The sequence below is a fragment of the Symphalangus syndactylus genome, chromosome 23, assembly GCF_028878055.3.
Source record: "Symphalangus syndactylus isolate Jambi chromosome 23, NHGRI_mSymSyn1-v2.1_pri, whole genome shotgun sequence".
NCBI classification, from domain to species: Eukaryota; Metazoa; Chordata; class Mammalia; order Primates; family Hylobatidae; genus Symphalangus; species Symphalangus syndactylus.
The window spans coordinates 67,792,728-67,848,269 of NC_072445.2; the positions used below are offsets into that span (position 1 = coordinate 67,792,728).

Genomic DNA, 55,542 nt, shown 5'->3' on the forward strand with positions numbered 1-55,542 from the left:
GGCCCTTGTTCTGCCATTCAATATGTGGTCATAGTTGGACAGTTTCTATGAAGAAAGGGAATCCTTAAAGAAGAGACTAAGACATTAATTAATCCAGTAACTCACCAGCGATGTCTTTCCTTGTGGCCCTTGGCGCAAAGTCCATGGCATGTAAATCAGACAGGCCGACTGTGCAGCCCTGCCTGCTCAGTTCACCCACACGCATGTTCTTCAAGGATGCACATAGATGATGTGCACAAGGATGCACATAGATGATGACCACTTTCTTACCTAAGTCACGAGCAGCGAAAGAACCTCATGGGGAGAAATTCCTCTTAGTCATAATTTAAGGAAGAAGAAAACAATTAGCAAATGCATCACCATAGTCAAAGCTAAAAAATAAGACTTTTAGTACACACTCTTAAAACGGTAATCATTTTACACTATTTTAAGGGATAATTTATAAGGTTTACTTTCTTCTAATTTTATAATACACAGTCTTGGAAAATAAGATGGAATAAATCTATGCCCTCTCCAAATGAAATAACTACACTTTATGAAAAGTCTGATATAATGTGGCTATTCTAGGTGAGAGGTTTAGCCTTGTCCTTCTGAGAACAGTAATAGTTCGTGCTGCATGTGGAATTCACCAGGGCACTGACTTTTGCTCTTAGCCATGGTCCTACCCTGACAAATATCAATCTGATCATAAGAATGTTTAGGTTTTCTTCTCCTCCAAGCACAAGGGAATTTGATACCTAACACAAAGCAGAAAGAATGGCCAAAGATCCCGGGAGCCTGAGACCCATCCTCTTTGGGTGGTGATACAGGTAATGGGGAGAAATCTGGCAGTGGCAATGTCTCACAGCTTCAATTATGTGGGCACCTCACCCACCCCTAGTGTGGCGCGTTCTCATTTCAGAAATCCCTATAAGACTTCTCGTCTTTCTGGAAGACAAATGGGCAAACAGCTTCTGTGCCAGAGAGAGTTGCATGAAAGGCAAAACGCTGAAGTGTGAGCCAGGGCAACTGTGATTATAATGATACAGTCTGGATTTGGAACCGTCTGTTCAGGCCCTTCAAAAGAAAAAAATATTGTACATAATGCTAAAATCATTGGTTTCAGTTCATCCTACCAAGAACAGGAGTTGAGAATTGTTAAGGTTTTTAATCCTGATCCCCAAAGTCCATGTTTCATGTCTTCTAAAAGTAGCTTAATTTTTTTTTCCTGAGAATTTAATTTTTGGCTCCAATCTGAATATGGCAAAAAGGAGGAGCCCCTGATAGACTGGCCAGGAACAATCTCTCTAGGAGCCAGCATCAGTGGGGCAGGTCTGTGAGGTTGTCCCAGGGCTCTGCTGCCACCTGCAGCCTGTGCAGCTCAAAGGCATATTCGTGACAGCCAGCCTGACATCAAGTGCACCTGGTGTCCTCTGCTGCACAGGAGTGGGAATCAAATCCTGGGAGATCGAGGCTGCAGTGAGCCATGATTGCGCCACTGCACTCCAGCCTGAGCGACAGAGTGAAACCCTGCCTCAAAACAAAAACGAAAACAAAATCCAGTTAATCTCATCGGTCCCTAAATGCCCTTAATAGCCGCCCTTCCACCCTTAATAGCACAAGAATGCTGAGTGTTCTCTTTCAAACCTTGAGAGGTGAGCTAATAGCAAAGTCTGATTTATTCACTAGCACGGGTGCTTTGACCCTGCCATTCTGGGGTCACTGTTGAGTTTACATCCTGCACGGGCTCATGGACATATGTCCACTAGGGTGGACATGCCCTTGAGTGTTCAGGGCTCACACTCCTGAGGAGACCCCCGCGTGGACTCTAAAGGTGCCACTCTTTCAGGTCCATTGACTCAGCTATTATCCCCAAAGCAACCTGCCCTGCCTCGGTGGTAGGCCTCAAGAGGTTTTGGCGTTGGCGGGGGAATGAGTGGTGTTTTGTTTTGAGACAGGTTCTTGTTCTGTCACCCAGGCTGGAATGCAGTAGTAGTGTGATCATGGCTCACAGCAGCCTCAACCTTCCAGGCTCAAGTGATCCTCCCACCTCAGCCTCTTGAGTAGCTGGGACCACAGGTGTGCACTACTGTGTATGCTCAGCTAACTTAAAAAAAAATATTTTGTAGAGATAGGGTCTCGCTATGGTGCCCAGGCTGGTTTCCAACTCCTGGGTTCAAGCAATTCCCCTACCTCAGCCTCCCAAAGTGGTAGGATTACAAGTGTGAGCCACTGTGCCTGGCCAAGAGGATTTTTAACATAATATGCATCCAGATTTATTTTATTATTATTACTCTTTCTTATCACAAACTATTTCACATGTATAAAAGTAAACTTTATAGAAATTGACTTATACATGACAGTGAAATGAATACTTGGGTACTCACCATTTAGCTGAAGACACAGATTAAAAATACCTTCAAAGACCTGTGTGCCCCCTGCCATCACATTGCTATTCTGAATATTTAATTATGCTTTTCCACATGAATTTGGCAGGTGATTTTTTATTTGGTATGTTTTTATACTTGGATTGAGTGATATCTATAACCTGTATTTTTCACTCAACTTTATAATTATGAAATATACACATCTTGATGTGTGGACCTGTAGTTAATTATTTGTTAATTGGGTAGTATAGTGAGATGTGTAAATGCTCAATTTTACAGTCAATTTTTGAACAATGTACTAATGGACACCAGCCACCAGCAGACTGTGAATTCACCTGTTGACCCACAGACTCGCTAACTCCTGGTATTGCCTACATTGCTGGGTGCAGTGATTTTTTTATAACTATGAGATCAATTTTATTCAAAATTTTTTTAGACGGAGTTGCGCTCTTGTTGCCCAGGCTGGAGTGCAATGGCGTGATCTCAGCTCACCGAAACCTCTGCCTCCTAGGTTCAAGTAATTCTCCTGCCTCAGTCTCCCGAGTAGCTGGGATTACAGGCATGCGCCACCACGCCCAGCTAATTTTGTATTTTTAGTAGAGATGGGGTTTCTCCATTTTGGTCAGGCTGGTCTCGAACTCCCAACCTCAGGTGATCCACCCGCCTTAGCCTCCCAAAGTGATGGGATTACAGGCGTAAGCCATGTGCCTGGCCAATATTTATTATTTTAATGGCATCTGTTTGACTACCACTTACTAAGAGATGTGTCCTGAAATCTCCCACTCTGATAGTGGATTTTTCAATTTCTTTTCATAATTCAGTGTTTGCTTTATATACTTCAAAGCTGTTTATTAGATACATACCAAGTTTAGAATCGGTGTAACTTCATATTGAATTGATATGTTCATTATTACACAGAGACCTTCTTTATTCCTAATCATGATTTTTGCTCTAATGTCTATTTTTGTTTGATATTAATACAATGATCCTACCTGCTTTGGGTATGCATGGTATATCTTTTTCCGTCCTTTTACCCTTAACTTTCTGTGTTGATGGCTTAGATATCTCTTGTAAACTGAAGGTAGCTAAATTTAAGCTTTTTATCTAGCTAGACTCTTTTAACTGACATTTTTGTCTATTTACCTTTTTTATGATTACAGGTATATTAGGATTTTCCACCATTGTATTTTGCACCTTCAATTTGTCCTCCTTTTACTGTTGATTTTTTTCCTCCATTCTTATCTTATTTTGGATGATAGCATGTTTTCTTATTCCATTTTTCCCCTCTACTAATTTGACCTCAATTTCTTTTAAATACTTATCCTAGAAACTTGAATATACATATTATCACTTAAAAATCTAAATCACTAGCTTTATCCCCCTCCCTGAAAAAAGAACTGACTTTTTATTTGGATTATACCCTCTATGTATTATTTTTGCCCAGGATTATAATTTTATCTGCTTTTTAACCCTATAGGTTAGGCTATATTATTATTTACTTTTGAGACAGTGTTTCACTCTGTCACCCAGGCTGGAGTACAGTGCAGTCATAGCTCACCACAGCCTTTAACTCCTGGGCTCAAGGGATCCTCCCACCTCACCCTTCCGAGTAGATGGAAATACAGGCGAGCACTGTCACACGCAGCTAATTATTTTTATGTTTTGTAGAGATGAAGTCCTGCTGTGTTGCCCCGACTGGTCTCAAACTTCTGTTCTCAAGCCATCCTCCCACTTTGGCTTTCCAAAATGCTGGGATTATAGGTGTAAGCCACCGTGCCCGGCCGCTAATCTACTGTTTAATTTACTCTTTTCCGTGTTTATATATTTAATTCTAGATGTTCCTTTGTGTTTCGAATCTGGTCACTTTTCAATCTCTTTACTTCTTTGAACACTTTTATACATGATTATTTCGTTATGTATCCCATAATGCCAATATTTGAAGATTGTAGGTGATTAAATCTATTGCTTAGTGTTTTTATTTCCAGTCATAATGTTGTTTCCTCATGTGTCTGGTAATTTTGGAGAGCACATTACACTCATCTTAAAGGGAATCCTATTAGGCATGACGTTTTTCTCCAGAGAGAATTCATATTTACTTAAATTATACAATCTTGAAGGTTGGTATCACTTAACTTCAGATTTTGCCGACTTGTGGATGGGGGCAGAATAAATTCCAAATCCAGACCTTATGGAGTTAAGAGGAGTTTATTTTTCTACCCAGAAGTGAACAGAGAGGCTTAACGTACCTAAATCAGTGTAAGGGTAAACGTTATTTTTATAACCACCTTGGAGCCCCTCTATGAAGTCTTGATTCAGCTGCCCACATGGTGTGTCTGGAATTCCTGGGTTCTTAGTCTCACTGATTGCAAGTATGAAACTGCAGACCCTTAGCAGCCAATGTTACAGCTCTTAAGGTAGCACGTTTGGAGCTTATTCCCTCTGATGTTCAGAAGTGTTCGGAGTGTCTTCTTTTTGGTGGACTCGTGGTCTTGCTGGCTCAGACAGGTGTGAAGCTACAAGCCTTCAGCAGTGAGTGTTACAGCTGATAAAGGCAATGTGGACTCAAAGAGTGAGCAGCAGGAAGACTTCTTATAAAAACACCGAAAGCACACAAAATCTACAACGTGGAAAACACCCTGAGCAGGGTTGCTGCTACTGGTGCGGGCAGCCTGCTTTTATTCTCTTATCTGGCCCCACCCTCATCCTGCTGATTGGTAGAGCCGAGTGGTCTGTTTTGACAGGGCGCTGATTGGTGCGTTTACAATCCCTGGACTAGACATAAAGGTTCTCCAAGGCCCCACCAGAGCAGCCAGACACAGAGTGTCGATTGGTGCACTCACAAACCCTGAGCTAGACACAGGGTGCTGATTGGTGTATTTACAATCCCTGAGCTAGACATAAAGGTTTTCCACGTCCTCACCAGACTCAGGAGCCCAGCTGGCTTCACCCAGTGGATCCTGCTCTGGGGTTGCAGTGGAGCTGCCTGTCAGTCCCACGCCGCGCACCCGCACTCCTCAGCTCTTCCGTGGTCGATGGGACTGGGCACCGTGGAGCAGGGGGTGGTGCTCGTCGGAGAGGCTCAGGCCACACAGGAGCCCACGGAGGGGGTGGGAGGCTCAGGCACGGCGGGCTGCAGTTCTGGGCCCTGCCCCGCGGGAAGGCAGCTAAGGCCCGGTGAGAAACCGAGCGCAGCGCCGGTGGGCTGGCACTGCTGGGGGACCCAGTACACCCTCTGCAGCCGCTGGCCCGGGTGCTAAGCTCCTCATTGCCGGGGGCCGGCAGGGCCGGCCGGCTGCTCCGAGTGCAGGGCCCCACCAAGCCCACGCCCACCCGGAACTCCAGCTGGCCCGCAAGCGCCGCGCGCAGCCCTGGTTCCCGCTGGCGCCTCTCCCTCCACACCTCCCTGCAAGCTGAGGGAGCCGGCTCCCGCCTTGGCCAGCCCAGAAAGGGGCTCCCACAGTGCAGCGGTGGGCTGAAGGGCTCCTCAAGTGCCACCAAAGTGGGAGCCCAGGCAGAGGAGGTGCCGAGAGCGAACGAGGGCTGTGAGGACTGCCAGCATGCTGTCACCTCTCAATGGCACAGCCCTCAGGCCTGGTCTTGCTCGGTTATTAGTATTTGATGCCGACGCAGCCTAAGGTTCTACACTTGCTTACCAATCTGCTGTCAGCAACTTGTTTATTGTTGTGGTGGTGACGGTGGTGGTGGTGGGGTGAGGGGTTGGGGATATGCTTGGGCATTTTCATTCATTTTTTATGATCTTAGTAACACATTTAAAAGTATATTTGCTGTGATTTACTTGCATCTAGAAGTGTTGCTGCAGGAGAGCTCTTCAGATGTCTTGTCTGCCACAGAACAGGAAGTGAAAGTCTCTGCATGGTTTTTGACTTCACCCACACACGACACAAAAGAATCTCTGACCCACAAAACATGAGACCCTTGTTGAGCCGGGGACCCCGTCTTAGGTTTCTGCTGTACTCACTGTGAACTCCCCAGGACTGTCTTTAAGGGTCGCTTCTTAAAAATGGCCTTTGTTTAGTACTGCTTCAATTCCCGGAAGGGTTCCTTCCCGCAGTGGAGCAGAGCACAAGCTTTGGAAAAGGACGCCTGGGTTTTAGTTTCCGTGCTGCCTCTTGTAGGGGTGGAGCCTGGTCAAGTGACTTGAGCTCTGTAAGTTTCGGTTCACCATCTGTAACATGAAGATAACAAAACCTTCTTACAGATTGTCAGCTCAGGCTGCGAGACATCAACAGAGGACATACCTTCCATCCATAATTCAAGAGTTCAGATGACACACACCTGGATTCTGGCCAGCTTTACCCTCAATACATTCTCATCAAACACATCACTGGCTGCATCGACGTTCCAGCACATCAGCCCACTTTACGGGAAGAAAGAAATGGGGAGAGATGAGCAGAAATCAGACTTCTCAGCAGACACAACCCGAGGCAGGGTCAGCACCTGGGCCGTCGGGATCCCAGACAGGATTTCAAGCTCCTCCTGGGATCCTAGGGGGAAGGTTTCTCATGACAGGACTGAGGACACGCTGGCACCTTGCGTATCAGGTGGGGCAGCTATGGAAGCCAGACTCCCTTTCTTTCATAGATGGGGAAACTGAGGCCCGAAGAGGTGGAGGAGCTTGTTCAGGGGTACTCAGCTGCTGGCAGAGCTGGGCCTGGATGCAGGACTGACTGCATCAGCCTCTTCTGCCTCTGTCACTTCCCCACAAGGGAAGATTCTTCCTCACCTTTTCCTCCTCCTTCTTTGTGTATACACTTAACCTGCTTCGTGAGGAGATATGCTACTTTAAATTTTGTTATAATTTTTATATACTTCTATGAATGTTTTTAGATTATGGTCATCAGATTCCAAAATTAATTTATGTTTTGTTTTCACTGGAGTACTGCCTATTCCCATGTAGATAGTCACCATGCTTGCAGCATTATTTAGGATTCTTTGATTGTAACTGCTGTACACTCAACTCACAGCACTAAACAAAAAAGGCAACACCCTGCCTCACATAACTGAAGAGCTGAAGAGGAAAAGCTCCAGTTCAGGCAGGGGTGGATGCAGGTGTTCACAGCGTGTCACTAGGAAGTTGTCTCTCTGTGTGGCTTGGCCGCACCGTCCTCTGCCTGGGCTGCATTTGTAGGTCAACGCTCTCTATGTGTTGGCCCCTGACCCACTTACTTCGTCACAGCTCCAAGTCCAGAAGCAAGAAAGGTCTCTCTTTCCTGATAGGTCCAATGAACCCGAGTTCAGTCTCACTCCCTGGGGTGGTTACGGCTAGGCCACGGAACACCGTGATCAGTCAGGGCTGTGAACGGCCACTCCTGGGGTCGGAGGAGGGGCCACCCTTATGAACACCACATAGCTTGGTTGAAAGGGCATGGTTCCCCCACCACACACAAGAAAACAAGGTATTGCAATCAGAAAAAATGGGAATAGATATGGGACAGGCAAAGATGACTCCTCACAGCATCTGCCATGCAGCGGCTCAGAGTGCTTTGTCACTACCCCAATCACAGGCACTTTGGCTGCTTCCAGAGAGGAGCCAGACACCCTGGGTTCAAACCACATCTGCCCCTCTACAGCTGTGACCCTTGGGCAAATGTCTTTTTTTTTTTTTTTTTTTTTGAGATGGAGTCTCACTCTGTGGCCAGGCTGGAGTGCAACGGCATGATCTCACCTCACTGCAACCTCCACCTCCCGGGTTCAAGCGATTCTCCTGCCTCAGCCTCCCAAGTAGCTGGGACTATAGGCATGCACCACCACACCCGGCCGATTTTTGTATTTTTTAGTAGAGACGGCGTTTCACCATGTTGGCCAGGCTGGTCTTGAACTCCTGACCTCAGGTGATCCTCCCACCTCAGCCTCCTTTCAAAGTGCTAGGATTACAGGATGGAATAACACTTTCCTTTAAGGGCCAACAAAATCACTTGAGCATGCATCCATCAGAGGGAGGGCGGCTTAGGAGAGGTTCCCACACGGTGCCCACTGCTGAACTGTACGTTAGCTAGCTTTTTCCTGCCTCCCCATCTTATCGCCATTTTCTGGGGCTCGGTTTTTCCCTCTTGAGAAAGAAATAGGCCTGTGCTTATTTCCCTCTCCCCTGGGACAAGGCACCAGCCACTCTCCTGAGCTGCCGGGAACTTCTCCAAAATTCCTGGTGCTTTCTTACGTTGAGCAACATGAGTCTGTTTCCTCTTTTTACCAGCCTCCACCCACGCGAGGCTCTGAGACAAACTACACAACCAAAGAAGTCTTTCTGAATCCACAAAGCCCTGTTTGTCTAAGAAAAAGGTCACGGGGCCCAATCACACACACCTGGCTGCAGTCATTTCCAATTTTCTTTTTTTTTTTTTAAATGGCAATTCCTGCTGCCCTGCTGATACTGAATTTATTTTTCATTTTAAGTTTTTCAGCAATAAGATAAAAACCGGCCGGGCGCAGTGGCTCATGCCTGTAATCCCAGCACTTTGGGAAGCCAAGGCGGGCGGATCACCTGAGGTCGGGAGTTTGAGTTCAGCCTGACCAACATGGAGAAACCCTGTCTCTACTAAAAATACAAAATTAGCTGGGCATGGTGGCGCATGCCTGTAATCCCAGCTACTCAGGAGGCTGAGGAAGGAGAATCGCTTGAACCAGGGAGGTGGAAGTAGCGGTGAGCCGAGATCGCGCCATTGCACACTCCAGCCTGGGCAACAAGAGTGAAACTCCGTCTCAAAAAAAGAAACTTAAAAACCGGCAGAAAATGTATCAGGGTGCCCGATACTATGGGAGTTGAGATCTAGGCTAGAGCCCAGCCCTCGAATTGCTAACAGTTTTGCTTGGGAACCAGAATTAATGTCTTCAGCATACTCAGGCCAAGGTGACAGCACCGGTTCTCAGAGAGGTTGGATTTCAGCAACTTCCCATCCCCTCAACCCACACAGGAAGGGACAGGCCCCTCGGCAGTTAGAGAACGCACCTTCCCATACTTCAGAGTTGCCGGAGGGAGGGTGGAGGACCCCCTGCCTCACGGTGATCTGAGGTCCAGCAACCCTAGGGACCTCAGCTTGAGGCTCTGAAGGGCTGTGACACAGCCTCTTTGCCTGCCAGCCCTGCCCCGGATGCAGCCTGCAGAGCAAGGGTGGAGGAGGGGAGCTATGTGGCCAAAACACTGAGTCATTGAGGAGCAGGAGGGAGCCGCCCCTTCCTGGCATGTCTCCTGAGGCTGGCTGTCCTTCCCCAGCCTGTTGAGCCTACAGTCCCAATCAAGAGCCAGCCCGGTTTCTGCAAGCACAGGAGCAGAAGAGAAACCAGTGAAGATTTCCCCGCTGCATATCAGATCAACGATGGCTGCTCGGTGATGGCGCTGCTCTGCTGCAAATACACGGCTGCAACACTGAGAAACTGCCACCAAGAAAAACCCCAAACCCACTGATCCCACAAAGAGGGGAGAAAAAGGAAGGCTTCATGCTGAAGAAGGAGAAATACAAATGTGTATGTGCCGGTTTGCCTCTGGTCATTACCGTGGAGGCATTCACACGCCTGTCCATTTGGCATTATTATGAGCGATCCCCAGACAGAAGAACTTAAGGTCAAGTTTTACAAAGATAACCAAGGACATCTTAAAGGAGACAGGCTTTGGGATCATTGGAAGAGGGAAGCTGTGGATCTTGCATTCATGCGTTTGGATGAAGATGACATTAGAAACTGCGCTTTGCAGGTTAAGGTGGCCAAGTATCAACGGAATGGGAAATATGAGGCTTCAGGAAGGAAGCGCGTGAACCACAGGAAAGCTCCGTCTCTACAGCAGAAGCGGCCACGCCGCAGCCCATCCAAACGCCACGACACGAGTGAGTTGTCCTCATCGAACACATTTCATCCTGTGGATTTTGAGGATGGCCAGAGAAGACCTTCAAGGAGAGTCAAGTTTGGACCAACTCGGAGGCTCATTCTCTTTGACAGACACCCAGCTGGTGAACCTGTGTCCTGGAGGAATGCAGGAGCAGCTGCTCATTGTATTCAAACCTTTGATGGAAGGTGGTTTGAATGATATGATTAAGCAGACTCCAAGGCTGAGAGGACGGGCGGCTTCCTTCAGTGTCCCTGAGGCCAACACCCTCAGTGCTCCGATTCCACAGAGGGGGACTTTGGGTGGTGCTGGGGGCGTTGAGGAAGAAAGGCCCCTGGGCACAGGCAGCAGTGCTGTCCTCAGTAGTGATGACAAGGAGGAGGAGGAGAAGGGAAAAGAGGAGGATATGATGACAAAGATGATATTTAATCCCTTAAACTTGCTTTTAGGGAAGTCCCTCCATCTGCGTGTGCCTGTGTGTCAGGGTAATTACTAGTAGTGTTACGTGAACACACGCACAGTGGTACAATGCCATCAGACTAAATTTTTAAAAAGTTTTAAATTTTAATTGTAACTGGCAATTAATGATTTTTAAATTATTTTTATTTATTTGTTTTTTGAGACAGGTCTCATTCCGTCACCCAAGGCTAGAGTGCAGTGGTGTGATCTCAGCTCACTGCAACCTCTGCCTCCCAGCTCGAGCGATTCTCTCACCTCAGCCTCCCAAGTACCTGGGACTGCAGGTGTGCGCCACCACACCTGGCTAATTTTTATTTTTTTTATAGGGTTGGGGTTTCGCCATGTGGCCCAGGCTGGCCTCAAACTCCTAAACTCAAGCAATCTGCCTGTCTTAGCCTCCAAAAGTGCTGGGATTACAGGTCAGAGCCATCACGCCTGGCTATTTTTAAAAAGAGTCTTGCTCTGTCATCCAGGCTGGAGTGCAGTGACAGTCATGGCTCACTGCAGCCTTGAACTCCTGGACTCACGTGACCCTCTTGCTTCAGCCTCCTAAGTAGCTGGAATTACAGGTGCATGCCACCATGCCTTGCTAATGTATGTTTTTAAATTTTTTGTAGAGATGGGTCTCACTATGTTGCCCAAGCTGGTCTTGAACTCCCGGCCTCAAGCAATTGTCCCATCTCAGCCTCCCAAATTGCTGGGATTACAGGCATGACCCACGGTGCCCAGCCATTAATTTTTTTTTTTTTTTTTTTTTTTTACAGAGTCTCGCTCTGTCACCCAGGCTGGAGTGCAGTGGCGCAATCTCGGCTCACTGCAAGCTCCTCTTCCCGGGTTCACACCATTCTCCTGCCTCAGTCTCCCAAGTAGCTGGGACTACAGGCGCCCGCCACCATGCCTGGCTAAATGTTTGTATTTTTAGTAGAGACAGGGTTTCACCGTGTTAGCCCGGGTGGTCTCGATCCACCACCTCAGCCTCCCAGAATGCTGGGATTACAGGCATGAGCTACAGCACCCGGCCTCAGACAACATGACTTTATTACTGGAAACCAACTAAGAAAAAATTATGATTAGGGGGAGAAAACAGCAAATGGTCAGGGTAAAAAATCAATATTCAGCAATCAATAGCTTTCACCAATCCAAAGAACTTTTAGAAGATATAATTGAAGACAAAATCCTATTTATAATAGCAAACAACAACAAAAGCAAGGAATGAACTTAGTCAATGTGCACTGCCTGTAGGAGATGACCTCTTGATCCGCCCACCTTGGCCTCCCAAAGTGCTGGGATTACAGGAGTGAGTGAGCCACCTCGCCCAGCTGAGCCAATGATTTTAAAACACTTTAAATAAATACATTTTGTAATGTTTCACTTAACAAAAGAGATACATTCTGAGAAATGTATCATTAGGTGATTTCATAATTAGTTGATTTCCTTGTCCCGCAAACATCATAGAATGCACTTACACAAACCCAGATGGTACAGCCAACTACACACCCAGGCTTTATGGTAGAGCCTATTGCCCTTGGCTATAAACCTGTAGAGATGTTACTGTACTGAATACTGTAGGCAACTGTAACACAATGATAGGTATTTGTGTATCTAAACATGGAAAAGTTACAGTAAAATTACAGTATTAGTCCAGGTGCAGGCGGCTCATGCCTGTAATCTCAGCACTTGGGGAAGCTGAGGTGGGTGGACTCCTTGAGACCAGGAGTTCAAGACCAGCTTGGGCAACATAATCAGATCCTGTCTCTACCAAGAATTAAAATAATTAGCCAGGCGTGGCAGCATGTGCCTGTAGTCCTAGTTACTAGGGATGCTGAGGCAGGAGGATCACTTGAGCCCAGTGAGCTATGATCATGCCACTGCACCCAGCTGGGGCACCAGAGTGAGACCTCATCTATAAAAATAATAAAATAAATCTTAAATAAATTTTAATAAATGAAACATGGCATTATAATCTTAGGGGACCACTATCGTACATGCAGTCCATCACTGACTGAAACATCATGCAACACACAACTATATATGTTAATTGGCTGTTCAATTAAAACTTCATAGTCCTAATGTAAATTTAAAAAACAAGACAAAGAAGAAAATTAAGAAACAGGCCCAAACATAGCAATAAAACAATAGCTATGAATAGATTCAACTTTTCTATGAAAATATAGAAACTCTCATGTTTAGTCATAAAATGAAAAAACTAGCAAATCCAGCTCTATGCTCAGAGAATTACCAGAAAATAAAATTACATGAAGCTTGAATATAGGAAGATGGAAAGATATTAGACAAATATTAAAGAAAATCTAGGCCAGGTGTGGTGGCTCACACCTGTAATCCCAGCACTTTGGGAGGCCAAGGTGGGAGGATTACTTGAGGCAAGGGGTTTGAGACCAGCCTGGGCAACATAGTGAAACTCTGTCTCTTTAAAAAAGAAAGAAAAGAAAAGAAAGAAAGAAAAGAAAATCTCAGCGAATGATGGTCAGAATAGAATTCAACCTAACAAGTTCATTATTAAAACATTTGATCTGGCTGTATACAATTCTGAAGACACTCATTCATGTACTTCATTAAATATTTCTAGTTTGCTAAAAATAGAATTACCCTTCAACCCAGCAATCCCATTACTGGCTATCTACCAAAAGGAAAAAAGAAATCATTCTATGAAAAGATGCCTGCACTTGTATGTTCATCACAGCACTATTTACAGTAGCAAAGACATGGAATCAACCCAGGTGCCCATCAACAGTGGACTGGATAAAGAAAGTGTTGTACACAGACGCCATGGAATACTACGCAGCCATAAAAAAAACATGAAATCCTGTCCTTTGCAGTAACGTGGATGCAGCTGGAGGTCATTATCCTAAGTGAATCAACACAGAAACAAAACCAAATTCCCCATGTTCTAACTTATAAGTGGGAACTAAACGTTGGGTACACGGGTGAAAAGATGGGATCAAAAGACGTTGGGAATCCAAAAGCGGGAAGGAAGGGAAGGAAGGGAAGAAAGGGAGTGTTGAAAACTATCTATTGGGAACTATGCTCACTATTTGGGTGATGGGATCAATAGAGGCCCAAACCCCAGTGCCACACAATATTCCCCTGAAACAGTACTGCCCATGTGCTCCTTAAAGCTAAAATTAAAAACAAACAAAAAACAGAAAGAAAGAAGTATCCCAGGTAGCTAGGTTGTAATTTTATTTCATCACAGAACCATCTTCTCTTTGCCTGCGCCTGGGTCTCCTAGTGTGCTGCTCACGTGATGCCCACGTGCCACAGAGTTATTGCCCAAAGTGCCAGTGGGCCGTGCAGGGGATGGGTTCTTCCTTCCAGATGGTCTGCAGCCTCTGGGACCACGCAGCCACCATCCCCTTTCTTTCTTCTTCGGATGCAATTTCAGGAGCAAAGCTGATCTGAGGGGCAAGGACTTTAAATCCACAGAAGTGTAATGTGCCATGCTAAAGCCACAGGGGAAGAAGAGAACTCATTAGAAACTACACCTGTTACATACTATTCGGTTAAATGATTTAAGGGGGGAAATGATGTGAAACAAACCTTCAAAAAATCATGAAACAACCTTAATGTTTCAGGCAACTGAAAGCTAAACTTCCCTATGGCTTTAGGACGCAAGAGTGGTGAGAACTTGGGGCAGCTGCAATTTCCAAGCTCTATTTTTATAACTGCAATTAACCTACAATCTTTGCAACTGATTCAGACACCAAACATTATAGTTCTGCTTGATTGGGCAAATTATGGTATATTCACACTATAGATTATTCCAGAATGAGGTTATTTTAGCTATAATGTGTACCATGGAAGTTTGTTCAAGATATCTGTTAAATGAAAACAACAACAAATTTTAAGCAGTATTTATGATACACCATTTATGTAAAAAAGCAGTAAATGTAATAAACCTATAATAAAAATTATGTATGTGAGAAAATATATAGGCCCTAAGAAAATAAATCAAACTATTTAAAGTGATTCTTTCTGAGGTGGGGGGGATTAAAGGGACTTTCTCTTTTTTATTTCATATTGTCTCATTTTTTTTGCCATAATATGTACTTCTGCAAACTGAAAAAAAATATTTTTTTAAAAGCAAGAAGAATTGAACTTGGCTAATGACACATAAGAGACCAGTTGGCCTGTGAAGAAGCAAGGTCAGGCTTGTAAATTATTATTTCCTTCAGTAGACTATCAGTAACTGGAATCACATACTTTCTCCTTTCAAAGAGGACCACTTTTTTTCTAAAAATATCACACTCAACCCTCTGCATTACTTCCTTTAAAACCTACACCCACACCCAGGCCTGCCCTGTCAGGTGGGGAGTAAGAGGCCCACACACCACTTTCCACATTTTTTTCCTCGGGCAACATGATTTTATTTATTTGTTTGTTTGTTTTTGAGGTGGTTTCTCACTCTGTTGCCCAGGCTAGAGTGCAGTGGTGCAATCCTGGCTCACTGCAACCTCCATCTCTCAGGTTCAAGCGATTCTGCTGCCTCAGCCTCCCAAGTAGCTGGGATTACAGGCGCCCACCACCATACTCGGCTAATTTTTGTATTTTTAGTAGAGATGGGGTTTCGCCATGTTGGCCAGGCTGGTCTTGAACTCCTGAACTTCGGTGATCTACCACCTCGGCCTCCCAGAGTGCTGGGATTACAGGTGTGAACCACTGCACCCAGCCTCAGACAACATGAATTCATTACTGGAAACCAACTAAGAAAAAATTATGATTAGGAGGAGAAAACAGCAAATGGTCAGGGTAAAAAACCAATATTCAGCAATCAATAGCTTTCACCAATCCAAAGAACTTTTAGAAGATACAATTGAAGACAAAATCCTATTTATAATAGCAAACAACAACAAAAGCAAGGAATGAACTTAGCCAATGTGCACTGCCTGTGGGAGGAAAAATCTTTGTGTTTTGAAAGGATGTAATAGGATTAATTTCTCTGATATATGAAGAGTGCTGACAAATAGAAAATTAAAAAATACCAACAACCCAATAGGACATGGGCAAGGCACATGCACCTAGAGAGAGTTCACAGAAAAGGGTGACGCGTGCATTTGCTCAGCAAACTCCTTACCCCTCAAGAACGAGCTCTCCTCCTGTCTCGACAAAGCTCCCTTAAACAATCTGGAAGAACAGTTGACCCTTAGGTTTCTGGGTTCCCTGGAGCCGCTGACCTGGTGTCTGCTCCCCACTCCCTCCCTCTGCCACCCCTCACCAGGGGTTCCTTCCTGGGACACCCCAGCATGTTGGAACTGCTCTGCCCACCACCTTCCCTTTGGCAGGTGGCCATTACTCGGTCACCTTTCAGGCCCCAGGGACACTCATGCAGGCACTAAGGGGTTCCCTGGAGGAGCAGGCCTGGGAGGGGTCTGCGTACTGGGAGATGGGTGTGGGCTGGCTCCATAAGCCCCCTGTCCGTGTGGGGGTTGGCAGGGCCAGCAGAGACCAGCATGCGGCCATCAGAATGCAGGGCCCGGGGTGCCACCTGCCAGGGTCCAAGGGCAGTACTGCCCTCACCAAGCACTGCCAGAGTCACGTGGGTGGCCTCCACATGCACGGATCACAACACACGCAGGGCCACCTTGGGGCCACTCTGCTGACCAGGCTACGCAGGTTTGGCTTAGCTTCCGCCCAAACCATATCAAAAGGTATAATTAGGGCATGTTTTCCCTATTGGTCAAGCTTTTCAAATCTGTCAAGCGAAGCATTTAAAAGGCGCAAAATGTTATAATTTTCTTGTATCCAGGGGAGTCAAAATGGTGTGGGGCATCACGCTTCCATCCCATCTCATCTCACCCCTCGGGGAGCTGAGGGCATGTATGTGTGTGCATGTGTGTGTGTACGCATGTGTGCATGTGTGTGTCTGTGTGTGCATGTGCCAACAAGCAAGGGAGCCACTCGCAGCTGGTCTACCTGGAGTGGCCACAGGAAGTATCGAAAATCTCCATTGACTCCTGTCTTCGTGTGCATCTCGGCCGTGCCTCCCGTGGTTACGGAAAGGAGCGCTAGTTTACCCTGCAAGGGAGAAAGCAGATGCATTTGTGTGGACTCCATAAGAGGACAAAAATGTTGCCGAGCCTCCAGCACACGGGCTCAGCACAGCCAGCAGGGAACATGCGTGTGGACACCCTCCAGGGATGGACAAATGCAACACTCCCATCCATAGGTGACAACAACATCCCAAGAGGAAGAGACAGTCCAAGTGAATGGACCAAGTGGACACAGAAGCTCTAACATGCCCAGGTTGCTGGTGGAAACTTGGTTTCCATGACGCCATGTGTGATGGATACGGCCAAGGCACTGACCATAGGACAAGGTTCCCAGCACACAGGGCCGCTCAGTAAGTGGTAGCACCATTCACGGTCCAAGACACATCTTGGTTACTCAGTATGTTTCCCTTACATGCATTTATTTTCTGAAGCTTTTAGAATATAAAAATAATTCCTTTTTTTTTTTTCTTTTTTCTTTCTTTTTTTTTGAGACAGAGTCTCGCTTTGTCGCCCAGGCCGGAGTGCAATGGTGCGATTTTGGCTCACTGCAACCTCCACCTCCCAGGTGCAAGCAAGTCTCCTGCCTCGGCTTCCCAAGTAGCTGGGACTACACCATGCCCGGCTAATTTTTGTATTTTTAGTAGAGACAGGATTTCACCATGTTGGCCAGGCTGGTCTTGAACTCTTGGCCTCAAGTGATCCACCCTCCTCGGCCTCCCAAATTGCTGGGATTACAGGCATGAGCCACTGCACCCGGCCTTAAAAATCACTGTTTTAGTAAGAATTCATAGCTACCACGTGTTGCACATCTACCAGGTTCCATGCCCTCCTCATCCTGCCATGTGGGTGTCACATGATCTTGTCTCACAGCAGGCACATGATGCTCAAGGGGGTGAACTTGTGCCAGGCCAGGGCTGGACTCTGCACTAAGGAGATACTCTCTCTGGAGCCAGAGCCAGCCGCCGGGTTGCCCACATAAGGTTGCCCAGGTCCCCTGTCACCTGACACCTGGCCCACTCCCTTGTTTGCCATGTGTGTAGTATGCTGTGGATGTGTCTGCAGCCCCACTAGACAAATGCTCCATGATTTCAGAAATGATGCTGTGTCCACCCATGTGCAGCACATGGTGTTTTGTACATAGCAGGTGCTCAATCAATATTTGCTAAGAAAAGGAAGCAAACTAGAAATATAACTTGATAGAAGATGCATCCTCTGTCCCCTCACTCCAACTATCCATAGTGATCCTTATCCAAGAGCACATACCTGGAGCAAACCGGAATCGTAGAATCCTGGGATGTCAAAGGCAAAGCCCTGGCACAGCACCCTATCCATCCAGCCCTTCAGGATGGCCGGCACGCTGAACCAGTACAGCGGGAACTGTGGGCGGCAACACCAAAGAGAAACTGAGGCTGCGGCTCGCCTCAGGTTTCCCAGTTTAGTCTATCTGGCGATTTTGAATGAAGCCCACAGCCCTCCTCTTCCCTGGCAGCTGGGCAGGTGAGGGTAACCCTTATGGTCAGCTCTGAAAGGTGCAGTGTGGGTGTCAGATGGGGACGGAGTTGACAATGGTCCTTGTTGCTGTTACAGGTAGCTCTGCATCCCCCAGTGATGACAGCCCCTGATGCTGGCCCTGGGCAGGCAGGGAGGGGACGAGGAGCTGTGCATGGCACTAGCTTTGGAGCAGCAGTCTGTGACCAAGCCAGTCAAAAGGAAGGGTATGGAAAAGCATGCGCCTTCCCCTGCCTGGGGTGTGTTGTTAGCATCTGGAAGTCAGACTGAGTTAGATGCTGAGCAGCTATGGATTTTGACACCAACTAAAGTCATATGTTTGTATTCCTTAGACCAGCATGAAGATCTCCCTATCCCATAGATGACTTAACATTACATCCAGTGTTACTGCCTGGGAAGGGAAATAAACATAGGCAATCATCTGTTACCAAAGGTGGAAGCCAATGTCTCATGTGCTTCCAATATAAAACAAACTCAGGACTTGGCATTGAAACCCAAGCTCCACAACCTGCTGCTGTGTGACATTGGCAAGTTACTTGACCTCTCTGTGCCTCCTTTTTCCTGATTCATCAAATAGGGCTACTAATAGTTCACAGCTCACAGCATCCTGGTGAGGATTTGAGGACACACCACAGTGCCCAAAACAGAATCAATGCTCAGTGAGTGGTGGGCTCTGATATTAGTAGTGTAGTAGTGATGAATGAAATTTTTATTAATCTTGAATAAAAAAATAACTTACAATGCAGACCCTCTGGACAAACTATCAGAAAAAAAGGGAAGGCAGGGAAATGGAGTGAAATGAAGTGAAACAAAAGAAAGGCCATTATAGAAAGGCCAGGTCTTAGCCTACCCAGCCACCGGGTTCTGGGAGTGGAGTGGGTGCGAGGAGGAAAGCGGGCTCCACGTGGCCGGCCGACTCGAGGGGGGACAGGAGAAGCAGAGAGCTCAGCGTGGTTCTGCTGGGACCACGTGCCCCAGGATGCAGGCCCGTCGCACTGGCATGGTATTAAGGCATAGATGGTAAACTGCATGGTCACCTAGGCCTGAGGACTATGAGTCCAACCACCTGGAATTAGGACAAAGGACGTCCTGCACTTCGGTCAGATTAGCAGCTCAAGGTCACTGAGTAAAGAAAGGGCTGGTGTCAGGAAGGGGTGTGCAGAGGCAAGCCTGGGCAGGGATGAGGCAGCCCTCTTCCCGCACATGCAGGTTGCTGTTATGAAGGCTTGGGAACCTCATCATTCTGGACAGGTGGTTTTGTCTGGAAAGTGGTCACATGCTCCTCATCCCCTGCCTCGCACCCACGTGGTGGGCTCATGCGAACAGTGCTCTCGTTCTCCCACCCACTCCCCGTCCTCAAGCAGGGTTGGAAAACAGAAATGATCTGAACCAATCAGATCCCTTGCTTGGAACTTCTGGATCTAGGGGATCCAGTCCCTGGGATGCAGTGAGAGAGAACCGAGCCAAGAGGCAGAAAGGAGCAGATGGGAATCCGAGGACGAGAGCAGCTACACAGCTCTGTCCTTGTGATCCAGGAGGCCCAAGTGACCAGAGCCCTTATAATAGATTCCCCTTTCTTTCTAGTTGGACAGGAATTTCTGTCAACCCAACAATTCCCTCAGAGCTCATGTGTGTACTCTGCTGCCAGGTTTACACAGTCACAGCCATGCCTGCACATCTTCCTTGCAGTGGCAGGAAGTGGCCGGATGAGTCAGCACTCCTGGAGGCCATTTTGCGGGGCCAGTTCACTCTGCAGTGGCATCACCTCCTTGTGAACAAATATAGGAAGGTGGCTGGGTTGAGGATGAAGCAACCACTGAGAGGGTAGAAACCAGAGATTTTCCTCTTAATGATTAGGATATTTAAGGCAGGATATTTAAGGAGATGCATTTGGCCTGATTTACCCTGATAAACATTTATGCAGAGAAATGTGGTTCTCAAGCAGCCCCAGAATGTCTCAGGGCAGGAACGGGAAGAGAAAGGAAGCAACAAGACTGGCAGGTTTCAGATGATTCTTGGACCATTGCGCTAATGGAAAGATCCTTCATTCCTATTTACATGGCAGTCGGGATTTGGAGTGAGTGATATTGGCTACGTGGATATCTTTACCCAATTAGGTAAAGTGTTTAAAGTAGTGTTACATCTAAGTAAAGTGTTTAAAGTAGTGTTGTAACTAGGTGAAGTCTTGTAACTAGGTGTTGTAACCAGGTTACAGTATTTGCTCAGTAAGTGTGCAACTGTGCTAAAAACATTGATGCCACTTCCAGAAGCAGCACAAAACTCAATATTCAGAAAGAGTTTGTACATAAGATGAATCTGATTCAATACATTAATTAGAGAAAAACAAACCTGAAATATCACTAGGTCAGCCTCCCGAACCTTTTTCTGCTCATCAGTGATGTCACTAGCCAGAGACCTTTGCTTGTAGGCTTCGTAGGTTTCCACTCCATAATTGAAGACCTCAGGATTAGAAAGCGCACCTGTGGGGGAAGAGGCCAAATATTCTCACTCCTAGGTGGGCATCCACAGCCCGTCCCAACCATCCCAGTAGCACTGTGTATACTGGACTCCTAAGAGCAAGTCAAAGACATTTGCTGCAACCTGACCAGAAGCTGCACCCTGGGTCCAAGGTAGGGAAAGAGAAGCAGTCTGGGAGGGCCGCTGATTGTGCACTTCCTACCTAGCAGGTGCCATGCTCCACACACATCACCTTTCTTCCTAACTGGTGAAACTGGTGTATTTCCCAATTTACCAGAGAGCAAACTGACACCCAAGAGAGGCTGGATGTCTTGTTCAATGCCAAAGAGGTCTAAAAAAATAAACTTTACACTTTAATTTCATGCTCACCTCCACATTTTTGAGTATCTGTGTCTTGATTTACATATTTTATATTGCTTATCTCTAGCTCTTAACAGGTCACCGTAGTGATTATTGTTTTTGATAGATTTGTCTGTTAGACTTAATACTAGTAATGAGTGGATTGTACACAATTATAGTATTAGAGTGTTCTGTGTACTTACTTTTACCAGTGGGTTTTTACATCTTCAAATGTTTTCTTTTTGCACATTAGTGCTTTTCTTCCTTATTGAATTCCCTTTAGCATTTCTTATAAGGTGGGTCTGGTGGTGGTGCATTCTCTCAGCTTTTCTTTGTTTGGGAAAGACTTTCTCTCTCTTTCAGAGTTGAAGGCTAGATTTGCTGGGTACAGTATTCTTGGTTGACAGTTTGGTTCTTTCAGCACTTTGCAAATGTCCCACTCCCTCCTGGCCTATATGTTTTCTGTTGAGAAGTCTGTTGCCAGATGAACTGGAGCTCCGTTACATGTTATTTGCTTTTAGGATCCTCTTTTTGTTCTTGACCTTTGAGAGTTTAATAATTATATGCCTTGGGGTAGTCCTATTTGAGTCAAATCTGTTTATTCTATGACCTTCCTCTACCAGGATATTTATCTCTTTCTCAAGTTTTGGAAAATTTTCTGTTATTATTTCTTTGAATAAGCTTGCTATGCCTTGCTCTTGCTCAGCTCCCTCTTAAGCACCAATCATTCTTGGATTTGGTCTTTTGAGGTAATTTTCTATATTTTATAGGAAATCTCCATACCTTTTTCTTTTTTCTTCTCTGTGTATTTTCAAATCACCTGTCTTTGAGCTCACTGATTTTTTCTTCTGCTTCAACCATTCTGCTGTTGGGAACCTCTAATGAATTTTTCAGCACATGTATTTCCAGTTCCAAGATTTGTTTGATTTTTTAAAAATTATTTCAATCTCTTTGTTAAATTTAGCTGATAAATTTCTGAATTGCTTTTCTGTGTCATCTTGAGGATTACTGCATTTCCTTAAAGGTGCCATTTTGAATTCTTGGTCACAGAGCCCTGAATTCTTGCTCAGAGAGCCCAAACAGCGTCATCTCATTAGGTTCAGTCACTGGTTCCTTGCTTTGTCTGTGTGGAGAGGTCATGGTTCCCTGTTTATTGTTGTTTCTTGTGGATGACATCTATTTATTTCAGTCTTCTATCTCTGACTTGTTTTCATTTTTATTACATATATTTGCTTAGAAAGTCTTTGCAACTTTCTTATTAAAGTTCTTTTTTTTTTTCCTCTACTAAGTCACCACCTCCTTTTTGGCACTAGATGGTGGTTTATGCCCAGGTTTGCCTCAGCTCTAGTAACTGTTCAAAGTGATGCCCATCCTGAATATGAGAGGTTCCAAAGGGGACAGCATGGTAGTGTGGGAAGGCTGGCTAGCCGCTCATGCCCAGCAAACCTGCTGAATGTACCTCCTACAGTGTGGTGCTGCTGAACAGCCACTCTGGTTTGGCATCTCCTTTGGCTAATTTACAGATCAGAGTTTCCAGGGCTGGGGACAATACTCCCATCTCCCTCCTTTGTCTCTGGCTGTTGTCAGGGATATTTCTCCCTTTAGGCACTCCTGATGCTTCCCGTGGGTTGAGGCAGGAACAGGTCTCCTTCCTGCCTGTTTCTGGGAACCCCAGAAAATTGAGAAGCTGATTGTCCACCTTGATCTCTTTTTCCAGTGTAGAACCTCTGACTTGGGAGGAAATTTCCCACACAGTTGGTGCTGGGTAGTTTGTGAGGAGGGGTGTCGTGGGTATGATAGTCCAATCTCTTACCGTCTCCTTGGAGTTTTTTCACTTACGTGTGGTCTTGGGAACTATTTCATCTTCATATTTGACTTCTGGGATATTGCTGATGATAATCTCAGTGCTATCTGTTTTTGGAAAGTGAAGCTAGCTTGCTTCTATAATGCCATTTTGTAGCTGGAAGTCAACATTTTTTAAAGTAAAAAACATAAAAATGGTTTTTACAAATACAGCATTTATCCCATGACTCACCAGTGATATCCTTCCTTGTGGCCCTCGGTTCAAAGTTCATGGCGTACAAATCAGACACCGTGACGGTGCAGCCCTGCCTGCCCAGTTCATCTACAGCCACATTCTTCAAGGATCCGTTGAAAGACCTGGGTTCCTCGTGTGCATAGACAATGAGTACTTTCTTCCCTAAATCAGGATAAGAAACAGTTCCTCTTGAAGAACAACCTCTCTCTGTTAAATTCAATACAGACTAAGATGAAAATTGAATGTTTAGGTGCATCATAGTAATTGAAGCTAAGAAATATCAAATTTTCTTTTCTTCCTCTCTCTCCTTTTTTTTAAATTTTTTTAAGACAGTCTCACTCTATCACCCAGGCTGGAATGCAGTGGCATGATCTCAGCTCACTGCAACCTCCGCCTCCCAGGTTCAAGCAATTCTCATGCCTCAGTCTCCTGAGTAGCAGGGACTACAGGTGTGTGCCACTACACCCAGCTAATTTTTTGTATTTTTAGTACAGAGGGGGTTTTGCCATGTTGGCCAGGCTGGTCTTGAACTCCTGGCCTCAAGTGATCCAGCTGCCTTGGCCTCCCAAAGTGCTGGGATTACAGGCATGAGCCACCGCACTTGGCCAGAAACACCAAACTTTTTCTTTTCTTTTTTTTTTTGAAACAGAGTTTCGCTCTTGTTGCCCAGGCTGGAGTGCAATGGCACGATCTCAGCTCACTGCAACCTCTGCCACCCAGGTTCAAGCAATTCTCCTACCTCAGCCTCCTGAGTAGCTGGGATTACAGGCATGAGTCACCACGCCTGGATAATTTTTTGTATTTTTAGTAGAGACAGGGTTTTTCCATGTTGGTCAGGCTAGTCTCGAACTCCTGACCTCAGGTGATCTGCCTGCCTCGGCCTCCCAAAGTGCTGGGATTACAGGCATAAGCCACCACACCTGGCCCCAGAAATACCAAACTTTCTAGTGGCAGTTTTAAAGTAATGGACATCTTAAAAATCCAGTTATTCATAGCTCAACATCACAATACAATGGGTCAAATTATATCTCCTCAAAAATACCATCACTAAATCTCTTAAAAGACCAACTTAATTTGGTTATCCTCCATAAGAAGGTTTAGACCAGCTCCCTAACACCAAAATAAAGAACTGCTGGAATTAATCTTCCATGCTAACCCAACATTTGCAGATATCAGCTACAGGCACCTTTCAGTGTGGCACAGTTCTGCTTCCATCTCCCCCGGTCCATCAAAATCTGACACTTAAACAAAACATGAGGAATCAGACCCACTGGTGTCGTGGGAAGGCAGGACCACATGGAGCCCATCTTTCAGTGGTGATGCTGATAACAAAGAGGACTCTAGGAAGAGTCAGGCCTCCCCGGCACTAGGTGTATCGCTCACAGCAGGGGCTTCTGGAGCAGTATTTTCCTCTTGGAAAGAGTCTCCAGGATTATATAATGACTTCCTCTGGGAGGCACCCTGGTGATTTGCTTAATTAAATTTACCCTGGTAACCTTTAAGAAGATGTTAAACTCTTGATTTAAATTTTTCATAATGAGACTCTAAGGAGAAAATACACATATCAGTTTGAAGCAACGGGTTTCAGGGCATTGAGCTGACTACAAAGGTTGAATTCCATAAGTTAGATTAATGGTTAACATTTTAATTTTGCTTTCTCAGACTGTTATTTCAATAAAGGGACTATACTTAGGGGCTTAACAGGAGAATAGATGTAAATGACCTACACCAGTGGTTCTCAACTGGGGCAGTGTTGTGCCTGCCAGGGGACATTTCTCAACGCCTGGAGACATTTTGGTTTGTCACAGCTAGTGGGGGAGGAGTGCTACTGGCATCTGGTGGGCAGAGGCCAGGGATGGTGCTAAACATGGTGCACAGGATAACCCCCCAAAACATAGGATTATCTGGCCCAAAATGTCAGTAGTGCCAAGGTCGAAAATCCTAATCTACACTATAATGTATAGAATACGGTGAATCTGTGTGTTCTAACGTGAAAGGCTCTCCATGTTATATCGTTAGGTGAAATAAAAAAGTTGCAAGATTGCATGTTCATGTATACATGCATGATAAGCAGTTGCAAAAGTAAAGATAGAATTTTTACCCAAGGTGCCTCCTGGGGTTCATTCACTTGAGCCCCTGCTATGGCCCAGGGAGAATTGCAGGGCCTGGAGGCACAGCAAAGACAGGATAGGCAGGGCCCCACTTTTGAGGAACTTACATTCTGGAGGGAGTCGAAAGGAACAATAAAACAAGTGAGAAAATAGAAAACAAAATAATTCCAGATAGTTTATACACTTCCACGTGGCTTGGATTTTTTACAACAATGTATTCAATTTCTGATTAAGAGTCTAACTCCTACCTGGAAGGTCAATGTGGGAGGGTCACTTGAGCTCAGGAGTTTGAGACCAGCCTGGGCAATACAACAAAATCCCATCTCAAAAAAAAAAAAAAAAAAGTCTTACTCCACAATAGTGAATCATTACCTGCCATGGCATAAGGTGGATTTCTTCTCTCTGATTTGGTGGGTGGCTGGGACTTTCATGCGCAGTCTCTCTTCAGTGAGTCCAGCAATCTGGAAGACAAAATGAACCCAGGGGAGGTGGGGAGAGGCACAGGTGAGGTCGGCTGTACCACATCTAGGCGTCACTGCTGCTTTCTGACAGACACGCAAACACATCAGAGAAAGACCTCTCAAGAGAGGCCAGGAATCTTCTGGAGATTTAGGCCTCAGAGGACAAGCCATGCGGGATGTCAAAACCCATACTTTTTTCCTTTTTTGAGAGGACTCAGAACCTTCCATCCAGGCAGTCATACAGCAAAGGACCCAGGAAATGAGCCACGGTAGGAAGCAGGAGTTGAGCCTCCTTGGCCTTCCTGCCTTCCCCAGTTTTCCCTGTCAGATCGAGCAGAAGGCTGGGGGATCAGTGAACCGCCACACCACCAATGGGTGCCTGCACTCCTCGGCTGGTGCCAGACACTGGTGGGCCAGCACTGGCAACTGTCGGCCCTTCCCCTCACTTGAAAATAATGGGAGTTGGCTTAGACACAGGCTCTAACCAGAAGTCTCAGAGATTCTCCAGGGATGCCGCAGAGGCCAGAGGAGACCCCCACGTCAGACAGACTTGGTGCAATTTCCAGCTCAGCCCATTGTAGCTGTGGGCCCTGCAGCACATCCCTCCACCCCTCTGTGCCTCAACCTCCTCATCAGCAAAGTCACAGCATGGCCCAGAAGAGTGAGAGAGAGACAGTTGCTATGTGCAGTGGCTGGCACAATGGAGCTCTGGAAAAATGTGAGTTCTCCCCAGGGGAGCCTTTGGCCTCACCCCCTCCCAGCCATCTCTGAAATTCTGGCTTCCTTCTGGGAGAGACAAGGAGACTCCAACAAACCCCCTCTCCCTACCGTAACAAAACAGCTCAGATAAAACTTAACAACAAAAAAGCGAACAACTCAATGCAAAAATGGGCAGAGGGCTTGCACAGGCTTTCCTCCAAAGATGTATGAATGGTCAGTAAGTCATGAAAAGATGCTTAGCATCACTAATCCTCAGGGAAATGCAAATCAAAACCACAATGAGATCCCATATCACACCCATTAGAATGGCTACTACCACCAAAAAAACAAAGTAACACACGTAGGTGAGGATGTGGAGAAGTTTGAACCCTGTGCACTGCTGGGGAAAGGTCGAGTGCTGCCGCTGCTGTAGAGGTGCTGTGCCCCCAAAAATTACAATTAGTAAATGAGAATTAACATATGACTCAGTAATTCCATTTGTTACTCTGAACCCAAAAAACTGAAAGCAGGGTCTTGAAAACCACTTGCCCACCCATGTTCAAAGCAGCATTTTCCAGAACAGCTAAAACATGGAAGCAACCCAAGTGTCTATCAGTACATGCATGAAAACAGCCAGAAACCTCTACCCTTAAGAGTGGCTAAAATGAGGTCAGGCACCGTGGCTCACACCTGTAATCCCAGCACTTTGGGAGGCTGAGGCAGGTGGATTACCTGAGGTCAGGAGTTCGAGACCAGCCTGGCCAACATGGCAAAACCCCATCTCTACTAAAAATACAAAAATTAGCCGGGCATGGTGGTGTGCACCTGTAATCCCAGCTACTCGGGAGGCTGAGACAGCGAGACTCTGTCCAAAGAAACAAAAAACAAACAAAAAAAGTGGTTAAAATGGCCAATTTTATGTGAGATGTTCTGTACCACAGTAGGAAAAAATGGGATAAAAAAACAATGCAGAGAGTGTGACTAGGGCTTAGTGTGAAGACACGCATCGCGCATGTTGTGTCCAAACGACAATGTGAACCTATCAGTGTGTCTTTATGGCAAAACAAAAAGCACAGAGACACACAAAAGTGGTGCTTATCCCCACCAGGACTGGAATCTTGAGCAGGGCCTGAACGAGCATCTTCCAGGGCCCACTCCTTATCTCCAGCTGTCCAGGAGCTCAGGCACAGGGCTGGGGTCTGCAGAATACTGCAAGAAGTGAGGTGGGTGCTGAGGAGTGGGCTCCACCCAGGCCAGGTGCCCTGTGGATGGAAAGGAAAAGAGGCTACATCATTGTGGCTGAAGCTGAGTTGGGGGCAGGCATGGGACTTAACAGAGTGGGGCACTGTCACCCTCCAAGAGGAGGCAGGCAGCTCTGATCACTCCAAACACCGAAAGGTGACTTCAAATCCTTCCCCATTCCCTTGACTTCACTGGACAGCTGGGCACCTGCATCTTTGGTGACTGAATATCGCCACTCTGGTTCCCTAAGGACAGACCCTGAATTGATTCCAGGAATCCACGCGTCCTGGTAAGCACTACATTTCCTAGGCTGCCTTGCAGTTGAGATGGCCAGTGAGGTGTCAGCAGAAGTCACAGGCGGGGCTTCCAAGAAATACCCTCAAGAAGCTAACTCAGCTGGGGCTGGGAGGTGTGGGAGCTAGTTCCCTCTGGCTTTGTCGCTGGCTGTCTTCCCAGCTGGACTGTGGGATGATGCTAGGGCTCAGTCAGCCTTCTTGTCATCCTGGGGATGGAGGCTATGCACCAAGGGCAGGGAGCAGAAATACCAAAGGAACCTGGATTCCTGGGGCTCTCATGGGGCTGCAAGACGGTGGTGGATTGGCAACAGCAGATATTTGTGTTTATGTATTTTCCATGCAGAAACATCTACAATGGCACTGAGTCTGTAGCGAGGGCCATGCACTGCCAGGCTGAAACTGCATAAGGCCTCCAGGCACAGGCTTTGTGTCCAAGTACCTTGCTGTGTTAAAGGCACATCGCAGCACCAGAGAATGTGGGAGAGGTCACATTCATCCATTCAAAGCACAGGGAGGTTCCTATTCTGACACCAGCAACACTTACAGGGGTGAACCTAAAGCTGGGCAGTGAGGAAGGAAAGGAAAAAGAAAGTTTATGAATACAGGTAGGATTGTTTGAACCGGTAAGTTGCACTATAAATCACAATAAAAGATAGTCTGTATACCACTAAAACAGAATGGTTGGCCTCCATGAGGATGAGGCCTTTGGGTCTCCAGGCATTTGCCAGCTCTCCTAGCCTAGGGGCAGGGGCACCTGCACAGCCCTCTGCTTTTCCTAGAATTATCGGCAGTGAGCATATGTCAGGGAGAGACACGGTTCTCTTAGCACTGAGGCTGAAATCCTGGATGTTCTTGGGAGGGCAGTGATTATGAAGAACAAGTTACTTGTCTAGTCCCTGGAGGTCACTCCTCAAAGCCTCCTGATGAGGTAAGTTTACAGGATCCATGCTCCCTGAGCCAGCGGTGACACCCACACTTGGCAGTGAGAAGTAGGGCTGTAACTTACAGGGTAAGCCAAAATGGCGGGTCGGAAAAGGGATTTATCTTAAAGGAAAAAGAGAGGAGAGTGAGTGACTTCATCATTAGCCCTGGTAGACAGTCACTGCCTGGAGGTGACTTTGTAGAAAGCAAACTTTGGCTGTCACAGTGCATTAGGAGGCCTGGGAAATCCCAGGGAAGCGGAAGTCTGGTCGGTGAGGCCCAGCACTTTGAGAGGCTGAGGCAGGAGATCACTTGAGCCTAGGAATTTGAGACCAGCTTGGGCAACATAGTGAGATCCCATCTCTACCAAAGATTTTTTAAAATTAGCCAGGTGTGGTGGTGCATGCCTGTAGTCCCAGCTACTCAGCGGGCTGAGATTAGAGGATTGCTCCACTCTGGACTGGGTGACAGAGTGAGACTCTGTTTCAAGAAAAAAGGGAAAGTAAAAGAAAAAAAGAAAGCCTTTTTGGGCTGAACTGTGGTTCCAAAAAAAAGAGTTGGGTGGTGGTAGATGCAGTCAGGGAGGTGGGAGTGGTCTGACCCGACCCCTCCTAGGGTAGGGGTGAGCATTTTATTCTAAGCCTGACAGAAAGCCCTTGGAGCCTCTTAAGCTAGAGAGTAATATGGAATGATGGCCACTTGTGGTGGCTCACACTTGTAATCCCAGCATTTTGGGGGGCCGAGGTGGGATCACCTGAGGTCAGGAGTTTGAAACCAGCCTGGTCAATGTGGCAAAACCCTCTCTCTACTAAACAATACAAAAATTAGCCGGGTATGGTGGCACGTGCCTGTAGTCCCAGCTACTTGGGAGGCTGAGGCAGGAGAATCACTTGAACCTGGGAGGTGGAGGTTGCAGTGAGTCAAGATTGTGCCATTGCACTCCAGCCTGGGCAACAGAGCAAGACTCTGTCTCAAAAAAGAAAAAAAAAATAGAGTGACATGAAATGATTTGACTTTGTAAATGTTGCCAGTGTTTCTGCAGACTGGGGGAACACCTTATCCTGATTAACAAAGTGATTGCCCGAAGACATGTTGTTTGTATGAAATGCTTCATTTTCACTCCTCTAGACAGGGCATCCATTCTTCAGCTCACCACTCCCTTTTGTATTCCTTGGCCCAGTTTACATGTTTACATCATATGCCTGGTGGCATGTGAGTTTGTGACTTCTGTCTCCATCCCCCTAGCAGTTAAGAATAAGAATCTGAGGTCCAAGAGCTGAGTGACTGACTCAGCTCTATTTGAGTGACTCAGCTCTATTTTCTATACTATTTGAAACAGTGGGGAAAGACTCCAACCCAGGCTCTTGACTTGCAGTGCGTCACCGTTCACTTCACCCCAGACACTTCCCTTGGCACCCCATCCACAGCAGTGACAGTTCTCTCCCTTGTTAGAAACTATGCACCTGCCCAGGCCTACAGGAAAAAAGAGCCATATGGTTATTAAACTGTATATACCAGGTCAAATGGGATCTGATATTTTTGACGTGTACATTATTTAATTTTAAGAAGTTATTTTGTAATGTTTTCACTTTATTTCCTGTGCCTCTTTCCATGTGGACAGTCCCCCTGCTGGGCATTCTAACAGACAATATTTCACAGTATATTCAGTGTGTATTCGTGCTGCAGCTAAACCATTGCCTGCATACCCTTTTGTGCCCATTTTCCTATTTGTGGGACCTTAGGTCATTTCCATTTTTTTCCCAAAACTATAAACCGCACAGCTAGAAGTGTATATTATTTAATAATTGTTCCTTTTCATGTATTTCTTTGGCTGTGATCTTCGGAGATTAAAGGTTAAACTGATTTATTTTTTTTCAGAGATTAAAGGTTAAAGAAACTGATTTTTGACCGGGCACAGTTGTTCATGCCTGTAATCTCAGCACTCTGGGAGGCCGAGGCAGACGGATCACCTGAGGTCAGGAGTTTGAGACCAGCCTGGCTAATATGGTGAAACCCCATTTCTACTAAAAATACCAAAAATCAGCTGGGCGTAGTGGCACGCACCTGTAATCCCAGCTACCCGAGAGGCTGAAGCAGGAGAATAGCTTGAACCCGGGAGGCGGAGGTTGCAGTGAGCTGAGATTGTGCCATGGCACTCCAGCTTGGGCAACAAGAGCGAAACTCCATCTCAAAAAAAAAAAAAAAAAGAAAAGAAAAAAAAAGGAAAGAAAAATGAGTTCAAGACCAGCCTGGCCAACATGGTGAAACCCCCGCCTGTACTAAAAATACAAAAATTAGCCGGGCATGGTGGCAGGTGCCTGTAATCCCAGCTACTCGGGCGGGGGGGGGGGGGGGGGGGGGGGCTGAAGAGGGAGAATTGCTTGAACCTGGAAGGCAGACGTTGCAGTGAGCTGAGATTGCCCCACTGCACTCCAGCCTGGGCGACAGAGTGAGACTCTTCTAAAAAAAAAAAAAAAAAGAAAGAAAAAAGAAAAAGAGGGCTTGGAGCAGTGGCTCACGCCTGCAATCCCAGTACTTTGGGAGGCCCAGGCGGGCAGATCACGAGGTCAGGAGTTTGAGACCAGCCTGACCAACATGAAAACCGTCTCTATTAAAAATACAAAAAATTAGCCAGGCGTGGTGGTGCGCCCCTGTAATCCCAGGTACTCGGGAGGCTGAGGCAGAAGAATTGCTTGAACCTGGGAGGCGGAGGTTGCAGTGAGCCGAAATCGTGCCACTGCACTCCAGCCTGGGCCTGGGCAACAGAGTGAGATTCCGTCTCAAAAAAAAAAAAAAAAAAAAAAAAAAAAAAAAGCTGATTTTTTTCCCCAGAGAGATTATAGGTTAGAGAAGCTGATTTTTTTTTTTTTTTTTTTTTTTCACACTGCCACAATGTCCTTGACAAAGGGCAGCGGAAACCAGTGGTTCAGCCGCGCCTTCAGGGCAGCGCTGGGCAGCGCACGGGCCTAAACCCCGGTACCCCCTTTACGGACTGACCTTGGGCCCGCTGATTCCTACCTGTAATATGACTATGATACCAGCACCGCTGCATAGGGTTGAGGGCAGATTCCACCAGACGATTCGACACCGGGGCCCTGCGTGTGGGCGCGTCCCGTGAGAGCCAAGCACGATCCTATGTACAGAATGGTCCCTGGCCCGGGCGCGACGACCCACAGGGCCATATGGCCGGCCAACTGAAATCCCAGGGAGCGTTCTGGCCCTCCAGTCCGGGAACTGTCCTTCCCAAGTCCCCCGGTCCCCGACCGGGGATCACTCACCTTCCGACCAGCGCACGCCTCAGTAGGAGCCGCACGGCTGGGACCCGCGTCTCCCCAAGGACCGCTCTAGGAGTTGCGCCAGGTTCCAGCCGCACAGGGCCGCGCACTCTCAGACGCCTGGAGGGCGGGAGCGCTGCGACTGCGCCCCCGGGGATCAGGGACCGGCGCCAACCTAAGCAGCCCAGAACCTGCCCCGCGCCGCGGGCCTACAGGCCTCTTTCCGCAGCACGCCTGCCACACCGAGGCCACGCCCACTCACCCGCCCCGCCCATGAGCCCCGCCCACATCCACCCCGGCTATGCGGCGCCTCCCGGCGCCTCTCTCCGCGCCCGCCCACGCCCAGGCCCCGCCTCCACACTGCGTCCCGCCCCACCCACACCTCGCCTCGGCCCCCTAAGCTCCGCCCACTCCCCGCCCCTGAGGTCCGCCTGGGGCCTCGCCCTGCGATCTAGGACTGGGGAGGACCGTGCTGGTTTCCTGGGAGGTGGAAACTGGATTGACAGAAATCCAGCGCGGGGAGGCTGTGCCGAGAGGAGGGACGCCCCTGCCCTGCGTCTCCCGCTCCCCATCCCTGGCAGGTATCCCGGTTACAGAATGAGGGTCCGAGGTGCAACAGAAAGAATGAGCCACTGATACACTCATCAGCTTGCTCGGATCTCCCGGGGAGTTACGCTGGTGAGAGAAACCAGTTCCAAAGGTCACTCACCGACGGCGCCGCTGGTGTACTGGTATTATGCAAGATGCCCCCGCAAAGGTCACGCACGGATGGTTCATTTATCCAAAGAACAGAGGAGAGAAATGCAGGACTCATTAGCAGTGCCCAGGAGATAGGGAGGCGGGTGGGTGTGGCTATAAAAACGCCACCCAGGGGGTGCCTGTGAAGGAAATCTGCGTCCCGCGGAAAGCAACACGGGGTTGGGATACCGGACTGTCCTTTGTGAGATGCCACCAACGGGGGAAACTGGATGGCTCCACAGAAAAAGTTCGTTTAAAGGAAAATGGTTTAAGGCCAAGGAAATACCTAGAAAACGGAAAGTCTTGAAACCAGAGCCGGTGGGGAGTTATGGGGGGCGGTGCTGGTGAACAGTTTGGGCCGACTGTCTCTTTTTCCAGGGCTTGCTGGCTTCTGCCACCTCATTTGGCAGTCACCTGCCACTGTGACCTCCCCAAGTCCCTTCTCCAAACTCTATATCTTGATTTCTGGTGTCCCGGGATGGCCCCACTCCAACAATAGAGCAGAAGGAAGGAAGGTTTCCCCTGTGTTTAGAACGTTCCTAACGAAAATAACTGCAACTCTTGATTGCACCTCCTGAGGGTCGTTGGGACTTTCCCTCTCAGATACTTACTGGTTCATTCATTCGTTCATTTTGCTTTAACTCACAGTGGCCCTCCCCATCCTAAGGTATACTGCTGGGATTGTTCTATGTGCTGATGATGTTCTCCTTGTCTTCAGAGGTGAGAATGTGCCCTCCCTCTGAGATGCCCTCTTGCCGCTGAGCTCCCCAGCAGGGAACAGGCTGCCTTGTCTTGTGAGTCCAGATCCTGGGAGCAGCTTTCATTTAGGAATGGAGCAGCAGGTCCTGGGAGCATTGGCGCCTGCGCGCCCATCTTGCGCGTCTGTGATGCAACATCACCACCTTGTGGCAGCGAGGAGCTATCACAACGTGGACTGAGCAAGTTGCTCCCTGCTTGGGGTTGGAAGCTGGACTGGCCTAGTTCCCTGGGTCTTTTGTAACCTGAATGGTGGTAGATTCCAGGACAGTTCAGTAGGAGCCCATCCTAAAAAGGAAAATAACAGAACTTCCTGATAATCTGGTGTTGGGGCTGAGCAATTACTGCAAACAAATGAGATGTGACCATAATTGCATCCTGAGTTTGAGGAGGAGGTCATGGTACTAAAACGAGATAAAATCAGCTCCAACGACAAACATCATCTCTGGGGGTTTCTAGATTCTCACTTTTCATTTAATACCCAGCCTTAGTGGAATGCAAGAGTCGGGGTCGGCATTCTGGGCAGGGAGGCAGGTGAGTCAGGTATATATTTCCTCTTCTCCCCAACGCCCCATGTTTCTATTTCTGAATAAAATGAACCATCATGGTGCTAAGGTAAGGCTAAACTAGCTGAGCCATCTCCTAAAGAGGTCATTGCTTTTGTTTTTATTTAATAAGATTTCTTTCCCTTCTGCTACCAGCATCCCTATTCCTTTGGAAAACTGCTTCTTCATAATAACATAAAGGTTTTTGGATTTTTTGTTTTCTTTTTTGGGTAGCAAAATCTGTATAACATGAAATTTGCTATTTTCACCATTTTAAGTGTACAATTCAGTGGCATTAATTACCTTCAGAGTGCTGTGCAACCATTACAACTATTTATTTTCAAAACGTTTTCTTTTTTTTTTTTTTTGAGACAGAGTCTCGCTCTGTCGCCCAGGCTGGAGTGCAGTGGCGCAATCTCAACTTACTGCAAGCTCCGCCTCCCAGGTTCACGCCATTCTCCTGCCTCAGCCTCTCCCAGTAGCTGGGACTACAGGCGCCCGCCACCACGCCCGGCTAATTTTTTTATTTTTAGTAGCGACGGGGTTTCACCGTGGTATTGATCTCCTGACCTCGTGATCCACCCGCCTCGGCCTCCTAAAGTGCTGGGATTACAAGCGTGAGCCATTTCAAAACGTTTTCATCATCCCAAATAGAAACACTTGGGTCGGGTGCCGTGGCTCACGCCTGTAATCCCAACACTTTCGGAGGCAGAGGCAGGAAGATCACCTGAGGTCAAAAGTTTGAGACCGGCTTGGCCAACATGGCAAAACCCCATCGCTACAAAAATTTGCCAGGTGGTGTACACCTGTAATCCCAGCTACTCAGGAGGCTGAGGCAGGAGAATTGCTTGAACCCAGGAGGCGGAGGCTGCAGTGAGCTGAGATCGTGCCACTGCACTCCAGCCTGGACAGCAGAGCAAGACCCTGTCTCAAACAAAAACAAAAACGAATAGAAACACTGCACTCATTGGATAATAAATCCCCATTCTCCCCTCCTTCCACTCCTGGTAGCCTCTAATCTACTTTCTGTCTCCATGAATTTGTCTATTGCATGTATTTCATATAAGTGGAATCCTACAAGATGTGGCCTTTTCACTAAGCTTTTTTTCCCTCAAAAACCTTGTGGCTGAGTTTCATCCATGTTGTAGCACGCATCAGAAATTCATTCCTTTTTATGGCCGAATAACAGAAAAATGTGTATACCGCCTGGCCAATGTGGGGAAACCCGGTCTTTACTAAAAACACAAAAATTAGCTGGGCGTGGTAGTGGGCACCTGTAATCCCAGCTACTCGGGAGGCCGAGGCAGGAGAATCGCTTGAACCCAGGAGGCAGAGGTTGCAGTGAGCTGAGATCGTGTCATTGCACTCAAGCCTGGGCAACAAGAGCAAGACTGTCTCAAAAAAAAAAAAAAAGAAAAGAAAGAAAAGAAAGAAGAAAGAAAGGAAGAAAGAAAGAAAGAAAGAAAGGGGGTGTATACCAGGCATTGTTTATCCACTCATCTGTTGTTTGACTATTGTGAATAATATTGCAATGATTATTGGTGTACAAGTATCTGTTTCAGTCCCTGTGTTCAATAATTTTGGTTATACACCTTGGAGTGGAATTGTTGGTATTACAACAATTCTATGGTCATTCTATGTTTAGCTTTCTGAGGAACAGCCAAACTGTTTTCCACAGCATCTACACCATTTCACATTTTCCAACAGTGTACACAGGTTCCAACTTCTCTTCATTCTCACGCACATTTGTTATGTTTCTTTTTTTTCCCTCTAAATTATAGCCATCCTAGCAAGTGTGAAGTGGTATCTCATTGTGGTTTTGATTTGCATTTCCCTAAGGACTAATGACTTTGAGCATCTTTTCATGTGCTTACTGGCCATTTGTATACCTTCCTTAGAGAAATGTCTATTCAAGTCCTTTGTTGACCATTTAATTGGGTTGTTTGTCTATTTGTTGTTGAGTTGTAGGTTTTTTGTTTGTTTGTTTGTTTGTTTTGAGACGGAGTTTCGCTCTTGTTGCCCAGGCTGGAGTGCAATGGCATGATCTCGGCTCACTGCAACCTCCGCCTCCTGGGTTCAAGTGATTCTCATGCCTCAGCCTCCTGAGTAGCTGGGATTACAGGAATACGCCACCACGCCTGGCTAATTTTGTATTTTTAGTTGAGACAGGGTTTCTCCATGTTGGTCAGGCTGGTCTCAAACTCCTGACCTTAGGTGATCCACCCACCTCAGCCTCCCAAAGTGCTGGGATTACAGGCGTGAGCCACCGCGCCCGGCCGAGTTGTAGGTGTTCTTTATATATTCTGGATGTTATCAGATATAGGATTTGCAAATATTTTCTCCCATTCTGTAGATTGTCTTTCACTTTCTTGAAAATGTCCTTTGATATTAAAGTTTCACATTTTTTATGAACTCCAATTTACCTATTTTTTTTGTTGTTTCTTCCTGGGCTTTTAGTGTCTTATCTAAGAACCCATTGCCAAACACAAGATCATGAAGATTTACTCTTACGTTTTCCTCTATATGGCTTCAGTTCTTATATTTAGGTTGTGAATTATTTTTCACATATGGTATGAAGTAGAGCCCAACTTTAGTCTTGCAGGTGGAAATCCATTTCTCTCACAGCATATCTTAAAGAAACTATTATTTCATCATTGAATGGACTTGGCACTCTTGTCAAAAATTCATTGGCCACAGATGTATGGATTTATTGAGGATCCCTTGTAAAGCTCTTCCAGCTTTTAAGATTCTCCCTTTGTCTTATACAGGCATATCTGCCTTATTCTGCTTCTCTTTATAGTACTTCCACAGACATTGCATTTTTCTTTTTACAAATTGAAGGTCTGTGGCAATCTTGTGTCAAGCAAGTCTATGTATATGTGATCAATATTATTATCAATTATTATATTGTGATTCCTCAGAAAGGTTACATAATCTATTGGCACCTCTAGCATGGGATGGTGACACATATAACAGATACTGACGCTCTATCCATCACTGAACTGTGTGTGGATTGATCAAAGCAATCTTTGAGTGAGTCTAGTTTCCCCTCTGGTAGGACCTACTTAGATGGAGATAAAATATTTTCTCACCACCTACATTAATCTAGATTTAGATATAGTTGTCCTCCTGTATTTGTGTGTTCCATATCTGCTGATTCAACCAAACTCCAATGAAATATATTTGAAAAAAAAAGCAATACAACAATAAAAAAATACAAATAAAAATACAGTGTAAACTATTTATATAGCATTTACATTGTATTAGGTACTATATGTAATCTAGAGATTATTTACAGTATATGGGAGGCTGTGCAAAGGTTATGTGTCAATACTATGCCATTTTATATCAGGGATTTGAGCTTCTGTGTATTTTGATATATGTGAGGGGTCCTGGTCCCAGTCCTCCATGAATACCCAGGATTGACTATATATTTTTGGATGTTAAACCACCTTGCAGACCTTGAAAAACAAGTTATCAAGTCAACAATCTTCAGGTGAAATGGTCCATATCAGTACCATCTTTCAAGTATTCGTTGTTTATCTGTCAGATTACTATTAAGGCTGACATAACTTTGATCAGACCATGTTTCTGAACAGTTCATATGCCTAAACCAAACATTAGTTTCTCCTTCTCGTGCAACACAGCCCATTTTTCTTTGCACATTGTCTGATTTTCATATGTGCTTGACACTCAATAATTTTAAGTTCCTATGGCTTTACTAGTATGTAGGAAAGATTTTCAACTGTATCATAGGACTTGTGAAAATGGAAAGAATGGAAAATGTAAGACGAAGTGTAGACACTAAAATCTTAGACTCAACACCCTTATAACATATGGCCTTCTTCTATGGAGTGTAGGTTCCTGTCTTAGTCTGTTTTGTGTTGCTATAAAGGAATACCTGAGGCTGAGTAATTTACAAAGATAAAAGGTTTATTTGGCTAATGACTCTGAATGGTTGGACAGTTCAAGGTTGGGCATCTGCATGTGGTGAGGGCCTCAGGCTGCCTCTACTCATGGTGGAAGGTGAAGGAGAACTGGAGTGTGCAGAGATTACATGGCAGGAGAGTAAGCAAGAGAGAAAGGAGGGAGGTCCAGGATCGTTTCTAACAACCAGCTCTGGAAGAACTCACTCACCCCTGAGGGAGGGCATTCATCTATTCTTAAGGATCTGGCCCTGCAACCTAAACACCACCCATGAAGCCCCACTCCAACACTGGGGATCACATTTCAACTTGAGGTCAGGCTTGGCGGTGCTTACCTGTAGTCCCAGCTACTCCAGAGGCTTAGGTGGCAGGATTGCTTGAGCCCGGGAGTTCAAGGCTATATCACAGCACTCCAGCCTGGGTAACAGAGCCAGGCCCTGTATCTATGAAAACAAGAAAAAAGATGAAACAAATTTCAACATGAGGTTTGGAAGGAACGAACATCTAAATCACGGTAGTTCCTGACCTGAAGCTATTGTCACATTATTGATGTATATAATTTAGAAATACGTCATTAACAGCCAATACTTAGATCTAGAAAACTAGTGGCCAAAGCAAGTGTTTTAAAACCAAAGTGGCATTTTAAAAAAAAATCAAACCTACTGGTTTTCTTAGTAAGTCTTGAAATAATGCACTATAGAGATCCTGTCTTATCTATACAGCTAGAGAGAATAACAAATTTTACTTCTATCAGTTAAATAAATTTTGTCTTAATATGACTTATTTATATTTATCTTTTTACATTTCAAAAACACTATGTTATTCATTGAATGACTTATAATTCTTGAGTTACCTGGTCACTGTATTATCATTGTCAGTTATTATATTTCACATGCATTACTTAGTAAAGAAAAATCTTTACCAAGGCCTGATTTCTCAGGCATATTGATATAATATATAGTTAAACGTGTTATTGATAGACAAGAAGTTTCTAGGGAATATTATGTTTGTTCAAAAATTACCACTGTAAAATTAAATCCTTCTTTTTGGCTATTTTTAAAAAACTTAGGCTGCCGGGCGCGGTGGCTCACGCTTGTAATCCCAGCACTTTGAGAGGCCGAGGCGGGCGGATCACGAGGTCAGGAGATCGAGAGCACGGTGAAACCCCGTCTCTACTAAAAATACAAAAAATTAGCCGGGCGTGGTGGCGGGCGCCTGTAGTCCCAGCTACTCGGAGAGGCTGAGGCAGGAGAATGGCGTGAACCCGGGAGGCGGAGCTTGCAGTGAGCCGAGATCGCGCCACTGCACTCCAGCCTGGGGGACAGAGCGAGACTCTGTCTCAAAAAAAAAAAAAAAAAAGAACTTAGGCTGATATTAATGAAAAAACTGAAACCCAAATGAAGCCTGGGGTGAACAGGAATGCACCAATGTTGGGATCTTAGTTTCCACAAATGTATCTGTTTTACTTTGAGACCTTTAAGATGCAGAGCACCCCTACAGTGATTAGGAGAGACACGGGCTAGTTTATTACTTACAGGTCCGGGGCACATGGCACACTTGGAGGCCACCTTCATGGAACTCAGGCAGAGAGACCAAGAGAGCAACCCATGGGTCTACCACTTTATTGGGTCCAGGGTGTTATCCAAACAGGCTTCCCATGGGGAGTTATTCGGTGGGTTTACAGCAAGCAGGCATGAGTTCCAGGAGGTGGCACAGTGACTGAGTGGTGGGCCCTGCGGCGCATCTGCATATTCTATGTGGGGTGTGAGGGTCAGTGTGGCCAATAGGTTCTATGCAGCTGTGCCATAGGGAAGTGGTCAACAGGAGGTAGTTGTATGAGGCAGATATCTGGATCCACCACATAAAAGAACTGGGAGGAGGTGGAGAATTGGCAGCTTTGTCCGGGGTGGCTGAGCCTTGATTTTGGTGTGGGGAAGTCCAATGTATATTCAAAATGGACACGGAGGCAACCTAACATAAGAATTCACAACACTACCATGGTGATATGTTACCATTAGGGGAAACTGGGTTGGGGTATATGGTAACTACCTGTATTATCCAACTTACCTGTGAATCTAAAGTTATTCCAAAGTAAAAAAAAAAAAAAAAAAATTGTATTACAAATAACTATTATAAATAAAAGTTTAATGACACTAAAATCCCTGCTTTAAAATATCTTGTGAGCTAGCAGAGTACCTTTCTAACTTTTTCTAACTTATATGTTATATATGCTGTTAACTATGAGATCTCCCTCAAAATCATGTTTTTCTAATTTCTTATAAAAATACTAATACGAAACTGCTTATTGGCTGCATCTCATCAGCTGTTATTCCTTTAGACTGATTGAATTAGTCTCAGTTGCTTTTCCAGATTCATCTAATAAAAAGAAAGATTGGATCTGACATGAACAGTGTATAAATTAGTACAAGAAAGTCTCTTTTCTGAATCAAATCTTGGTCCTACAGTTTAGGATTTTATTTATTTATTTAATTTATTTTGAGACAGGGTCTCATTCTGTTGCCCAGTCTGGAGAGCAGCGGCGCTATATCTCAGCTCACTGCAACCTCCGCGTCCCGGGTTGAAGCGATTCTGGTGCCTCAGCTTCCTGAGTAGCTGGGGCTACAGGTGAGCACCACCACACCCGGCTAAATTTTTTATTGTATTTTTAGTAGAGACAGGGTTTCATCATGTTGGCCAGGCTGGTCTCCAACTCCTGGCCTCAAGTGATCCACCAGCTTCAGCTTTCCAAAGTGCTGGGATTACAGGAGTGAGCCACCATGCCCAGCCTAGTTTAGGATTAAAAAATGGTTCTATGCCTTAATGCCAAAGATAGAACATTGTAATAATTATTATATTACAACTTACGTAATTATTTTAATTATGTCTTTAAGAAACATTTTGCCTCTGTCATATCTCACATTACAATGGAAAAAAATTCCTTATGTTTGTGTTCTAACAAATTAAAAGTTGTGTATCATTGTGAATTCAAAAGAGAAGCAAGTAATACGTGAAGTGGGATCATGGAAACCAAACCGGAATAAAGCAAGCCCAGCACAATACTATCCTGCAGGCTGACCAGTTAGAAGGTCTTAAACATAATATATTTGAAATAAACAGTTAAAGGAAAAAGATTAACCTAGCGTTGTAACCGAGCGAGTTATAGAGAAACGCCACACTCTGAGACAAATTCAGGGGTCCTTTATTAGCCGGCAACCGCAAGACGGCTGGCGCTCAAAATTCTCTTGGCCCCAAAGAAGGAGATAGATTTTCTTTTATACTTTTGTTTAGAAAGGGGAGCGGGGGAGTCTAGTTGAAACAATCTTACAGAAGTAAAGTAGGCAAAAAGTTAAAAGGATAAACGGTTACAGGAAAGTAAACAGTTCCAGGTGCAGAGGCTTTAAGTCTATCATAAGGTGATAGACGCAGGCTTTGGGCGTTATCAACAGGACACAAACGCAGGGGCTCTGGGTGCTATTAACCGGGCGAATTCCTGGGAACTGCGCATATAGCTTGCCACAGTATCTTATCAGTTAATTGCATTCTTGATGTGCTGGGAGTCAGCTTGCACAAGTTAAGTCCTTGATGAAGGGGGTGGGTAAGGGGCGGCAAGTGAAGGAGCCAGGATGCAGTCTGTCTGGCTCTCTTAGCTAAGGGAAAATCACTTCAGGTTAAAACAAGGTAGGGTATCACACTAGAAGCCTCAGATCATTAAGATTCAGTCAGGCAGGCATTCCTTTAAAAAGTATTTACTGAGTACCTTCTCTGTGTCAGTCACTATTTGGGGAATAAAGGACTCATTTCTCAGCAAAAACAAACTCTGATCCCCTGGTCTCCTCGAGTCATGGAGCTTGCAAGCTAGTGGGAAAAATTGGGAACTGGTGCAAAGAATGACTGCAAAATAAATTGTGTTCATCTTGAAGACACATGCATGCGTGTGTGCGTGAAGCTTTTTAAATAGAGAAGCTTTAAGTGGGGGAAATTTGCTGACATTACACGATTTCTTCTCTTAGTGCAAATGTATACAGCCTGTCTTTTTGAAAGGGTCACGGTAGATGATAATTATGCTCTGTTAACCTCATTTGCTGTCAGGGAAAATTAAAACGAAGGGTAGTGTCAGTAGGAATCTTGGTTCCTGCTAGTTTTGTTGTTTGTTAGCCTATCTTTACAGGTAGTATGGTTTCATTTTTGTAAAAATGCTGCATAAATGTAGCTGGGTCTGTTACCTATTGCAGTGCCTGCTGATTTCGCTGGACCCTACCCTGCTTTTGCTGCCCAATGCGATAGCATATGGGACAGAGCTAAATTCCTACTCAGCTTTAACTCTGCTGATTTTCAGGAAAGAGAATGCCTGTGTTTTGAAGTTCCTTCTTAGGACGAAACCAGCTGAAGCTGGCGAAATCCAAGATGGCACCTCTGAAAAACCTCTGGCGTCATTATCATCCTCTTCTCATGCTAAGCAACACTCCCACCAGCGCCATGACGATTGACGGTCGCCATGACAACGACTGGAAGAGACCAAGAAGGGACAGAAAAAAAGGGGTTCCTTGATTCCAGGAAAATCTCTGTTCTTTCCCAAGAAAAGCGTGAATATTCCCCCGCTTACCCTTAATGCCCAGCCCCTTCATTAAAGACACCCTACGTCTGTAACTTCCCAGCTCTAACAAGCTGATTTCAGATCTTCCAATTCCATAGCCACTGAATAAAGCCTGCACTGCTTGACACTCCCTTCCGGTTTCGTGCATTGGCCTCACCACACAGCAGGAAAGAACCCTTTTGGGATAACCGGGACTCCCGGTGACATTTCCATATATACATATCTTAATGTATGCAAGGGCGTCTGGGGGAGAAAGGAGAAGTACATTTCATTCTTTGCTTTCTATAATTCTGGATTGCTTGAGTTTGTTACAAGGACACATGTTAACATTTGCAACATTTTTAAACTGAAGTGTATGTATTATAGAACAGTCCTCTGGGCTGAGCTTGGACCTAAAGTGGAAAGGCTTACATTTGCAGAATTAAAAACAGCATCGAAACATTCTGTGGCAAGAAGTCCTGCGAGCCTTCTCGCCCCAGCCCAGTTTCCCGCGGGCCCAGCCTCATCCCCCAAGGCCCCACGCTGAGAGCCCCCAGGCCCCACGCTGAGAGCCCCCAGGCTCCACGCTGAGAGCCCCCAGGCCCCACGCTGAGAGCCCCCAGGCCCCAGCGGCGTCCTCCTGGACACCTCCCAGGCATGTTGAGCCGGGTCGCAGGAGCGCTGCGCCACCAGGGGGCAGTGCGGCGCCGACCGTGGGCTGCTGGCTCGGCCGAGGGCACCCAGGCGCACTTCGCTGCAGCAGGCTGGGCGCAGAGGGGCGGGCTCTTGCCAGGCAGCAGGCGCTCCGGGCGCAGCTGGGAGGAAGGAACGCCCCCGGGAGTGGGCGGCGGCCGAGGGACCCTGGAACCGTCCTCCCTGGAGGAGCCCCCCCGCAGCCCCCCTCATCCCGGGCGGGCCGGGGATTGGGGTTGGCCTGGGGTCTCCTACTGCGCGCAGGAAGTAGCCCCTTGGCACGGACCGGCGGTGCCTGTTGCTTTCAGGAGCCCCGAGCCGCTTTTGTCTCGGTGTAGCTCAGCTCACATCGCCGATGCAAGTCTTTCCCGGCTCGTCTCCCCCATCTTCCCGGAGTCCATGCCTTGCTCTCGGTGACTCATCCCACAATGTGCCCTGCGACTCACCCTGTCGCTTTCTCTGTTCATCCGGGAGCGCGGCGCCATCTCCCTCGAGCCCCGCCTCCCCTACAGTGCTCTGTGCTGAGGTCGCACGTTCTCTCCTCCCTCCAGCTCCCTGGCTCTTGGCCCTTCCCAGGCCACCAGGCGACAGCAGCCTCCACCTTCATTTCCCTTGGCCATTTCAGGCGCATGCTTGGAGGATTTTAGCATCTGACTCAGCTTCCCCGCCATGCATCCCTCCACCAGCATCCAGTCACGCCACTGCAGCCTTCAGTGTCCTGGAGAGGACTGACCAATCTGACCCATCAGAACCTACCCAGACCAATTTGAAGACCACTGCCGCTCCACCGTGGCCACTCACTCCTGCCCCACCTGGAGCCCTAAACTGCTCAGCTCCTTCCCTAAAACTCTCCCCTTTTGTTGGTTGTGAATAACTCTCTTCCCTGGTTCTTTGCACACCTCTCTGGCCTCTCCTTGTCTCTTTCTGGTTCTTTTTTTCTCTGTTCTCCCTTATGCACTGGCCTTGCTGGGGATCCCTGCTCTCCCTGCAAAACCTCACCACACCCATGACTTCAGCTATATCCATTTCAACTCATGTTAACATCTGGTGCCTAGACCTCTCTCCCGAGCCTTCCAAACCATGCCAAAAGGAAATTCATTTTCTCCTCTAAATTTGCTCACCTTACTGTTTTCCCAATCTTATTTATTGTCACAGCCATTCCCCTGCTGGTCCAAGTCAGTAGTCTGAGAGTCATGCTAGACTCCTCCTTCCTTATCTACCCATCCACCAATCCCCAAGCCCTGTCTATCCTCCTTTTTTTTTTCAGTCGGAGTCTTGCTCTGTAGCCCAGGCTAGAGTGCAATGGCACGATCTCGGCTCACTGCAACCTTTGCCTCCCGGGTTCAAGTGATTCTCCTGCCTCAGCCTACTGAGTAGCTGGGATTACAGGCACACGCCACCACGCCCAGCTAATTTTTGTATTTTTAGCAGAGATGGGGTTTTGCCATGTTGGCCAGGCTGGTCTTGAACTCCTGACCTCGTGATCTGCCCGCCTCTGCCTCCCAAAGTGCTGGGATTACAGGCATGAGCCACTGTGCCTGGTCATCTATCCTCCTTTTTAAATAGCTCTGCCATCTGTGCCTGTCTCTGCTGACAGCTCACCCTCATCATATTTGTCTACAATGCTGCAGAGTAGTCTTTTCCATACACCAGGAGTCCCCAACCCCTGGGCCACAGACCAGACTGGTCTGTAGCCTGTTAGGAACCAAGACACACAGCAAGAAGTGAGCCACTAGCAGGTGAGCTAGTGAAGCTTTATCTGTATTTGCAGTTGCTCCCCATTGCTTGTATTACCACGAGCTCCGCCTCCTATCAGATCAGGCAGCATTAGATTCTTCTAGGAGCACAAACCCTACTGTGAACTGCACACATGAGGGATCTGGGCTGTGCACTCCTTATGAGAATCTAATACCTGATAATCTGCCATTGTCTTCACCACCCCCAGATGGGGCCATATAGTTGCAGGAAAACAAGCTCAGGGCTCCCACTGAAAATAAAGTGCACAGTAAGTGTAATGTGCTTGAATCATCCCGAAACCATCCTCTGCTGTCCAAGGAAAAATAGTTTTCCACAAAACCCGTCCTTGGTGCCAAAAAGGTTGGGATGGTTGCTATACATAGTTCTGATGATGAGACCACAAAGCTCAGAATCTTCCAGAGGCTCTCCACTGCCTATAAGATGAAATAAAACTTATGGGTGTGACTTATCCATAAGAGCCCAGTCTAAACTGCCTCATATTTAATTATATAGTAAGCTATTTGTTTCCTCAAACGTATATATTTGGGCCCATTTCCCAGTCTCCTAGGTTGGCATATGCTCCTCCTGTGTGTCACCTGGCCAGCTCATGCTCTTACTCATTCTCAGCTCAAGTGTTAGGGACTCTATGACACCTTTCTTGATTCTCCAGTCAGATGTATTGTTGCTACTTTTTCTTACCACTTATCCTTTTATCCTTAGCACCATTAAAGCACATATCACATCATATTTCACTTGTTCGCACATCTGTCTGACATGTTGAGCCCGGGGACCATGACGCCTGTCTTCATGTCTGCAGTCCCTAGTGTAGCTCCCAGCCTATAGTGAGTGCAGAATAACAGTTTGTAAAATGAGGCCGGGCGCGGTGACTCATGCCTGTAATCCTAGCACTTTGTGAGGCCAAGGTGGGCAGATCACGAGGTCAGGAGTTTGAGACCAGCCTGACCCACATGGTGAAACCTCATCTCTACTAAAAATACAAAAAATAGCCAGGTGTGGTGGTACGCGCCTGTAATCCCAGCTACTCAGGAGGCTGAGACAGGAGAATTGCTCAAACCCAGGAGGTGGAAGTTGCAGTAAGCTGAGATCGCGCCACTGCACTCCAGCCTGTGCGACAGAGTGAGACTCCGTCTCCAAAAAAAAAAAAGTTTGTAGAATGAATGAAACAATTAGTTACACCACAGTTAGTCATCGATATTTCATCAAGGCTAGGTATTTCGTATAATAAAGTTATTGAAGCTGATAAACAAAGATCAAGTTACCCAAAGAACAGCACTGCCAGTGATCTAAAGGACTTTGCCCTCAGGTTGCTTAGGTAACAGAAAGGATAAGAAATCCCCACTGTTCTTGGACGGATCTTACCTTGCTTTCGGAAGAGGCAATAGACTTGGGAAAGAAAGGAGTGTGTGTATTGAGGGAATGGTTAGGTGGGAGGAGTCAGAGAGGAAGGCTGCAGTAGCCCCTCAATTGACCCTGGTTGCTTTGTCCTTGGGGCTCAGTGAACAGATGATCTGTTTTCATGGTAAGGGGTTGGGGTTCTCTACTTCAGGTGGGCACCAAGAAAGTGAATTGCTCGCCTTTGTTTAAAAATAATGAAAATGGGCCGGGCATGGGGGCTCATGCCTGTAATCCCAGCACTTTGGGAGGCTGAGGCAGGTGGATCACCTGAGGTCAGGAGTTTGAGACCAGCCTGGCTAACATGGTGAGACCCCGTCTCTACTAAAAATACAAAAATTAGCCAGGCATGGTGATGGGCACCTGTAATCACAGCTACTCAGGAGGCTGACGCAGGAGAATCGCTTGAACCCAGGAGGTGGAGGTTGTAGTGAGCCGAGATCTCACCACTGCACTCCAGCCTGGGCAACAGAACAAGACTCTGTCTCAAAAACAAACAAAAACCCCCAAAATAATGAAAATGTCTGCCCACCCTTCACTAAGTAGACATAATGAAAATGCATATCTTGTGCCCTCTTTTGCTTTTATTCTGTAATACCCAAGCCTACGTTTTGGAATTAAACCCCAGGCCCTTTGTGTGAAAGCCACGCGGATCTTCAAAGGGATCCTTTTAGGGAGAACATTAAGTTTGCCCAAGGAGGCACCCTTCTGGGTCTCCAAGGCCACGTGGCTGCAATGCAGTCCAATTCCAGCCTGTGTCTCCCACAGCACCCCCTGTGCCAGGGCGGCAGGGTCCCAGGGGTGTGTCCACCATGGCACCAGACACACACCAGCTGAATGTAGCCTCATAATCGCTGAGCCCTGTTCACAACCATTTTTGTTTTCGTGCTTTTTCAGTTTTAGGAGCTTTGTTGTCACAGGAGCTTTGTATCCCTGGTCAAAACTACTCTGGTGACGCTCACTAGGTGTCTCTAACTTGGCACCTGAGGAGCAGTTTTCCTGAGCTCCTCATGCAGATTGACCCCACTCCCTTCAGCAAAGTCCTGGGAGCTCAAGGGAGCCTGCCCAGTCAGCTGCGGCCCATCCCAAGGCATTGGGGACCTGCCCACCTGGCTCTTAATTTGCATTTTGAAATGTCACCCAAGTGATTCCAGACCAGATAAGATGAGCTTCTCTTGTTATGAAAAAAGGAAGAGAGACAGAGCGAGAACCTCTCTTTTGTTATTTAGCTATTCCTCAAATTCTTATAACCAGTGATATTTAAAAAAAAATCTCCAGAGCAACACAATTATTTAAATTTAACTCAGATTTTATTTTTATTACTTTTGATATGGAGTCTCGCTGTGACACCCAGGCTGGAGTGCAATGGCGCGACCTCGGCTCACTGCAACCTCAGCTTCCCAGGTTAAAGCGATTCTCCTGCTCAGCCTCCCAAGTAGCTGGGATTACAGGTGCCTGCCACCACGCCTGGCTAATTAATTAATTATTTTTTGAAACGGAGTCTCACTCTGTCACCTAGGCTGGAGTGCAGTGGTGTGATCTTGGCTCACTGCAACCTCCACCTCTCAGGTTCAAATGATTCTCCTGCCTCAGCCTCCTGAGTAGCTGGGATTATAGGCACACACCACCATGCCTGGCTTTTTTTTTTTTTTGTATTTTTAGTGGAGACGGGGTTTCATCATGTTGACCAGGCTGGTCTCAAACTCCTGACCGCAAGTGATCCGCCCGCCTCGGCCTCCAAAAATGCTGGGATTACAGGCATGAGCCACCGCACCTGGCCTTAACTGAGATTTTAAATAGGAGAGTATCAACTTTTAGGTGTGGAAGAGGTGTGATGCCTCTCCTCACACATTGTATGGGTCACAGCCAAGTCTCCTATCTCAAAAGCCACAGTCCCACCTCCAGCTTTAGTTCGCCTTCTCATTCATCCAAGTTTCTTGAAAGAGTATTCTAAGACAGCTCTCTCCATGTGTCTCCAGGCCTGGATCTGACTCAGTTTTTGCTCATCCCACCTACTGTCCCTTGGTAACTAATGACTTGGGAATGAGAAATGCCCTTTTCAATTCTGACTCTCCTCTTCCTCTCAGCACCAGCAGCGGATGCTGACCTGGTTCTGTTTCTTCTGTCTTCTCCTTCTCTGTCCTCTTTGCCATGTGCTCTTTTTCAAGCTTTTAAAATGTTTGTTGCTGGATCAAGGAGTTTCTCCCCCAGCTTCACTTAGCATCGATAGCTCTTACCTTTGTCGTAATTTCTACCTGTCCTCTGGACATCTTCACCTAAATGTTCACCAGCACTCTAAGCCCCTTTTCACTCAAATCGATTATTTGACCCCGAAATCTGATCCTCCTCCCCCTATATACTCTCTTTCATGTACCCAGTTCTCTGAGTTAGAATAAATATAAACCATCTGGAACTGGAACTCTGCCCTTCTCTCTCAAAATCCACTTGTTCAGTATAGCCTATGATTTCTGCCCCCTAATTAGCTCTCTGCCTCACAGGCATCACCATTGCCAGTGCCTGGCTAAGTCCCAAATTACCTGTGCTCTGGGCTCCTGAGGCCAATTTCTAAACAGCCCCCTGCTGTCACTGTCTTCTGCACCCTGCCCATCCTAAGGCCTGATGCTGGAGTTGGGAAGGAAGAAAAGAAGGAAGGTGTTGTGTGGTGGCACATGCCAGTAGTCCCTGCTCTGGAGGCTGAGGCAGGAGGATTGCCTGAGCCCAGGAGGTAGAGGCTGCTGCAAGTTATAATCACACTACTATACTCCAGCCTGGACTACAGAGTGAGACAGGGGGTTGGGGCAGGGGAGGGAGGAGGAAAAGAAGAAAGGATGGAAAAATGGGGGCAAGGAGGGGAAAAAAGAGCAATCCTCTCCACTTATTAAAATCCTGTGCTGGTTCCCCAATGTCTGAGGGATAAAACCCAAATTTCCTAGAACAGCACAAGATGGGCTTTCCCAGCCCATCCCTGACACACCATCCAGCCCTACCCAACCTCCCTGGGGGCCTCTCCCCAGCCCACACCCTTCTCTCCTCCCTTAAAGCATACTCACCCTTTGCCCCGTGAGCTGTCACACTGCACCTTTCTGTTGCCGTTGGAAATAAATAAATAAATAAATAAATAAATAAATAAATAATTTGATGATCCGTGATACTTATTAAAGCACAGTAAAGGAGTCTTTATTCAGGACCAGCTCGACAGGGTTAGAAACTGCTGTAACAGAGTCTTGTAGTGCAGGAGAGAGATTGGGCTCAACCAGAAATACAGCCGGAGGAAGTGGGGATTTATAGCCAAGGAGCAGGGTGGGGTCAGTGGATGGAAAGTGACTAAGAGGGTCAGAGGGATTCTGGCTAAACTGACCTCACAGAATTCTTGCGGAAGGCAGGTCAGGGTGATCAGACAGCCCCTGGGAGGTGGTGGAGGATGAGGAGCCTGATCAGATATCAAGGGTGCTTGCACACTGAAACTGGGCAGTTCTTTGCTAAAACTAGATTTTACATGGAAGTGCACAGGTAGACCTAATAGAAGTTTCAGAAACCTGACTAATAGGCCAGGTGCAGTGGCTCACGCCACCAGCGCTTTGGGAGGCTGAGATGGGTGGATCGCCTGAAGTCAGGAGTTCGAGACCAGTCTGGCCAACATGGTGAAACCCCATTTCTAGCAAAAATACAAAAATTAGCCAGGCATGGTGGTGCATGCCTGTAATCTCAGCTACTCAGGAAGCTGAGGCAGGAGAATCGCTTGAACCTGGGAGGCAGAGATTGCAGTGAGCCGATATCGCACCATTGTACTCCAGCCTGAGTGACAGAGCGAGACTCCATCTCAATAAGAAAGGGAGAGAGAGACTGAGAAAGAAAGAAAGAAAGAAAGAAAGAAAGAAAGAAAGAAAGAGAGAAAGAAAGAAAAGAAAGAAAAAGAGACAGAAAGAAAAAAGAGAGAAAGAAAAAGAAAGAAAAGAAAAAGAAAGAAAGAAAAAGAAAGAAAGAAAAAGAAAGAAAGAAAGAAAGAAAGAAAGAAAGAAAGAAAGAAAGAAAGAAAGAAAAGAAAGAAAGAAAGAAAAGAAAGAAACCTGACTAATGTTTGGTCAAGCTAGGAATCTTTGTCACTTGTTTGTTCTTTCTCAACTCTGGAAAATTACTCTTCCTACGAGACTGAGCTCAGCTGATGCCCCAGGGAACACATCCTGAGGCCCACAGGGCCGTTCTTCCAGGCTTCTGTTCTCACGGGTGCGTGTGTGCCCTGTTAGAGCAGGCACAGGCCATTCTGTGGGCACAGTGCCTTTCCCAGCCATCTGAGCTCCTGAGAAAGGAAGGACCATGTTTCCTGCAATTCTATTTCTCAACTCTCGGTGATCTGATACAATGCTCGTGCAACAAAGATTAGTGCACGAAGTTATGGGGAACTAGTCACTAGTTTGTCTCATATGGTTTTCCAGCTCTGTTACTTAGTGAGGGAGGGACTTCAAGTATATGCATTTGCTGTGGGAAGGGTTTACAAATTCCAGGCATAGGAGAGTGTGGCCTGGTTACATTTCTGGGTCTTTCACCCACTTGAATGAACTACTTGAGTTGTATGAGTGGGAGAGGCAAGTCCATGCTGGACTTGCTTCAAAATTCCAGGGAGCAGGCAGCAAAGCCAATATTAGGGCTAGATTGAAGGACCATGGCTTTACCCCAATTCCAGGTCTACTCTCACATGTAAGAGAAGAAAGGCTCCAGCACTTATAGTCCCTGCAAATCTGGAAGGAAAGCTGGGGAGTGACCACTCAGAAAAGTAAGTTCCAGTGTCCCTCAACCCTCCACTAAGATATTTCAGAAAATTAGGCAGGTTGTTTGCTCTAGTCCCAGAAAATTCTGGAAGGAAGCTGGGCTCTTTGCAATAAATGCAGGAGCAGGGAGCGTGGTGGCTGCTCTCACAAGCTAGGGATGGTGCAGGGAGTGGAGCTTAGGGTCTTCCCCAGCCTGTCCTTGTAGAGGAGACACAGAGAAGCCTGGGGCCTGCTTTGTGGTTGGACGCTCATGGCTGGTGAGAAGCAGAGCAGCCTGTCAGCAGCCCCTGAAGTGTTGTTCCAGAAGCTTTCCTGGGGCAGAAAACATTGGGACCTCAGTCTTCCAAACACTTTTCTCTTAGGAAAGTGGGTCACCACCTCTCAGAGGAAGAGAGTGCATCTTTTATTTGCCTATTGCCTGTGGTCTCATCCAATCTCTGTTCCTTGTGTCTTGCACCACTTTGAACAGCATCTGATTTTAAACTCTCTTCCTTGACTTCCTTACACTGGCAGGAGAGGTTACATGCATTTTGTCCGTATTCATGGCCTCATAACAGGTTCTCTGCTGCCTGCCTGCTAGGTTTCCTTTAGAAGTGATCCATGACCCAATCAGGTTTACCAAGCAAGTCACTGGGTGTGGCTGCTACCATTTTTTTTTTAATAGGCCATCAGATATGAGAGCTAGAAAGGGGTTTCTGTTACCAGAAAGGGGTCCCAATCCAGACCCCAAGAGAGGGTTCTTGGACCTCTCACAAGAAAGAATTTGGGGCAAGCTTATGGAGTAAAGTGAAAAAAAGCTTATTAGAGAAGTAAAGAAACAAGAGTGGCTACTCTGTAGGCAGAGCAGCAGCAAGAGCTGCTCAACTGAGTATACTTATGGTTATCACTTGATTATATGCTAAACAAGGAGGGGATTATTCATGAGTTTTCCAGGAAAGAGGTGGGCAACTCCCAGAACTGAGGGTTCCTTCCCTTTTTAGAGCATATAGGGTAACTTCCTAACATTGCCATGGCATTTGTAAGCTGTTCTGGTGCTGGCAGGAATGTCTCCTAGCATGCTAATGCATTATAATTACTGTATAATGAGCAGTGAGGAGGACCAGAGGTCACTTTGGTCATCATCCTGGTTTTGGTGGGTTCTGGCTAGCTTCTTTACCTCAAGCTGTTTTATCAGCAAAGTCTTTGTGACCTGTATCTTGTGCTGACCTTTAATCTCATCCTGTGGCTAAGAATGCCTAACCTCCTGGGAATACAGCCCAGTAGCTCTCATATTTGATGATCCATGATACTTATTAAAGCACAGCCTTATTTGACCTACCCGTATTCAAGATGGAGTAGGTCTGGTTCAAATGCCTCTGACAAATGTATATATAGAAACATTGCTGATTGGCATTGCTATATATCATTTGGATAATTTTTCTGTTGTACCTAGGAAACATTGCAATGTTTACTATTGTTGATGAAAAGAGGTAAACTCTGTAAAATAGTCGAAAAGATTTATTCTGAGCCAAATATGAGTGACCAATGACTCCTGATGCAGGAAATGCTCAACCCTAGGAAATCCTGAGAACATGTGCCCAAGGTAGCCGGGCTACAGCTTGGATTTATACAATTTAGGGAAACATAAGATATCAATCAATACATGTAAAATGTATGCTGGTTCGGTCCAGAAAGGCAGACAACCAGAAGTGGGGGCTTCCAGGTCATAGGTGAATTCAAGAATTTTCTGGCCAGGCATAGTGGTTCACGCCTATAATCCCAGCACATTGAGAGGCAGAGGCAGGAGGATCAGTTGAGCCCAGGAGTTCAAGACCAGCCTGGCAACATAGTGGGACATTGTCTCCACAGAAAATAAAAAAATTAGTCTGGCGTGGTGGCGTGACTGTAGTCCCAGCTACTTGGGAGGCTATGGTGGTAGGATTGCTTGAGTCTGGGAAGTCAAGCCAAGATCATGCCACTGCACTCCAGCCTGGGCAAGAGTGAGACCCTGTCTCCAAAACAAACAAACAAAAAGTTCTAAATGGCAATTAGTTGAAAAGGGTTAAGTTGTTATCTAAAGATTTAGAATCAGTAGAAGGGAATGTCTGGGTGTCTGGGTTAAGATAAGGGGTTGCGGAGACTAAGGTTCCTGTCATGCAGATAGAATCAATAGAAGACAATGTCTGCATTAAGATGAGGAATTGTGCCAGAATTTCAAAGGCAGGTATATGAGAATGAGGCATGTTTGGCCTCACTTTTCATCATGGCCTGAACTAGTTTTTCACACTAACTTTGGAATGCCCTTGGTGAAGAGGTCCATTCAGTTGGCTGGGGTACTTCGAATTTTATTTTTGGTTTACATTATCTATAAGGAAAACAAATTCGGTGTAGGTAGTTGCCTAGGAACTTATGTCCTCTGTTGGAGGGGAGGGGTTCTAGCTCTGGACCAATCTCAATGTTTGCATTGTAGTTGTATGATAAATATTCAATTAATCAAATACAGTAAACTAAGCAATTGACCTAATCATGGATGGTTTAATCCATTAGGGTAAGTTTTTTACTCATCCATGGCCCCAGTTTATTATTTATTTACCATTTAGACACTGAGCCTTCCTTGGTTCAATTCACTGTGACCTAGTTTTTTTTTTAAGTATTGCTAAATAAATACAAATCCATCTTTACCATTAACATCAAGGTAGAATTGCTCTTCAAGTTTTATGAGTTTGTTAATCCATGAAATTCTGAGAAAGTTACAAGGAGAATGATAGTATTACATAATGTAAGTGTCACAGTGCAATAGTCACAGTTATTCGGGAGAACTTCTTTTCTCCCTTTTTGTGTTAGAGCTGATATGTCAGCAGAACAGAGTGCACTCATTCAGAGTGATCTCTTAGTTGCTGTTCTTTGATTTGGTCATGGGTGAGTAACAGTGCTGTGTTCTTACACCAAACCCGATTTGTGTTAGATGAGCTGGTTGTGGGTTGCACTTTCTTTTTGAACGTGTTTTTCTCAATCTATGATTTCTAACATTTGAAAGGGGAACTGTTTTAAAAAATAAAGTGGAGCAATACAAAATATTTACTTGTAACAATTCCAAATTCAAAAGTAAATGAGATGTGTTTAGTACCCATGACCAAGATCCCTAGTAAATCTTTTATATTTTTATTTTTTTAAGCTTCAGGGACACATGCTGAAGCTGGTAAATCTCTATTTCCATTTCCTGATTGTAAATTCAGACTGTCTTGTAAACAGCTGTAAACTAATAAAACTCTTGAGCTCTGCAAGCATCTGAATGGACCCCTTCTCTTGGCCAAGGGCGTTCCAAAGTTAACCTCAAAAACTAGTTCAGGCCATTACGGGAAGAGTGGGCAGGACATGCCTTCCTCACTTTGGAATTCAGACACAACTGACCAACATGAATGTTAAAATAGAGATCTTAATACTAATGAAACACTTTTTTTTTTTTTTTTTTTTTTTTGTAGCAGACACCGAATTCCAGCCTGGCCCTAGAATAGCATCACCTGACAAATAGCAGGCCCTGAAAGAAACTGAAGTATTTTACCCCAAAATATATTTCTTTGGCATGTTTTGAAATGGCCCTGCAAAGCTGTCTCTGGTGGGGGAAATCTACATTCTGTAGAGAACCCCCTTCCCTTTTCCATGTTTTTTCCTGATCCAGGAGAGAATTAACTACAAGTTTGGCACATTTTAAGTCTGATAAGAGACATTTACAATCTATCCTCTCTGAAACCTTCTACCTGGAGGCTTTATCTTTATAATAAGAACCTTGGTCACCACAACCCCTTAACGTAACCCAGCCACTTCCTTCAGTTGATTCCAGGTCTTCAGATAAACTCTTTCAAACCAATTGCAAATCAGAACATCTTTGAATCTACCTATGACCTGGAGCCTCCCCACCCGCTTATAGTTGTTTCACCTTTTCAAACCGAACCAATGTACATCTTATATCTATTGATTGATGTCTTATGTCTCCATAAAATGTATAAAACCAAGCAGTACCCCAACCACCTTAGGCACGTGTTCTCAGGACCTCCCGAGTCTGTGTCACGGGCACGTCCTTAACCTTGGCAAAATAAACTTCTAAATTGATACTTGTCTCAGATACTTTTTGGTTTACACACCAAAAAGGCTTTGTTTACTTTTATTTTACATGGAGCACTGAAGTCCTTCCAAACCAAAACTGAACTAGCCCACATCCGGAGAAGTCTGAGAAAAGAAAATGTCACGCTATTACTAAGTAAAACCCATGTGTTTTCAGTCATGCTTAGCAGCAGGGACCAATTAAGCAGGTGGGAAAGAAAAAGACTTTCCCTGAAGTCAGGTCTTTGTTATGACATCTTATGTTTGAAATGAATT

The 55,542-nt window shown here is 46.1% G+C and overlaps 1 protein-coding gene, 3 long non-coding RNA genes and 1 pseudogene across 13 annotated transcripts; 2 read left to right on the forward strand and 3 right to left on the reverse strand.

The window, feature by feature from the left end:
• Positions 1-4,001: 4,001 nt before the first annotated feature.
• Positions 4,002-9,455, reverse strand: LOC134735770 (uncharacterized). Its single transcript, XR_010119213.1, has 3 exons — positions 9,334-9,455; positions 6,663-6,744; positions 4,002-6,552 (listed from the first exon to the last, which is right to left on the reverse strand). It is a non-coding gene; the product is annotated as an uncharacterized lncRNA (long non-coding RNA).
• A 418-nt stretch (positions 9,456-9,873) lies between these two features.
• On the forward strand, positions 9,874-12,243 carry LOC129472975 (uncharacterized; annotated as a pseudogene).
• A 1,598-nt stretch (positions 12,244-13,841) lies between these two features.
• NQO2 (N-ribosyldihydronicotinamide:quinone dehydrogenase 2) lies at positions 13,842-32,331 on the reverse strand. Of its 9 annotated transcripts, none has more exons than XM_055263046.2 (9): positions 32,043-32,294; positions 28,283-28,403; positions 27,411-27,567; positions 25,518-25,606; positions 23,032-23,196; positions 20,529-20,659; positions 17,934-18,047; positions 16,594-16,695; positions 13,842-14,123 (listed from the first exon to the last, which is right to left on the reverse strand). In XM_055263046.2, the coding sequence occupies exons 4-9, from the start codon at positions 25,522-25,524 to the stop codon at positions 13,947-13,949; spliced, it is 696 nt and encodes a 231-aa protein (XP_055119021.2). In that variant the 5' UTR covers positions 25,525-25,606; positions 27,411-27,567; positions 28,283-28,403; positions 32,043-32,294; the 3' UTR covers positions 13,842-13,946. The 9 variants fall into 9 exon arrangements, with proteins under 9 accessions (XP_055119021.2, XP_063489072.1, XP_063489073.1 ...); XM_063633002.1 differs by lacking the exon at positions 32,043-32,294 and adding an exon at positions 31,783-31,944; XM_063633003.1 differs by lacking the exon at positions 32,043-32,294 and adding an exon at positions 30,121-30,232.
• Positions 32,332-32,409: 78 nt separating this feature from the next.
• LOC129472977 (uncharacterized) lies at positions 32,410-42,725 on the forward strand. Of its 2 annotated transcripts, none has more exons than XR_008654161.2 (3): positions 32,410-33,497; positions 40,510-40,629; positions 42,341-42,725. It is a non-coding gene; the product is annotated as an uncharacterized lncRNA (long non-coding RNA). The 2 variants fall into 2 exon arrangements; XR_010119226.1 differs by having other exon boundaries at positions 32,410-32,717.
• LOC134735772 (uncharacterized) lies at positions 33,767-44,434 on the reverse strand. Its single transcript, XR_010119227.1, has 3 exons — positions 44,392-44,434; positions 38,340-38,447; positions 33,767-33,821 (listed from the first exon to the last, which is right to left on the reverse strand). It is a non-coding gene; the product is annotated as an uncharacterized lncRNA (long non-coding RNA).
• Between the last annotated feature and the right edge of the window lie 11,108 nt (positions 44,435-55,542).

What these genes read in the sequence shown, in the direction of transcription:
- NQO2 (XM_055263044.2), bottom strand. An exon ending in ACGATTCCGGTTTGCTCCAG is followed by an intron (nt 16,696 to 17,933) that starts GTATGTGCTCTT and finishes TCTCCCTTGCAG; the next exon opens with GGTAAACTAGCGCTCCTTTC. An exon ending in ACTTCCTGTGGCCACTCCAG is followed by an intron (nt 14,124 to 16,593) that starts GTAGACCAGCTG and finishes CTGTGGCTTTAG; the next exon opens with CATGGCACATTACACTTCTG.